Here is a 60,504-nt window from a genome sequence, read left to right on the forward strand (position 1 = left end):
GAAAGATCAATACTTATCAAATTGGTATGAAATTTTACATGGGGTTTTCAGACTGAGGTTGAAAACCTCGATTTTGGGGGATGTTTGGGCCAAGAATGCGAGGTCGGTGTCGGTGATGAACTTTGATGTTTCAAATGTGACTAAATTTGGGAATCTGGGTAAGACTTGAAGGGGAGAGAGAGAGAGAGAGAGAGAGAGAGAGAGAGAGAGAGAGAGAACAAGAGTGAGGGGAGGAGGTGGCAGACATTGGTCTGCAAATTTTCCCCTCCAATTCGTCTTCATCGTCTGAAGGGAGGTGGCTGGGTGGCTGAGAGATGGGGTTGAGTCGGGAGGGAGAGAGGTTGGCTGGATTGGAGAAGAGAGATGAGAAATTTATTTATTTTTTTTCATTTTTTAATGATTTTAATATGATTTAAAAATTATTTTTAACATATGCAGAATTTTTTATTATTTACTTGTCCACGTGTAAGTCCACGTCATCAAAAAAAGGGGTCCCACTTTTGACACATAAGTATTTAACAAACTCACTAATAGTTTGGCTAACAGAGGGGGCAATTTGTAGGTTTTCTGCGACGTTGTATATGTACTCGTAAATGTCCCCAAAATCGGGTATGAAATCGTAAATGACCCTATAGGTTGGGGGGTTTACTGTAGTTTGTCCTAGAAAATATGTAGTTATTAGTGAAAGAAAATTAAACACACCATAATTTTTTAGTTATAATAATTTACTACAACATATTACACTTGATACATAACGCCGATAATATCGATATTTAATACTTTGATGTTGTCTTTGGGTTTTTGTCCACCTATTTCATTATTTTTTTTATAAAAAAAAAAAAAAAAAAAAAAAAGTGGTGATGTTGTCTAACCAATTGAATTGAATTGAGCCCTATTAACTTTACTATTTGCGCATTTTAGCGGACAACTGCTTGTTCATCTTTATTCTATTTCCTCCTCTCCCCTTTTTTTATTCTATTTCTTCTCTCTCTTTCTTCCCGATTGTTTATCATCTCCTCTCTCTCTCTCTCTCTCTCTCTCTCTATTCATCTTCCTCTCTTCCTTTTTCTTTCTTTCATCTTCGTCTGTTCTTTCTTCTGCATCAGTCTCGCAGTTTCTCTCTCTCGCTCTCGCTCGCTCTCTGTAAGCCTCGACGCTATTAAATCCGTTTGGTGTCCGAGAAACCCAAGGAAAAGAAAAGAAAATGAAGAATTAGGGCTCGATTTTCATTTTCTCTTCTTGTCTTTCTCTCGGAATCCAATTGGAGCTCTAGATTCGCTCTCTGTTCATTCTAATTCGGTAAACTGATCATAATCTCTCTTCTACAGGTTCTTGTAAGATCTTCGTCAACTCGTGTTTGCTTGCCTCAGGTTTATTCAAGGTATGAGTTTCATATCGCGATATTATCGATAATATCGCGATATATTGCCCAAATATTACATGAACGTAAAGGAAATTATCGTCCCCGATATTATCGCCATAATATCGACAAAAATATCGATATATTGACGATAATCAAGTGGATATGTGTTAAAATATCTCCACCTAAAAAAAAACGATATTATCGGCGATAATATCGATATTTAATACCTTGCTATTGAGTATTTTGAGTTTTTTTTATGAGGTTTTGAGGTTGGACTTGTTTTAAGAAATTGATTGCAGTTTTGTAATTTATAAGAAGTTAAAAGTCTCTTTGTTATGTTGTAAATGGGTTTTGGGTGTGTTTCTAAAGTCCATTTCATATATGGTATTTTTATAATTTAGGCCCCTATATTAGGTATAATAATGAATCTTCCTTATCTTTTCTTAATACGGATAATCTTCTAGAATAATTGTTGTACGCTTTTATCTTTTAAGACTTTTGCAAGCCACTAAAAATATCCACTTAATAACTAGAGAAATCTAAAAAAATTAGAAAAATTGTGGTTAAAAACAACTTTGGAAAAGTCAAACCAAACTATGAGAATTTGAGTAAGTAACTGTGCAAACAACTGACAGCTAAGCTAACCACCAGTCTAACCTAACAACTCTAACAACTCTAACCATTGAGTAAACATTTCTGTCCAATTTTTTTTGGTGAAGCATGTGACCCCAGCTATTGTTATGTTGTGAATGGACTTTGGATGTGTTTCTGAAGTCCATTTCATATATAGTGTTTTTATAATTTAAGCCCCTATATTTTGTATAATAGTGAATCTCCCTTATCTGGGAAGAATTGCCGACAATGATTGTGATGGCCGTTGCCTACCACTTGAACACGCTTTTATCTTTCATGACCTTTGCAAGCCACTAAAAATACCCATGTACTAACTAGAGAAATCTAAAAAAATTAGAAAAATTGTGGCTAAAACCAACTTTGGAAAAGTCAAACCAACTTTTCCAAATCAAGCTGCCGACATAGCAGCCCATATTTATTCAATCAAGGATAGGGCTTCAGTGGTCACTGAAATTTTTTAGGGTTTGGGGATTTAGAAGCACAGCATCTAAAGAGAGGGTGAGAGAACAATACTAACATCAGCCAGATTCGCATTTAGAGTAGATTCTTTTAGATTACATACGTGGTTCGAAGTTATAGGCTTGTTTTGTTTTGGCTGAGTTGTAATTGACTTCTTTGAATCGAAACTACAGACCCAGAACACACAGTTGGTGAGCCTTTCCAATTTTTCTTTAATTGTTTTTTAAAAAATTTCTGCTTTATTATAGGTTCCACCTTATCAAATTAGGGGCTTGGTGTACAATGAACAAATTTAGGTCTTGGGTCTTCATTGAATAAATTTAGTGTTGGGTATTTAGAAGCAGATAATCCAGAAGAGAGGGTGAGAGAACAAGATTTTGTAAAAAAAATTGCTTGAAGATGTCAATTTTATTCTTGTTAATTAATTAAATTGTAAGTAAAATTTTGTCTCGGTTTGATAATTCTTCAAATTTGGAAGATTTCCGCTCAGTTACTCATGGTTTTTATTTTTTATTTTTGAATGATTGGTTTGTCCATGAATTTGTTAGTCCAAGTCATAAGACTTCTGTTAGTCCTTGTTGAATCTGATTCCTGCTTTGTATGATTTTTGTAATCCGAATATCGTTTCTGTTCTTTTAAAATTTAAATAGAATTATGATTAAAATTTATCTTGTTTGTGTACCTGTTGCCTATTAAAGCTCCAGCCAGTAATGGAAAAAAAAGACACCAGCAACAGATATAGTGCCACAAATGACATCATCAAACCCAATAGCCCTGATACTGGGGTCGAGCCCTCTCGCATCTCTGATGTCCACTGGAGCAACACCGCAAAAGGCCAAGGTGCCAGTGGAGGAACGAAACTGAAAGGTGACGGTCACAACTTGGGCAACATCAATATTAATGGTAATACAATTACCGCAACAAAAGGAGAGTCAGATGTTGGGATGTTCATCTTTCACAACATCAACTACAACTGCAAGACTACTAGTACTAAAGATCACGGCAAAGCAGCAGGTGGCTCGAGTTCCGCCCAAGGCCAAGGTGGCGGTGGAGGAACCAAACCCAAAGGTGATGGTTACAACATTCGTGGCAATAACATTAAAGGAGATGGAGTTCCGAAAGCGTATCACAACTTCGACAACTTCGAATGCAACTTGAAGACAACTAATACTGAAGATGGTGGCAGCACCAACCAATTCATAATTTATAAAAATGAAATTACAGCACGCAATAAAGCCTCATATGTTGGGATGTTCAACTTTCACAACGTCTACATCAATGCCGCCCGAAAAGTTGGGTTCTTGAAACCCGAAAAGTTGGGTTTTTGGGCTGATGATATTAATTCCAGAATTTCTTTAGCCATGTGTGGATATACCATATGAGAATTTGATGTTGCCATTTGTATAAACTCTTTGTAGTTATTGTAAAACCTATTAGACGGCGTACATGAGTAAAACTTTCTATTCTCCACCACAGGTCTCATTGTATATTCTGTTTTTGACATGCTGCAGATGTGATTTTGTCTGGCAGTTTTAATTACTTTGTTTGTATACAAGGAATATTAGGGATCAGTCACTACTACAAAAATTGAAATAGACGACGGGGAAACACCGTCGTCTTTTTCTTTTTCAAACCGTCGTTAAATCGACAGTCGTCTTTTTAAATGTCAAATTACGACGGTAATTAACCGTCGTCTATTACATGTAAAGACGACGGTTTTTAAAAGAACCGTCGTCTATTAGTTGTAAAGACGACGGTTTTTATGAAAGAACCGTCGTCTATTATATGTAAAGACGACGGTTCTTTTAAAACCGTCGTCTATAGATATCTATAGACGACGGTTTTGTTGAAAAACGTCGTGTATTAGCTGAAAAGACGACGATTTTAAAAAAAAATCATCATCTATTATCCCTAAAGATGACTGTTTGTTAAAATACAGTCGTCTATCAACTATAAAGATGACGGTTTCGTTGAAACTATCGTCATGTATTTATTGCAAAACTGACGTAGTGATTTTATATTTTATCTTTTTTTTTTTTCCACTTCCAATGGTTCTCTACAACAATTTTAACTATAAAACCATAATGCTTTGTGAACAATAAATTCATATCCAAATATGCTATTACCCACTCATACATATGTACTCAAATTGTTTCTTTCTTAAAATTTGAAGATTCAATAGTAATTTCATAATTTACCAATATATCCAAATTGTTTCTTTCAAAAATTTAATAGCAATTACATAGCAGTTCTATATCCAACAGACATGAGCACAAGCTCCTAAAGCATATTTGGCATGCTTAACAGGTTCTCCTTTGATCCACCAGTTCACAAATATCTCGATCATTCGAATTATGAACCATTTGCATAGGTAAACTACCTCAACATCAAAGCACCACCTGCAGAAAATCAACATCTGTTCATTCTTCCCGTAAAAGAATCTATAATATCAGGGAAGCACAGAAAAACATAATTTAATTTTTGTCATCATTCCAAGCCGCTTTGCCAACAGAAAAATTATTTGCTCCTAAACATCAAATTGACATACATATCAGATTCTCAACAACAAAAGGATAACAGAGAAACAGTAAAAAGATGCATATATTCAAATTGCTATTTGAAGCAACATTACAGGCAAAACGACATGAAGCTAAATTCTCCCCAATGACTAATAAAAGAAGTGGCTCTAACTCTAAGTGCGCAATAAAATGAATAAAAGATGAAAGAAGTGGCGATCTGCTCTGCTAACATGAAAGTACACAGAGCACGTGACATGCACGAGCATATTGCAGAAAAAGAAAGTGGTATATCATATATGCATGCACAATTAAATTAGCCCGTTGTTAATAATTTAGGATCATCACCTGCACACGTCTCTTGCATTATATATAATTAATTGAACATTGCCTGTCCACTTTTTTATTTAAATTTTTTTTTCTTCAGATGGTTGAGATATGCATGACCTGAAATTGACAATTAAATAAGCCAAACCAAGTGCTTGTTAAATTATAGGTTGAATGGGTTTGAAATTCTAGCAACAGAGGTAAGCATAAACTATTGCAAATTGCTATTTGAAGTGCAGTTACTTGTTCAAACAGAATGCTATCTATACAATCTAAAGTGGAATTACCTGTTCAAACGGATGTTAGTGAAAAACTTTCTTGCAGTAGCCCTAGTGAACATCTTAAAACCACATTGTGATGCTGAAGAATACCATGTCATGATAACAGTTAAGTGCCTTCACTTAAGATTTGGTACACTATGCAGAAAATTGCAAAACATATATTGATAGAATTGGATCATGAACAAATTATCCCAAGACCTTCACTTTATATTTATAAAACGCAAATCACCCATTAAACTTATCACAACATGTCAAAGAGAAAGAGGAACTCTAATTTCAGGTAAAATACAGCCGCACAAATTAAGAAAAAAAAAAAAGTAAAATAAATGATTCTTAGCACGCAATACCTAAATATTTGGCAAACAAATGCAACCCTTAGCACCACAAAGTCAAGAAAGGAAAGTACCAGTGTTAGTGTAAAAAAAGAGAGGGGTGGGGGGGAAATCATCTCAAAAAGTGCAATAATCTCAGTAATGACAGTAATCTCAGCAATATGGTTCACTTATCTTATCCATTTCTAACACGCTAGACATGATTATCAACATTGGTACAATACTCATTCTAATTGGATAACAACTTCACAATACTAAGCACTGAATTATTGTGGTTTATACACCAAAATGCAGAAATCAAGCGGAATTTATTTCTGAAGCAGTAACTAAGGAAAAGCTTACACACCTAGCTGCAACTAAGGAAAGCAGACATGAAAATCCAAACCATATTTCATGAGCTCAACCACCACCCAAGCATTGGCCAATACTCAACCAATTAAACCAAAGCATTTGATAAAGTAGCAATTTTAAAGCGAAAACCAAACGGAACTACAGCATTGAAAAAGAATTATATCAGATAGTATTCTAAGACAAAACTACAACACTGAAGCATAAAAATGAAAATCAATGTCAAGTTGTCAGCGAAAAATCAGAAAAGGAAAAATCTCAGACAAGAAAGCTAATAATCCATTGTTGTGTTGCACAGATATGTTACAAGATATGCAAAACAATACGACGATATGACAAAAGATTAGCATATACAGGGATAAGACAATAAAGAAATATATAGTTAAATATTAATTGTTTATTTTTTCTTTAACATTTGAAACTAGCACTCAGATCTCGCTTTTATAGAAACAATTCCAAACAATCCATTTTTTTCCAAAAAAAATTACCCTCTCCCCTTTGTTCTTGGAAAAGAAAATACAAAATAACCCCTCATGTATCCCTTGCATATCCATCATGTATCCATGTAGTCAACTAAATACGAATTCTGAGTATCTGATGCATTTTGAGACATACCGTGGATCAAGAAAGAGAACCAAAAACAAAAAAACAGAGAGAGAGAGAGATCAACTGAGATTAAAATATACATGATATAGCTGCAGTATTAGCAAGACTCAACTAAGATTATCTGAACCCCACCTTAAAATTCACGAACCACAAACCATCTCTCATCTCTGTTCGAGAAATTAAAGCCTGAGACTGAGAAAGGGGACTGACCAGAGTTCTTATGAAAGAAATGCACTCCAGAAAATAAAAATCTATATGAATAGACAACCAGCATAATCCAAACAGAGCAACAACTCATAATCAAATTGAAACAATATAATAGGTAAATCATAAAGAACATAAAAAAGAAAAGAAATTTCAGACCAACTGTTGCAGAGGCCTTCGCGGCTTTGGAGGTTTTGTTGCAGAAGGAGCAAGCTTAGGGTTTCGGTGGGTTTGATCTGAAAGAGATGGAGATCGATGAGAAAGTACAAGTAAAAGGATACTAGGGATTTGAAATAGAAAAAGCCCCAAATCTCTTATTGAAACTCTCACTTACCACGACGGCCCGACGAGATGGCGAGCTCAGAAACCTTGAGTAAAGTCGCAGTGGAGAGCAGACGACGTTATCGATCACGACCTGCAAAGCAAAAGAAGCGAATGGTCAAGAGAGAGACGCATAGCAGAAAGAGAAAGATAGATGAAGAGAGAGATCTGTGACGACGAGGGAGGAAGAGAGATGAGGAAAATTCAGAGTTCGTTCAGAGAGTTGAGAGAGCGCTGCGAGAAGTAGAGGAGGGAATGTTTTCGAGTTGGGAGGAAATCTGAAAATTAGGTCGAGAGCGAACTCACTTAAGGAGCCTAGCGTGTTTTAAAAGACGACCTTTGTAATTTACAACCGTCGTCTTTTAAAACACAACTCTATTTTAGTGGTGTCTAAAATGGTATATCACGACGCTTTTGTAAAACCGTCATCTTTTAAAATACAACGACGGTTTTAAACTACACGGTCGTCTATTTTGTGTCGTGGTTTTACAATTTTGTAGTAGTGAGTCACCAAAGAATAATCGGAATATTAGGGATTCTTCCAACCCTGATGATTCTGAAAAACACAATGGACTTTCATGTTCACATCCTTCACATCATGCTCAAGCATGTTTTAATTAGGATTTTTTTACATTGCATGTAAATATATCAAACAAGAAAGTGGGTGAAAACCGATTTCTCTCTTTCTCAGACAAGAAATTTCTAATGGAGCAACGTAAAGCAACTCATGTTTCATCGAGTCACGTTAATGGGGGTGCGAAGAAAGTGGGTGAAAACCGAAAGGAACTGCTTCTTTCACACGATGAGGCCAAGTTTTTTAGGTTGCTTTTTTATTTGTTTTTATTTTTATTTTATCTCATTTCTTACGATAATAAGGCCGACTTTTGTGGGTTGCTGTTTAGTTTTGGTTTTTATTATATTCTGTATTTACTAAAATACCCATCTACTAAAGTATGAATAACAAAATTTGCTCAGCCGTTGGTTTTTTTTTTGTTTCACGGGTGTTTCTTGCTAACCATGGTTTGCTAGAAGTTTCTAAAGCTAGAAACACCCTTGAAACAAAAAAAACCAACGGCTGAGCAAATTTTGTTATTCATACTTTAGATGGGTATTTTAGTAAATACGGAGAAAGAAGACAAAGAAAGAAGAGAGTTTGCTAGAAGTTTGCAAGGGTTATAAGAGTTGGGCAACTTCTTTCGGATAGCTAATGGTCAACTTAATGGACACACGTGCTCTCTACCAATTGGTTGCTTAATCTTTTGCCAAAGAATAATGTATCACCGTAACCGAAGGAGAGAGCTTGATTCATTATTTTCTCACATTGTCTATATATATATATATATATATATAAAGAAAAAGAGTTTTGTTTGGCTTCCCCTTACAATTAGAAACTATAGTAACTTTTTCTGGCACAAAGCAGCCAATTATCGATATACCTCCAGAAAAAGGATCCCAGGCAGTGAAAATGAATACCGGCTGGCTATATCTGAAGCCTCCACTTGGTGATCAGAAACAAGGTTTTGAGGATTCTTCTAAGGCGAACACCGACCAACAAAACAGCAACAGCTCGAAATCCCCATCAGTGAGCACCAAAACTCTCCAACCCAAGAAAAAAGACAAGGGCGGAAGAGGCAATGACTTCAACATCGTTGGGAATAATATTACGGGGATAAAATCGGAGAGAGTAGGAATTTTCGAGTTTGGCAACACCCACATCTATAAAGGCCAAGGGAAAGAGAAACCAGTCGACTCCGGTGCTGATGAAGACGAAGCAGTGAACTGATGACTCACTGAGATCTGTAGCTAGCTTGAGTGTAATCAATCATATTTTTAGTTTCTTTATTGCTATTGCCTCTAACTTGTTGGGGTGATTGTTTAGATTTTTATTGTCATTAGTGCTAAAATATGAATATGATTTTGAATATGTTAGGTTCTTATTTTATTCTTCTCCATAAGGAGGTATATATAAGAGTTTACATGAGTGCTTTATAAGGAATTAGATACATTAAAGGATTAGGAAAGTATCTCCTAATTAAACAATGATTTGATAACTATATAAAATAGGAAAGTAAATCCTTTAATTAATCAAGGAAATAAATCTCCTTGATTAATTAGGAGACTCACTTCAACACTCCTCCTCAAGTTGGTGCATATACGTCACAAATACCCAACTTGGTAAGTGAGTCATGAAATACTCTGACACAAACAGCTTTGGTTAAGATATCTGCCAGTTGATCTTCTGATTTTACGAATGGTAGGCGGATGATCTTCTTCTCAATTTTTTCTTTGATAAAATGTCTATCCACCTCAACATGTTTGGTTCGATCATGTTGAACTGGATTATGAGCAATATCAATGGCTGACTTGTTGTCACAATGCAACTCCATTGTCTTTTCTGGCTTGAAGCCCAATTCTTTCAAGAGTCTTCTGATCCACAGGGGAGGGGTACCATTAGCATTAGACACCACCGACGGAGTGGATGATTTGCGATTAATAAGTTAGCCATGATCAAATGTCATGTGATCCGTAGCACCCGAGTCGATAATCCATGCAGATTTTTTAGAGAGGGCGTATGAAAAGTAGAACCTTTGGTGGTGGCGATAGAAGCACAAATTTGGGTAGCCAGGTCAGCAGGATTGACCGCATGCTTCTGTGTGTCTGCAATAAGGGGAGGATCGTGGGGAGGATCGTAGGGATTCCTGACAACATAATGGTGAACCACTTTGTCCAAGAATTTAAGAGGAAGCACAAGAAAGACATCGCAGCGAAAGTAAGATGTGATATGAGAATGTGAGGGATTTTGATTGGAGGAATTTGATGTATGAATTTGATGTATGAATTGGATTTGAGGGTATGAGAATTTGATTTGAGGAATTTGGGTTTGAATATGAGAAATTTGAGATAAGGCATTTGAGGACTTAAGATTTGAGGGATTTGGGGAAAAATATGATAAATTTGATATGAGGAGTTGTTTGGGCTTAAATTTGGCACGCCCAGTTCAAAAGTAAAGGCCCACATCATTTCTTCTAAAGTCGCCTATTTTGGCCCAAAAATGGCACCCTCAATCCATCAAAAGCGCCCAGCCCGTTAAACGAATAAACAGGCCAAAACAAAGAACTCGGCCCAAAACGTCGAAGGCCCAGAAACAGTGGAAATCAGAAAAGAGACTTGGGCCTCGGAAGAACTAGAATTGGGCTCAGAGCAAACTAAACCCAACTGGTCTTTTAAAAACAGTCCCACGTGATCCCTGACTTAGAGAAGTCAACAAAATCGGCTGAAATAAAAGATTGAACAGGGGCAGGTGTAAAAGAAGAACGTCTCTGAAAAAACTCAGTTGCCTGGAGATCAAATCCCGTTTTAATTATTCAAAAGATATTTCCTGTTCCGGAGAAAACACCATTTTCAAGGAATAAGCAGACTCTGCCTCTGTGAAAAGGGGATAAGGGGGAAACAGGGATCAAAAAACTGAGAACTTACTATCTCAAAAGACTCCCAGACTCTCAGAAAGCAGTTGAAATGAAAGAGGGGCATGGCACCCCATCAAAAGAAAACAGAGAAGTAGTCATTTCAGGAACTGATCGTTGAGTGTTTACTTGCCAGAAAATGGATGGAACCCCTATTTATTTCAATTAAAAATTAAAAAAAGATCTTTTTACTTGCCGCCCACTCTCAAAGAACATTTCTTATATATACAAGAGAGGGTAAACAGAGACAGAGGACAATCAATCAACACAACCAAAAAACTCAGTCAAAGGACAAACATTCAAATGATCACTTAATCACAAAAACTTCAAACTAAGTCCAGCAGACTTAGAGTCTGAAGCACTTCAATTCCAAAGCTTCTCAACAAGCTTGCAGAATCATCTTTTTTTCTCCCAGCAAAGACAGTTAGAATACTGTTTCGGATTTGAATCTCAGTTCACAAGTCAACAATAACGAGATTTCTCTCGTTACAAATTTGGTTCAGCAAAAGCCAAGACAAGCAGAATTTGAGTTTTCTCAAAACGAAAAACTCAACAAATTTATGGAGAGCCCTGACTAAGCAGCACAGGTACCACAGTACGCCTCCAGCTCAAGTCCAGCCACTTCTGTCCCTTTCAGACTGGAGAAGTCCCAGTTCTGCCCATCCAAAAGCCTTCCAGGGTTTGAAATGAATTAAAGCTCTACCAAAATCAAGCTTTGGTATCGATTTGCAGCCGGAGTCCAGCACTTGAAGTTGTTTAACATCCAGTCCAGTCCAGAACAGAGGCAACTACCCAGCCAGAAATGGAAGTACAGCCCTCTTTTTGTCTTTGTATAGTCAGTTTTCCCTTTTTGAGTCTTGAAAAGGGGAGTTCTGCCTGGAATTAGTTCAGTCTGTTATTAGTTATTCTGGCCAGAACTACCGGTTTTATATTGAGGAAAATTATAAAGTCCTTACCAGTCTAAGGCATAGAAAAGAACTTACTTGGGAGATATTCCTCACCCAAATTCACAATCGTTTGTTCAAAGTCAATAGCTTGGGGCGCAAGTTATTTTTACTCTCAAGTCTGTTAGAATTGAAAAATTGCTAACGGTGGCACGCTCGACACACAAAGAAAGTTAATTTATTGACCAACCACGGTCTTTGAATTAATGGGGAACTTTACCCTATTATTACCGGAAACAAATCTAAACGGGTAAACAGGAGTTTAAAGAACACAGAAACCCTGTGAACACGGCTAAGAACACAGAAACCCTGTGAACACGGCTAAGGACACAGAAATCTTGTGAACACGGCTTAAGAACATATAGAAACTTCTCTTCAGTCCTCTTCTCCCCCTGAAGAGAAGGATATGTCGGAGTCAAGAAAGAGGCAAAATCTCGATGAGCGAGAGAAACAGATCCTTTTTCACTCCCCCTCCCCCCCTCTTCAGGGGGGGGGGGGTGGAGAAGAAATTTTGATATGAGAATTTAGAAACAACCGAGGATTGATTGCTCTGATACCATGCTAAAATATGAAAATGGGTTTTGAATATGTTAGGTTCTTATTTTTGTTCTTCTACATAAGAAGGTATATATAAGAGTTTACATGAGTGCTTTATAAGGAATTAGATACATTAAAGGATTATGAAAGTATCTCCTAATTAAACAATGATTTGACAACTATATAAAATAGGAAAGTAAATCCCTTAATTAATCAAGGAAATAAATCTCTTTGATTAATTAGGAGACTCACTTCAACAATTAATCTGGAAATCTTAAAAAGACAAAAAAGAAAAATAAGACATATGCATAGCTCAAAGTCGAAAAAAGATCTTTAGAAAAATATTTTCTTAAAAAAAATCAATGCTTAGTTTATTAAAAAAAAAACTACAGTTTTAGTTATTAACACTAGTAAAAAAAAAACCCTTGCGCGAACAAATTTTGCGCGACGAAATACAATTCGTCGCTCAAAGTGACTTTGCGCGACGCAAATTAAACTTCGTCGCTCAAAGTCTTACGCGACTAAATTTTGCGCAACGAAACACAAATCGTCGCACAAAGTCACTTTGCGCGACAAACCTTTGCGCGACGACAAAACATTGTCGCTCAAAGTAACTTTGCGCGACGAAACAATAAAATTCGGTGCACAAAGTCTTGCGCGACGAAGAGTGGTTTGTCTCGTAAAGTCTTTACAAAAATAAAGAAAATAAAAAAATTATTTGTAAAAATCTTTGCATGACTTTGCGCGACGAAACAATAAAATTTGGTGCACAAAGTCTTGCGCGACGAAGTGTGTTTCGTCTCGCAAAGTCTTTAGAAAAATAAATAAAATAATTTTTTTTTATACATGACTTTGCACGACAAATTTCTAAACTTCGTCTTGCAAAGTCTTTACAAAAATAAAAATAAATTAAAAAAAAATTATTTTGTTAGAAAAATATAATATTTTAAATGTATTATATTTTAAATTGACGATCAAATTGGTTCATTGTATTCATATAGGGTCAAGGAGTGTAGCTATATAAAATCATCAAAATCAAAATTGAAATAACCGTTAAATCGTGATTTTTCGTTTATAACCGTCGAAAAGTATTGTCCTATTACTTGATCTCTGAATGTTTATTTTTTCCGATTTTTGGCATATATGATCTCGAAGTATAAACAAACAAGTTTGACGGTTGGATCTTTGAAACTAGTTTCGTAGAATGCGTATGCCATCAAAACAATATATTCACTAACAATTAAGAGTTTATTCATACTTTCATTAAATACAACATAAGATTTTGTGGTATCCACTAGTGTAAATATTTTAAATTGAAGATCAAATTGAGTCATTGTATTCATATAGGTTCAAGGAGTGTAGCTGTAAAAAATCATCAAAATCGGAGTTAAAATAACCGTTAAATCGTGATTTTTGTTTATAACCATCGAAAAGTTTTGTCCCATTACGTGATCTCTGAATGTTTATTTTTTCCAATTTTTAAGGTATACGATCTCGAAGTATAAACAAACAAGTTTGACAGTTGGATCGTTGAAACTAGTTTCATAGAATACATATGCCGTCAAAACAATATATTCACTAACAATTAAGAGTTTATTTATACTTTTATTAAATATAACATAAGATTTTGTGGTATCCACTAGTGTAAATATTTTAAATTGACGATCGAATGCAGTCATTGTATTCATATAGGGTCAAGGAGTGTAGCTGTAAAAAAATCATCAAAATCAGAGTTGAAATAACCGTTCAATCGTGATTTTTCGTTTATAACCGTCAAAAAGTTTTGTCCTATTACTTAATCTCTGAATGTTTATTTTTTCCGATTTTTGGCGTATATGATCTCGAAGTGTAAACAAACAAGTTTGACGGTTGGATCGTTGAAACTAGTTTCGTAGAATGCGTATGCCATCAAAACAATATATTCACTAACAATTAAGAGTTTATTTATACTTTTATTAAATATAACATAAGATTTTGTGGTATCTGTTGTTAATATTATGTTAACTCGCAATTGTACGGGGCAATTAGTAGTATAGCAAGACAAGTACGAGGTCGTACCCACGAAGACTGAGAAGTTAAAACTAGTTATGTACTTAGATTACCAAATTCAAGAAAGTAGGAGGTTATGTCTAAAACAGAATTTAAAACAAGAGTGGTTGTGATTGTTGAACAAAAGAAGCAAAATGAAATTGCAAACAAAAACAAGTAAACAAATGTAACAAAGTGTGGTTTTAAGAGTTGGAAAACAGATTTTGAGACTAGGGCATTCGAATCACCATAACAATTCAATTCTGGGTTATAAAGATTCAAGTAACAAGTCTAATTCAGATTCAAAGATTGATTCTAGCTAAAGTATGATTAGGCCATGGTGTTTGGTCCTAACCTTGTGTTCCTAATTCCCTAATTTGATCATTTGTTGTCTAACCTAAAATTAAGCATTAGGAACCCATTAAGCATAGAAGAACATTTTAAACAACCAAGTATGTATCTAATCCCTGTTGTCGAATGTCCATACATACTCTTCCTATTCATAGTTCAATTCGAATTAAAGCATGGTGTATACTCTTAATTCAAACCAAGATAGTTAACAAACAAGTTCTAATGGTGATCAATCATTCAAACAAGCATGTTAACTTATAAGCATAATGAATAAGAACATGAATCATGAATCAAACTTGAAACTCCAAACTTATAAACCCAGAATATTCATGTTAGGTTACATCGAAGCCCTAGTTATGGATTTAGCTACTCATAATGGAAAAGAGACTTGAACAGAAATGAGAAAACATAATGAATACAATAAGAGTAGAAAAACCCTTTTTCTGAAGTTCTTGTGGTGTCCAAGGCTTCTCCAAGTGCTTCTCCACTTCTAATGCTTCTCCAAGAGCTTCCCCACTTCTAGAAAGATGTATGAAGGATATGGAGGTGATTTGGGATGAGTTTGAGTGAGTGGTGATGGCTAAGGAAGATGAAATTCGTAGGGAAATGGAAGAGAGGTTTGCTGGAGTTGTTTTGGTGATTGTTGGAGTGTTTGGGATTTTGAGAGTGTTTGAGGATGGTTGGAGTGAATTGTGGGGGTTGTGAATCTCAGGATTTGTTGTGTCTTGAATGTGGAATGGATGTGGTATTTATAGGGAGAGGGGAGTGACAAATCTGAATTCAATATGGCTAATGCATACAACACTTGCATTATAAAAGATGAATTGGTTGATGCACTTCACTAATGCATACAACACTTGCATTATAAAATCTGAATTGGTTGATGCACTTCACCAATAGATCCCACCAGCAGCCCTAGCTCATCTTCATGTCACCATGACCAAGCTTCCAACCAGAAATGATAGCTCATACCTAGCTCACCATGACCAAGCATCCAACCAGCACATGCTGAGGTCAGCATAACCAGCAACTTCAAGGGCTTACAACTTGGGCTTCTCTTAATCAAATTAGGACTTTAAGCACTCGAAATTGAAGTTCAGAATGTCTTCTTTCCAGCCATATGTCATTTGGGCCAATCCAAGGTCGGAGGAGGAAGTTAAGGCCAAAACAAATTGCTAACTCATTTTGCGCGCTGATAAAATCCATCCTGAGCATGGCTCTGTGTTTGCTAGGTAACAGACTCCATATTTATCCAATGGGGCTGAATTTTGGATATGTTATAGTACATACCCATTGGAACAACTTTCATGAAGAATGCTGCCTCATCCGAGCTGTGTAGGTTGCTGAAACAAAGCTTGCAATATGACCTACGGAACTGGACTGGCAGGGGGCTGTAGCCAAAATGAGTTTGTCTTTTAAGCTCTTCTTCCATTCATCCAAATTAGGCCTTAACATGCTTGAATTGCATGAATTATGCTCTCTTGCTCTATTGGCCTACAAAACACACAAAGGGAGGGAAATAACTTAGAATTATAGGAACTAAGCAAAAGAAGTAAGTAAATTGGGCATGTATATGTATGAAATTATGAGCTTAACACACCCCCAAACTTAGATTTTGCTAGTCCTCGAGCAAAACAAAAGAGAAACAAAGATAAAAACAAAACAAGAAGTTAACTAGACCACTTTCGTAGGTAACTCGATTGCATTGAGCGTATGCAACAAGCCTTTAAACCTCTAGGCATCCCTAGTAGGAGGAGTTGTGTCTCCTGAGGGTTTAACAGATACGATACCCACAAACGTTTTTCTAACTCTACAAAACAAAATGGTTAGAAAAACAACTTTGAAATCAACTAATGAAAATGAAAGAAAGTTTTAGTCATACCTCCAACACCATAGAGTTGCCAAGATAGGTCATCAATCAGTGTGTACAAGTGGAAGCTATAGCTCAAAGGCACACAGTTTCAAAGCAAGCACACTCAAACCTTGAATAGAGAACATGCTTCGACTCTAATTCTCACAGATAACCCTCAATCACTCAGAACCTATGTTTTAATTCTCTCAAGAAAGCATAAGTGAGTGTATGAAATAGAAGCACAAATTTGGTTAGATCTCATGAAAGGAATTAAATACTAAGAATAGAGATACACACATACTTACCAGCACCCATGAATACATCCTCAAAGATCAGCTAGGTCTTTCACAATGTTGTAATGAAAGGCTAAGGTTTAGGGGAAATGGAAGAATTGGAAGGAAAAACAAATAACTTAAGAACATACCAAGGTTGCATGCTTCATTAATCTGCAAGGCATCATTGATTTAGATTGGCATGGCAGCAAACTTCATGGTATCTCCTGGCATAGACTTTATTTTTCACACTTAGATCAAATCGAAACACTTTCATCTTCGTTGATTTGATCTGCATCTTCATTAACTTCATTGCACAGATTCACATCATCTTTATTTAGGTACATGGCTGCAACTTCCTTGCTTCAAACTTTATCTTGGCACACCTTGGTATATTTCTAAGCTATAGGGTATGGCTACAATAGGTCAAGTATCTCAGATTGAGATACAAAGGTAGGGAAATGATGAGGGTGATAGAAGAAAAGGCTTTAAGTGTTTGGCTTCAAGAGGGTTGATGGAACACACATATAGGTAGGGTGAAAAGAAAGCACATAGAATGGTTATGCACACATAGCCTAGCATCACTTCAATGAGTTCATTCATGAATGAGAGCAAGCACATGATATCTGCAAAAGAGAATCATCCTTAGTATTCAATCAAAATGGAATAATGAGATCAATTAGAGTGAATTGAAGAAAATAAGTATGGATGAGAAATAGAACACTTTAAACCCTCTCAAGAAAGCAATTAGGCTCGATATAGCTCACTAGGGTAGTCTCCACTATTTTCCTTCAAGAATTTGAGCGTGGTACTTTAGCCACCAGAATTCTAAGAGCAAAAGCTTTGTGAAGTGCAAAATTCTGATATGAAAACCTCAAATAGCAGCTCCATAGCATTGATTGTATGACATTCTTTAAAAAAAATAAAAATAAAAAATAAAAAAAATAAAAAAAATAAAAAAATTTGTGACAAGAGAACGAAAATTGAAAACACAAATGGATAAGAAAATTGAAATTGAAAACCTTCCCCCCAGACCTGAATTGAACATTGTCCTCAATGTGAAAGCATACAAAAGATGATTGAGAACAAACAAATGATAAAGGGAAAAGTTTAGAAGAAGGTTTAGGAAAAATAAAAAATAAAAAAAATGAATATATAAGCAACTCATGGATGACCAGTTAAGGGCCTCAGAAAACACAGCCAGGGGATCCGGGAAGGTTGGAGGGGTCACAATGGTCCCGCTTAAAATCCAAACTTCTTAGACACCGAAGGTGTCGCCTAAAGAACTCCTAGACACTGTATTGACGGAAGTGCTCACTGGAGTTACCATAAGTTAGCTCATATGAAAAATCTTTTTAAATTTTTAAATTTTTAAATTTTTTTTAAATTTTTATAAAAAAAAAAAAATAGAAATTTAAAATAATAACAAGTAAAGAGAAAGGATTGAAATGCTCCCCCTTGATGCGATTAGGTCGATTGCTACCAAGCACCTTCTTCTTGAACACATGGGTTGCCTCCCAAGAAGCGCCTTAGTTACTGTCTTGGCAAGACATTGTGCAATCAGCTAAGTTGATGGTACGAAGGGAAGTTGATCTACCACATGGCTAGTTTGGATGCCAGCTGAAACTCCCTCATAGAATGGCTTTAAACGTTGTCCATTTACTTTGAAAGTCGAGCCATCTTTAGGGTTTTGAATCTCCACAGCTCCATAGGGAGAAACATTGACCACGGTGAATGGGCCTTGCCATCTAGACTTCAATTTTCCTGGAAAGAGACGCAAACGTGAGTTAAACAAAAGAACTGACATACCTTTGGAGAACTCTTTCCGTTGAATGTTTCTGTCATGGTAACTCTTGGTTCGTTCTTTGTAAAGCTTTGCATTCTCATAAGACTCATGTCTAATTTCTTCCAATTCATTCAACTGAAACTTTCTTGCATGGCCTGCCTTGTCTAGATCAAAATTTAACTTCTTGATGGCCCAAAAAGCATTGTGTTCAAGCTCCATTGGCAGGTGACAAGCTTTCCCAAACACAAGACGATAAGGGCTCATTCCAATGGGAGTCTTATATGCTGTCCTATAAGCCCATAATGCATCATTGAGCTTGGCTGCCCAATCTTTCCTTGTATTGTTCACCACCTTCTCCAGGATGTGCTTAATTTCTCTATTGCTTATTTCCACTTGACCAGAAGTTTGCGGATGATATGGTGTAGAGACTCGATGGGTGATGTTGTACTTCTTCATGAGTGCTTCGAATGGCTTGTTACAGAAGTGGCTGCCTCCATCACTAATGACAGCCCTTGGAGTACCAAACCTTGTGAAAATATTATCCTTCAAGAACTTCAGCACCACCTTATAATCATTGGTTTTGGTGGCTATGGCTTCCACCCATTTAGACACATAATCAACAGCAACAAGTATGTAAGTATAACCAAAGGAAGATGGGAATGGTCCCATGAAATCAATACCCCACACATCGAAGAGCTCCACAACAAGTATGTTATTCAATGGCATTTCATTCCTGCGACTTATGTTCCCCATCCTTTGGCACCTATCACACTTAACACAAAAATTAAATGCATCTTTAAATAGAGTGGGCCAAAAGAAACCAGATTGCAGAATTTTAAGTGCTGTTTTCTTAGCTCCAAAGTGACCTCCACAGGCCAATTCGTGGCTATGCCTAAGTATGCTTTCTTGCTCTTCTTCTGGAACACATCTTCTGATGAGTTGATCCGGGCAATGCTTGAATAAGAAAGGTTCATCCCATACATAATGTTTCACCATGGAAAAGAACTTCTTCTTATCCTGAGAAGTTAGATCATTTCTAAGAACACCACAAGCAAGATAATTAACAAAATCAGCATACCATGGCTCTTTGACTTGGGCAGCATATAGTTGTTCATCAGGGAAAGTCTCATTCAAGGGTAGCACAGCTCCTCCTTTTTCTTCAACCACAATTCTGCTCAAATGATCAGCTACCACATTCTCACATCCCTTCTTATCTCGAATCTCCAAATCGAATTCTTGCAGCAAGAGAATCCATCTAATCAAGCGTGGTTTGGCATCCTTCTTAGTGAGCAAGTATCTAAGGGCTGCATGGTCAGAATAAACAATTACTTTAGAACCAACAAGGTAAGAACGAAATTTTTCTAAAGCAAAAACCACAGCAAGCAACTCCTTCTCTGTTGTGGAGTAGTTGATTTGAGCATCATTCAAGGTCCGGCTAGCATAATGAATCACATGGGGCAGCTTGTTCTTCTTTTGACCTAAAACTGCACCAATAGCAAAGTCAGAGGCATCACACATTATTTCAAATGGTAAAGACCAATCCGGAGCTATGATAATAGGGGCTGAAGTTAGCTCCCTCTTCAAGGTAGAAAAAGCTTCCATGCAAGCTTCATTAAACTCAAAAACAGCATCCTTAGCAAGGAGATTACACAATGGCCTTGTAATGCTTGAGAAATTTTTGATGAACCTTCTATAGAATCCAGCATGACCTAGAAAGCTTCTAATTCCTTTAACAGAGGTAGGGGGTGGAAGATTTGAGATGAGGTCGATCTTGGCTTTATCCACTTCGATTCCCTTGCTTGAAATCACATGGCCTAGTACAATGCCTTGTCTCACCATGAAGTGACACTTCTCCCAATTCAAAATCAGATTTGTTTCCTGGCATCTTTTAAGCACTAGAGACAAGTGGTGAAGACAATTATCAAAAGAGGAACCAAAAACTGAAAAATCATCCATAAATACCTCAATGAATCGTTCCACCATATCTGAAAAGATTGACATCATGCATCTTTGGAAAGTTGCTGGGGCATTGCATAAACCGAATGGCATCCTTCTATAAGCAAACGTACCAAATGGGCATGTGAATGTGGTTTTCTCTTGGTCTTCCGGAGCAATGGGAATTTGATTATAACCTGAAAAACCATCAAGAAAACAATAGTAAGCATGGCCAGATAAACGTTCAAGCATTTGATCAATAAAAGGTAAGGGGAAATGATCTTTTCTAGTGGATGTGTTCAACTTCCTGTAATCAATGCAAACTCTCCAACCAGTGACAGTTCGTGTAGGAACTAGCTCATTCTTCTCATTCTTCACAACGGTGATTCCGGACTTCTTTGGAACAACTTGCACAGGGCTCACCCACTTAGAATCTGAAATTGGGTAGATGATTCCTACATCGAGTAGCTTTAAAACTTCAGCTCTAACCACCTCTTTCATGTTGGGATTTAGCCTCCTTTGGGCATCACGAGATGGTTTGCTGTCTTCTTCCATTAAAATCCGGTGCATGCACATGCTTGGACTAATTCCTTTGATGTCTGCTATGGTCCACCCAATGGCTGTTTTATGCTCTTTTAGAACTTTAATTAAGCTCTCTTCTTCATGTGAGGAGAGACCTGCAGCAATTATAACAGGGAGAGTTTCGTTAGCACCCAAATATGTATATTTAAGATTATTGGGAAGAGGTTTAAGTTCTAGCTTTGGTGGGATGACAATGGATGGCTCCAATTTCGTGGATGATGGTCCAAGAGGCTCGATTGGTGTTCTAAAGGATGGTGGGTATGGCGGAAACACTTCTAAGGCAGCCACCACTTCTTGGAACTCTGGTTCACAAAGATCTTCCTCTTCTTGTGTTAAGACAGCTTCTAGAGCATCATTAGACTTTCTCTGCAAAATTTTGGAAGAAACCTCATGATCCACAACATCAATTGAAAAGCAAGAATCAAGAGAGATAGAAGGTTGAGATAGAGCATTAAGCATTTTAAATTCAACAGTTTCACCCAAAACAGTCATGGAGAGAGTGCTATCTTTCACTTTGATGATTGTGTCTGCAGTGGCCATGAATGGCCTGCCTAGGAGAATGGGATCAACACGATCTCCATTTGGATTGTCTTCCATGTCCATCACTACAAAATCAGCAGGGAGAATTAGTGTATTAACTTGAACTAGAATATCTTCTACAATACCTTTTGGATATTTTATAGAATGATCAGCTAGTTCAAGTCGCATTGAAGTCTTCTTCATCCCTTCTAAGCCAAGCTCTTGATAAACTGAATATGGCAAAACATTGATGCTTGCTCCCAAGTCCAACATGGCTCTTCCAACCTTCTTGCCTCCAATGTTAATGGGAATGTCAAAGCTGCCAGGATCATCTAGTTTTGGTGGAAGCTTCCTTTGCAATACAGCACTTACATTCTGGTCGAGCTTTACTCCTTCATTTGGAGCGAAATTGAGCTTGTGAGTTTTCAAGTCCTTGATGAATTTTCCATATGCAGGAATCTGTTCAATAAGATCAAGCAAAGGCAAATTGATATTAACTTTACTCAAAATATCATAAATCTCTTTAAAAGCCTTATCTTGCTTTGCTTTCTTAAGACAGCCTGGAAATGGAATCTGTGGAACATATGGAGCGGGTGGCACGTATCTATCTTCTTGAAGATGTGGTGGCACAAATTTGTCATCCCTTTTATGCAATTGGAATTGATCGGATTTCTGAGAATCTGATTTGGCCTTAGGAGCAGATTGAGAAGTTTTGAGTTGTTCTCCTTCCGTGGCCATGGTCTCCTCCTCTTCATTTTCTACAATCACAACATCATTTGAAAGATTAGAATCATCTTTATTATCAATGATCTTACCTGATCTGAGCACATGAATGGCCTTGGCTTCTGGGTTCTTTGGATTGATCTCAGTTTGGCTTGGCCATTTCCCAGGCACTCTTTGAGTTATTTCAGCAGCTATTTGGCCTAATTGGACTTCCAATTTGGAGATGGCAGCTTGTGTAGTTTGCTGAAAATTGGATTGGTTGATTGCCATCTGCTTCACTATATCTTCCAATGATGATGATGATTGTTGTGGCCTTTGGAATGAAGGGGGATTTGCTTGATTCTGGGTATTTCTCCATGAAAAGTTTGGATGATTCCTCCAACCTGGATTATAACTTTGAGAGTATGGATCATTTCTTGGACCTTGGTTGTAGGAATTTACCAACTTAGCTTGCTCTTGCACAAATTCTGGATATCCAGCCCCAAGTGGACAAGCTGTGGTAGCATGGTCATGAGATTCACAAATGCTACACACTTCCTTCGGAGGGCTTCTTGAGTTTAATGCAAGAAGAGCATCTAGCTTTTGTTCCAGTTTTGAAATCTGCACACTAGAAGCATCATTAGAACCACTAATAACACGTTTACCTCTTGTATCCGTATGTTGGGTCTCCATTGCTATCTCCTCAAAGAGTTCGTACGTTTCTTCTGGAGTTTTGGTTTTAAAAGAACCACCTGCAAAATTGGTGACTATATTATGACTAGAAGGGGTTAGTCCTTTATAAAACATACGCATTTGAAGCTTCAATGGAATCCCATGATGAGGACATTGGTTGAGCAACCCATTGAATTTCTCCCATGCTTCACAAAACGATTCATCATCTTGCTGTGCAAATAACAAGATCTTGTCCCTAAGCATGTCGGTCTTTTGCGTGGAGAAGTATTTTTCCAGGAACTTCTTTTGAATGGCAGACCATGTAGTGAGTGAACCAGGCTTCAAAGAATTCAACCAATACTTCGCCTTATCCTTTAAAGTGTATGGAAACACTCTCATTCGAAGTTGATCTTCTGTCACACCTGTCAAGGGAAAAGAACTCACAACATTAAAAATATCCTTTATATGAGTCAATGGATCTTCATTAGGTAAACCATAAAAGGAAGGCAGCATATTAAGATGAGAAGATTTAAGCTCATAATTTCGAGCTACAGTGGGCAGCAAAATGCTTGAAGGAGATGCTGGAATTGTTGGGATATCAAGTTCTCCCATGAACTCAATGGCAGCCATCATTTCTTCTTCTTCTTGGTCTGAACTTGCTTCCGAATTTGAAAGTGAAGAACCGGGAAGTTCAGTGTGGAGAGCAAGACTTGTAAATGTAGCAAGAGCTTGCTCTTTTGCAGTTGACAACTCCCTTTCTAGACGATTCTGAATTTCAGAGGTCACTCGTCTGGGTTGCAATGATGGTCCTGCGTTCAAAGATCTAGAACGTTGGAACGAAGACCTCACTTGTTCAAGTAATGGATTTTTAGACATAAACTACCTGAAACAGAAAATTAGATTAATTAGAAACACTAAAAAGAATAGGGTAACCTTGGGCACATAACCAGGGAAGAACTTTCGTTCAGTCCCCGGCAACGGCGCCAAAATTTGTTGTTAATATTATGTTAACTCGCAATTGTACGGGGCAATTAGTAGTATAGCAAGACAAGTACGAGGTCGTACCCACGAAGACTGAGAAGTTAAAACTAGTTATGTACTTAGATTACCAAATTCAAGAAAGTAGGAGGTTATGTCTAAAACAGAATTTAAAACAAGAGTGGTTGTGATTGTTGAACAAAAGAAGCAAAATGAAATTGCAAACAAAAACAAGTAAACAAATGTAACAAAGTGTGGTTTTAAGAGTTGGAAAACAGATTTTGAGACTAGGGCATTCGAATCACCATAACAATTCAATTCTGGGTTATAAAGATTCAAGTAACAAGTCTAATTCAGATTCAAAGATTGATTCTAGCTAAAGTATGATTAGGCCATGGTGTTTGGTCCTAACCTTGTGTTCCTAATTCCCTAATTTGATCATTTGTTGTCTAACCTAAAATTAAGCATTAGGAACCCATTAAGCATAGAAGAACATTTTAAACAACCAAGTATGTATCTAATCCCTGTTGTCGAATGTCCATACATACTCTTCCTATTCATAGTTCAATTCGAATTAAAGCATGGTGTATACTCTTAATTCAAACCAAGATAGTTAACAAACAAGTTCTAATGGTGATCAATCATTCAAACAAGCATGTTAACTTATAAGCATAATGAATAAGAACATGAATCATGAATCAAACTTGAAACTCCAAACTTATAAACCCAGAATATTCATGTTAGGTTACATCGAAGCCCTAGTTATGGATTTAGCTACTCATAATGGAAAAGAGACTTGAACAGAAATGAGAAAACATAATGAATACAATAAGAGTAGAAAAACCCTTTTTCTGAAGTTCTTGTGGTGTCCAAGGCTTCTCCAAGTGCTTCTCCACTTCTAATGCTTCTCCAAGAGCTTCCCCACTTCTAGAAAGATGTATGAAGGATATGGAGGTGATTTGGGATGAGTTTGAGTGAGTGGTGATGGCTAAGGAAGATGAAATTCGTAGGGAAATGGAAGAGAGGTTTGCTGGAGTTGTTTTGGTGATTGTTGGAGTGTTTGGGATTTTGAGAGTGTTTGAGGATGGTTGGAGTGAATTGTGGGGGTTGTGAATCTCAGGATTTGTTGTGTCTTGAATGTGGAATGGATGTGGTATTTATAGGGAGAGGGGAGTGACAAATCTGAATTCAATATGGCTAATGCATACAACACTTGCATTATAAAAGATGAATTGGTTGATGCACTTCACTAATGCATACAACACTTGCATTATAAAATCTGAATTGGTTGATGCACTTCACCAATAGATCCCACCAGCAGCCCTAGCTCATCTTCATGTCACCATGACCAAGCTTCCAACCAGAAATGATAGCTCATACCTAGCTCACCATGACCAAGCATCCAACCAGCACATGCTGAGGTCAGCATAACCAGCAACTTCAAGGGCTTACAACTTGGGCTTCTCTTAATCAAATTAGGACTTTAAGCACTCGAAATTGAAGTTCAGAATGTCTTCTTTCCAGCCATATGTCATTTGGGCCAATCCAAGGTCGGAGGAGGAAGTTAAGGCCAAAACAAATTGCTAACTCATTTTGCGCGCTGATAAAATCCATCCTGAGCATGGCTCTGTGTTTGCTAGGTAACAGACTTCATATTTATCCAATGGGGCTGAAGTTTGGATATGTTATAGTACATACCCATTGGAACAACTTTCATGAAGAATGCTGCCTCATCCGAGCTGTGTAGGTTGCTGAAACAAAGCTTGCAATATGACCTACGGAACTGGACTGGCAGGGGGCTGTAGCCAAAATGAGTTTGTCTTTTAAGCTCTTCTTCCATTCATCCAAATTAGGCCTTAACATGCTTGAATTGCATGAATTATGCTCTCTTGCTCTATTGGCCTACAAAACACACAAAGGGAGGGAAATAACTTAGAATTATAGGAACTAAGCAAAAGAAGTAAATTGGGCATGTATATGTATGAAATTATGAGCTTAACAGTATCCACTAGTGTAAATATTTTAAATTGACGATCGAATGCAGTCATTGTATTCATATAGGGTCAAGGAGTGTAGCTGTAAAAAATCATCAAAATCAGAGTTGAAATAACCGTTATTAAATCTTGACTTTTCGTTTATAACCGTCAAAATGTTTTGTCCCGTTACTTGATCTCTGAAATTTGTTTTTTCCCGATTTTTGGCGTATATGATCTCGATGTGTTTAAGACAACTAATACTGAAGATGGCGGCAGCACCAACCAATCCAGAATTTCTAAAAATAAAATTACAGCACGCAATGGATCCTCAAATGCCGGGATATTCAACTTTCACAACATCTATGTCGACTGGAGCAATGCCGGCCAAGGTCAAGGTGGCTGTGAAGGAAACGAGGGCTTCCTCAAACGCAAAGGTATCAGTCACAACATTTATAAGAACACAATTATAGCAGTTAATTCCCGAAAAGTTGGGTTACAAAACTTTGGCAACATCAAATACAACTGCCAGAGTATTATAAGTCGATTATTCAATTTTTTAGGCTTATCATATTAATTCCAGAATTTCTTTAGCCATGTGTGGCTGAGAATTTCATGTTGTCATTGAACTCCTCCGCATTTGTATAAACTCTTTCTAGTTATTGTAAAACATATTAGACGGCGTACATGAGTAAAACTTTCTCTTTTTTTGCTGCATGTATGTGTTTTTGACATGCTGTCGATGTGATTTTGTCTGGCAGTTTTAATTACTTTGTTTGTATACAAGGAGTAGGGATCAGTCACCAAAGAACAATTGGACTATTAGGGATTCTTCCAACCGTGATGATTCTGAAAAACACAATGAACTTTCATGTTCACATCCTTCACATCATGCTCAAGCATGTTTTAATTAGGAGTTTTTTTACATTGCATGTAAATATATCAAATAGAATTGCATTAAAAGCATTGAAAATATAATTATAAATTCACGTTAAGAAAATATAATTGCATGCCATAAGACGATCAAAAGATTCAAAATCTCAAGGGGAGGGCTTTATTCCACTACTAGAATTGAAGTCATTCAAAGTGGGCGGCCATCATTTTTTGTGAGTGTTGTGAGAGCAAATATTTTCATCTCTAATCACAAAACACCACAAGAAGAATATTCTCTAGATTAATTAATTGAGCCCATTTATTTGGCCAATTAATTAATACTAAAAATAGGGATAATATCTTAAATATGGGATATTATCTTTATTTAATAAGATAATACCACCAATTAAGATATGGGAGCTTTCATTTTAAGACACTATATAGTTACTAATTTGGAATATATGGATACAATTTCACCTAATTAGCATTAGCGGTGGGCATTGAGACTGGAAATCCAAAACACCGAACCGGACCAAATAGAAAAAACCGGAAAAAAAAAACCAGTTATACTAAAAAAGTCAACAGACTGGCACTGAACAGGACCGAAAGCGGGTGAAAACCTAAAGATAATAGGGCCGACTTTTGTGGGTTGTTGTTTAGTTTTGGTTTTTATTATATTGTGCATTTACTAAAATACCCATCTAAAGAATGAAAAACAAAATTTGCTGAGCCGTTGGTTTTTTTGTTTCAGAGGTGTTTCTGTCCAATTTTTTTTGGTGAAGCCTATGACGCCAACTACTTTGCACCTCCCTTTATAATAGTAGAGATAAACAACTAAAACACGAACCCCATCAAATTTCTATTGTTATCTTGAAGTGCAATTATTAAACAGGTTCACACCCACATGAGCAAAAGACTTTTACTCACTTCTATTCTTTTTTCAATACCACCTTCCCCGCCCTCTCATATTTTACTAGCCGACCACCTCACCCACTCTCATCTTCTTGTAGCACACCACCTCCCCCACCATGTAGCCTTACAATAGTTTAATAATGTATTTTAATTTTATTTTAATACGTATCATAAGTATAGAAAATATTTTTATAGAATATTAAGGTAGTTAGGCTTTACTTTTATTATCAATGAAATAATTATTTCCACTTGAAAAGTTGTAGTAGTAGGTTCTGAAAAAATAAAATAAACTATACTTTCTTCAAGGGCATTTCAATAATCAAATATTTCTGAATTCCGAAATATATTAGGGGTTCAAGCTTGTACAGAATGACTAGTTTCATGTTGAATTTGATATGACTTAATGACCAAAATAGACATAGATGGACGAGCTATTTCATAAAGGATAACGACATATAATATTATATCATATAATAATTTTTTGAGCTTTTCCATATGCTTTTTTTAATTTTGAGCCAACTTTAACTGTTCAAATCGTTAGACATGTTTAAAACTTCCAATTATTTTCTGAAATTTTCCAAAAGAATTCCGAAATATATAAGTTCCGAATTTGAATGGATGTTGAAATTCTGAAATTTTTGGAATGGAATTGGAATAGCTAGGACATTCGTTCTTCTATGACTATACCGATTTGAAGAGCTGGATTATATAGTTCAATAAGATTCATAATTCTACTCAAGTGTTTGGTGACCTAAAAACAATATGGATTGGATAATGTCTAATCCTACTAGGCTTAAATGTAGTAGGATTATGAATTCTACCATAGGGTTGATTGGATTATGTGTAATTCTACTAGGCCATGTAATAGTACATTTCAATTAATCTAACTGCTTAATCATGTGTAGTACCAAATACATCATGTGATATAGTGTTATTCTCTCCAATCCAATATAATCCAATGCAATCTAATTCTATCACATAATCCAATCCAGTTCAAATCATCAAACATGTTTTGTGTATATATGTATTTAAGATGCAATTACCTTTTGAGATATTTAGTCATATACCCATTTTTAGCACTAATAATATAGATAAACCCTACATCATTTAATTTCTATAAACAAACCCAAAAAAACCCAAAAAATGACAGCTGGCTGAATATAATTTTGATTATTAAATTACTTTGATACCCTATTGAGTATTTTGGGTTTTTTTTTATGAGGTTTTGAGGTTGGACTTGTTTTAAGAAATTGATGGCAGTTTTGTAATTTATAAGAGGTTAAAAGCCTCTTTGTTATGTTGTAAATGAGTTTTGGGTGTGTTTCTAAAGTCCATTTTCATATAGGGTATTTTTATAATTTAGGCCCCTATATTGGGTATAATAGTAAATCTCCCTTATCTTTTCTTAATATGGAAGATTATAATTTTCTGAGAAGAATTGCCGGCAATGATTGTGATGGGCTCCGTTGCCTACTACTTGAACACGCTTTTATCTTTCAAGACTTTTGCAGGCTCCACTTGAACACGCTTATATTCATAATTTCATTAATTAATTGTGGGTGCTTTGCCCCTTCTACTATTCCTCTATTATCTTTAGTAAACTAATAAGTTCTGTTCAAGTTGGAAGAAGGAAGGACCATATTTCCATCATTTCATCATCTTCTCTAGTCGAATCGAAACTACAGACTCAGCCAGAACACACAGTTGGTATGCCTTTTCAATTATTTTCTTCTAATTAATTGTTTCATTTTTGAGTTTATTACCTAGGTCGATTTTCCTTGTTCTTTTTTGTTATTTTTATTCTGTGTTTTATTACTTAGGGTTTCGGTGTACTTCGTACAAATTTAGGGCTTCGGTGGTCACTGAAAATTTTTAGGGTTTGGGGATTTAGAAGCACAGCATCTAAAGAGAGGGTGAGAGAACAATACTAAGATTAGCCAGATTCGCATTTCGAGTAGATTCTTTTAGATTACATACGTGGTTCGAAGTTATAGGCTTGTTTTGTTTTGGCTGAGTTGTAATTACAGTTGGTAAGCCTTTCTAATTTTTCTTTCATTTTTTTTTAAAAAATTTCTGCTTTATTATGGGTTCCACCTTATCAAATTAGGGGCTTGGTGTACAATGAACAAATTTAGGGCTTGGGTCTTCATTGAATAAATTTAGTGTTGGGTATTTAGAAACAGATCATCCAAAAGAGAGGGTGAGAGAACAAGATTTTGTAAAAAAATTGCTTGAAGATGTCAATTTTATTCTTGTTAATTAATTAATTTGTAAGTAAAATTTTGTCTCGGTTTGATAATTCTTCAAATTTGGAAGATTTCCGCTCAGTTACTCATGGTTTTTATTTTTTATTTTTGAATGATTGGTTTGTCCATGAATTTGTTAGTCCAAGTCAAGAGAACAAGATATAAGACTTCTGTTGGTCCTTGTTGAATCTGATTCCTGCTTTGTAGGATTTTTGTAATCCGAATATCGTTTCTGATCTTTTAAAATTTAAATAGAATTATGATTAAAATTTATCTTGTTTGTGTACCTGTTGCCTATTAAAGCTCCAGCCAGTAATGGAAGGATACAGTGCCACAAATGATATAAGAGGCCTCGATGGCGCAGCTGATTTTGGGATTATTGAGTCTCCCAACTCAGACGATGTCAACTGGAGCAACGCGGCCCAAGGCCAAGGTGGTGAAAGAGGAAAGAAACCCCAAGGTGAAGGTCACAAGATTTATAAAAAAACAATTACCGCACTAAATGGAGAGTCATATGTTGGGAGTTTCGGCTTTCACAACTTAGTTGTCGACTTCAGCAATGGCGGCCAAGGGCAAGGTAGCCGTGAGTCCGAAGATAACTGTCACAACATTCGTCATAATAAAATTACTGCAGATAATAGATCCACAAAAGTTGGGTTTGAAAACTTTGGCAACGTCAACTACAACTGCAAGACTACTAGTACTAAAGATCACGGCAAAGCAGCAGGGGGCAAAGCAGCAGGGGGCTCGAGCAGGAGCCAAGCCAATATTCTCAAAAATAATATTACAGCACGCAATGGATCCTCAAATGTTGGGATGTTCAACTTTCACAACGTCTACATCAATGGCGACCAAGGTCAAGGTGGCTTCTTGAAACACAAAGGTATCAGTCACAACATTAAGGAAAATACTATTATAGCAGTTAATTCCCGAAGAGTTGGGATACAAGACTTTGGCAACATCAAATACAACTGCGGGCGTATTATAAGTAGATTCTTGCATTTTTTCGGCTTATGATATTAATTCCAGAATTTCTTTAGCCATGTGTGGATATACCATATGAGAATTTGATGTTGCCATTTGTATAAACTCTTTGTAGTTATTGTAAAACCTATTAGACGGCGTACATGAGTAAAACTTTCGATTCTCCACCACAGGTCTCATTGTATATTCTGTTTTTAACATGCTGCGGATGTGATTTTGTCCGGCAGTTTTAATTACTTTGTATACAATGAATATTTGGGATCAGTCACCAAAGAATAATCGGAATATTAGGGATTCTTCAACCCTGATGATTCTGAAAAACACAATGGACTTTCATGTTCACATCCTTCACATCGTGCTCATGCATGTTTTAATTAAGATTTTTTACATTGCATGTAAATATATCAAATAGAATTGCATTAAAAGCATTGAAAATATAATTATAAATTCACAAGAAGAATATTCTCTAGGTTAATTAGTTGAGCTCATTTATTTGGCCAATTAATTAATACTAAAAATAGGGATAATATCTTAAATATGGGAGATAATACCACCAATTTAGATATGGGTGCTTTCATTTTAAGACACTATATAGTTTACTAATTTGGAATATATGAATACAATTTCACCTAATTAGCATTAGGGGTGGGCATCGAGACTGAAAAACCGGAACACCAAATCAGACCAAATAGAAAAAACCGGAAAAAAAACCCGGTTAATTAAAAAAGTCAACAAACTGGCATCAAACCGGATCGAAAGCGAGTGAAAACCGAAAGGAACTGCTCCTTTCACACAATGAGGCCGATTTGGGTTGCTTTTTTATTTATTATTTATTTTATCTCCTTTCACAAGATAATAGGACCGACTTTTGTGGGTTGTTGTTTAGTTTTGGTTTTTATTATATTGTGCATTTACTAAAATACCCATCTAAAGTATGAACAACAAAATTTGCTGAGCCGTTGGTTTTTTTGTTTCAGAGGTGTTTCTGTCCAATTTTTTTTGGTGAAGCCTATGACGCCAACTACTTTGCACCTCCCTTTATAATAGTAGAGATAAACAACTAAAACACGAACCCCATCAAATTTCTATTGTTATCTTGAAGTGCAATTATTAAACAGGTTCACACCCACATGAGCAAAAGACTTTTACTCACTTCTATTCTTTATTCAATACCACCTTCCCCGCCCTCTCATATTTTACTAGCCGACCACATCACCTACTCTCATCCATAGTCTGAAATATCGATAATATCGACGAAATATCGAGGATATTTCAGTTTTTTTCGAATCACGGATATTTCGGAACATATCAATATACATATCGTATAAATATCAACAATATCGACGATAATATTGGAAAATATCGATGTCGATAATTTCGCTCACATTTCAGCAATATTTTGTCAAAATATCGGTGTAATATCGCTAAAATATCGAAAATATTGAAAATATCGATGTAAAGAAAAAAAAAAGGAAAAAGAAGAGAAAAAAAAAGGGGAAAAAAAGGGAGAAAAAAAAAACACAAAGGGGATTTGAACCCATCCCATTTTACTCCTCCAACACCTTAACCACTATATCACTTATGTTTTTGTGATAATATGCTAAATTATTTATATTTATATTACTTTGTTTTGAATTCTTTTTGCAAGAATCAAATTTGGAAGATAACGTAATTTGGGTCAATCTTGCCCTTCTCTTGGTTTGAGCTCTGGTTTGTTTGAATCGTCATTTTGCCCTGAATTTGGGTCTTTGGCTTTTCCTTTGTTGGGTTTATGGAATATCAGTTTCAAACCAAAAATAACTATTAAAAAGAAAAAAGTCGTTTCCCCCTTAAAAATTACAAATATTTGTGATCCAGAAACTAAAAATCTCTGTATATTGTAATATTTTCATCATTATGTTATAAAAAAAGCTCTGACATAAAAAGCAATTTATGCCCCACTTGTAAAAAAGCTCTGCTAACGTGACTTTTAACTTTTCATTTTGGTCGTCGCAATACAAGATTAATATCATAACTACTACTACTAATCCCCTTTGTCTCATCTCTCCAAACCAAGCTATCATTCAAGCTTCAAAGGAATTGTTTTTTTTTTCTTCTCATTTTTATATGATAAATAAATAGTATTTTGTAACGCCTATTTCTTTCTTATTTGCCATATGAAATGAAAGAGAAGGCCAAGGTGGCCGTCAAGGAAACAAGGGCTTCCCCAAACCCAAAGGTATCAGTCACAACATTTATAATAATAAAATTAGCGCATATAAATCTACAAAAGTTGGGTTACAAAACCTTGGCAACATCAGATACAACTGCTAGACTACTAGTATATATGGTTGGTTGGGTTTTGTAGGCTTTTAATATTTAATTATTCCAGAATTTCTTTGGCCCGATGTGGTTATGAACTTATGAGTGGAGGTATACCATAAGAGTTTGATGTTACTTGTCAAACTCTCCGTATTAATTTGTATTAACATTTTATGATTATGGTTAGTAGTACGGTAGACATGAGTAAAACCTTGCCAGTGACTTGAGTTAATAGATTCTTATTTTCTCCACTGTTCCTATTTGTGTTTCTTGACAGGCTCAAAAAAAATTAAATTAAATTTTTTTTTTGGTCAAATTAAATAATTAATTGGGGATGTGCTTTTGTCTGGCAGTATGAAATTAATCTATATACCAGGAATATTAGGGATTAGTACCAAAGAATATTATGAAATTAATCTGTTGCAAATTAACCTGGGGATCTTAATGACCAAAAAGAAAAAAACATGAAGTAGGGATTCTTCCAATCTTGTGGACTTTGAGAAACACACAACGGACTTTCATGTTCACATCCTTCACATATGCTCATTCATGTTAATTAGGGTTTTTTAAATTACATGTAAACTGTATCAAATAGAGTTGCATTAAAAGCATTATATATATATATATATATATATATATATACTAGCCTCTCCGCACGCGCTTTCGCGCATGCGAGAGGCTTTTTTAAAACAAATTAAAATTTTATTTTAGAATTAAAAAAGATAATGGGTAGTTGTGTTCCATAAAAATAGGATCCATTATCCGATTTTTCTTTTACTTTTAATTTTTTTTAAATAAGAAAAGTGTGAATTTACCATATTATCCTCATTTAATTAATAATTTCAATTCTTAATGTTTGCATTATCCAAGGGCATTTTCTGGTATTTTGAATGTTTCACCATTCTCTGCCTTTTGCTTTATATATATAGATGAAATTTTTTAATATGAAAAAGTGTAAATTTACCATATTATCCTCACTTAATTAATAATTTCAATTCTTAATGTTTGCATTAACCAAGGGTATTTTCTGGTATTTTGAATATTTCACCATTCTCTGCCTTTTGCTTTATATATATATATATATATAAATTCATATTAAGGAAGCTGCTAATAACTCGGTCATGCATTGCAAAGTGGGCTTTCCCAGCCCGGCAAAATGAAAAAGGGAAATACTCAATACGGTTTGAAGCCCTAATTTCCAAACTCCACCAGTTCCCAACCCAATCAATGTTGGACAAGGAGGACATCAGAACTTCAGAACTTCAGAAGTGTTGATGTACAATCAACTGTTTCCTCTTGAAGAATACATTATACGTTTAACTTTAATCCTATATAATGTCCCAAGCAATGCGCAATTTTCTTCCCCTGGCCAATATTCGATGTCAAGAGTTTGTTCCTCAATTTTTAGCCGCCTTATTAGTGTCCAAGTCCATCCAAGAGAGTCAAGTGTTATGCATGTGACTCTTGTTTGAAGGAAAATTAGATGAAATATGGAGCAAGTTGACGATGAGGGGATATTGGCTAAATTAAATCATCCCGATGCTTAATTTTCTAAAAAATCAAGGGCAGCCTGATTTTCCATCGATATATCTGTGTTTTGGACCACCGATATTTTCGAAATCCTCTATATTTTATACCTTGCTATTGAGAACGTTGTGTTAATAAGGCATGGCACTATTACCTGCCTAGTTTTTTAGATGTGACATTAACTATAGAAAATCCCAAATTTCCCCCAGCAAGGGCGAAGCAGGCTGTGGCTCGAGGATAGACGAAGCAGGCTATGGCTTGAGAATAAGGCATGGCACTATTACCTGCCTAGTTTTTTAGATGTGACATTAACTATAGAAAATCCCAAATTTCCCCCAGCAAGGGCGAAGCAGGCTGTGGCTCGAAGATAGACGAAGCAGGCTATGGCTTGAGGAAAGACGAAGCAGACAGCTTGAGTGCAAAGGAAGGCACGAGCAAGAAGCCATGGTATAAGTTTTGGTAAAAATAAATAAGAGAAAGGAAGGGAGCTGAATAACCAGGCTGGAGTTTCCAGATTAATTACTCACCCGTTCTTAGTTAGGTGGTTTTGTTAATATATGTATTACAAAATGTGAAAATAAGAGATGATACAATGATCCAACTGTTGCGCAGCGGAAGGGTTTGGAGATTTATGGCCATGCAGAGCTCCTACACTCAAACTTTTCTTTGCAAACCTTTTCTCTGAATCTGAATCTTATTTCTATATTTCTTTCTTCTTCTACATGTCATAATTATATTAATGCTGAGTAAATATTGTTTCTTCTTGTCTACGTACACTACTACAAAAAACACTTTGCGCAACGAAATAATTTTGTTGTGCAAACTTTGCACGACAAAATTTTGGTCGCGCAAGATCTGTCGCGCAAAGATCGTGAAGAAAAGGTTTGAGCGACGAAAAATATTTTTTGTCACGCAGAGCTACTTTGCCCGACGAACAATAATAACGTTGCGCGACGAACACTAACGTCGCTCAAAGTTACTTTGCGCGACGAATCTAAACTACTTTGCGTGACGAATTCTAACAACTTTACGCGACGAATACTAACAACTTTGCGCGACGAATATTAACTATTTTGCGCGACGAATATTATCTACTTTGTGCGACGAATAATATCTACTTTGCACAACGAACATTAACCACTTTGCGCGACGGAAGTTAACGTCGCACAAATATACTTTGCGCGACGAATACTAATGTCGCGCAAATCTTTGCACGACGAAATATTCAATTTTTTTAAAAAAAAATTTTAATTTTTTTAATTAAAATAAACTAGTTTAATAGTTTGCGCGACGAAATATTTTGTCGCGCAAGGTTTTTGACATTTTGTTTTATTATTTCTCTTATATCAATTTCATTATATTAATTTTTTCAAATTTTTACTTTTTAAATTTAATTTAACTGTATGATATTATTTTTTTAAGTACTTTAATTTAAATTGACATATTCAAAATAGTGGTCAAATTATCCAATATATATAATATTCAAAATGTACACATAAATTAACAAAGTACAATAATAAAATCTACAAGCCTATTAGCGTCCAAATCCTCAACTTTAGCCGTCAAAGTCTCGACGATTCCCTACAAAAAAAAAAAACAAATATTGTCAAATAACATAAAATAATAACAAAAAATTGGCATAAACTCAAAATTAACTCCAAAAACACATATTAGTGAAAACAATTTAAAATTTGGAGAGAATATACCTTTTGGCAAGATTTTGAGTGAGTGTGAGAGAATTAGAGACACTACTAAAAAAAACCCCTTGCGCGACGAAAAAAAATTCGTCGCGCAAAGTCACTTTGCGCGACAAATATTAATCATCGTCCCTCAAAGTCTTACGCGACTCAATTTTGCGCAACGAAAAACAAATCGTCGCACAAAGTCACTTTACGCGACAAAACTTTGCGCGACGACAAAACATCGCCGCGAAAAGTAGCTTTGCGCGACGAATACTAGAGTTCGGTGCGCGACGAATAGTGATTAGTCTCGCAAAGTATTTACAAAAATAAATAAATAAAAAATTATTTTTAAAAATTTTTGGATGCCTTTGCGCGACGAAATAATAATCTTCGTCTCGCAAAGTCTTCACTAAAATTTTAAAAAACATTAAAAAAAATTTGGATAACTTTGCGCGACGAAATAATAATCTTCGTCTCGCAAAGTCTATACAAAAATAAACAAATTATTTTGCTAGAAAAATATATTATTGTAGTTCGGATTGGGTTTTTGTTAGAAAATATATATTTTAAATTGACGATCGAATTGGTTCATTGTATTCATATAGGGTCAAGGAATGTAGCTGTAAAAACTCATCAAAATCGAAATTGAAATAACCGTTAAATCGTGATTTTTCGTTTATAACCGTCGAAAAGTTTTGTCCTATTACTTGATCTCTGAATGTTTATTTTTTCCGATTTTTGGCGTATATGATCTCGAAGTATAAACAAACAAGTTTGACGGTTGGATCGTTAAAACTAGTTTCGTAGAATGCGTATGCCATCAAAACAATATATTCACTAACAATTAAGAGTTTATAAACTTTCATTAAATACAATATAAGATTTTGTGGTATCCACTAGTGTAAATATTTTCAATTGAAGATCAAATTGAGTCATTGTATTCATATAGGGTCAAGGAGTGTAGCTGTAAAAAATCATCAAAATCGGAGTTAAAATAACCGTTTAATCGTGATTTTTGTTTATAACCATCGAAAAGTTTTGTCCTATTACTTAATCTCTAAATGTTTTTTTTTCCGATTTTTGGCGTATATGATCTCGAAGTGTAAACAAACAAATTTGACGGTTGGATCGTTGAAACTAGTTTTGTAGAATGTGTATGCCATGAAAACAATATATTCACTAACAAATAAGAGTTTATTTATACTTTTATTAAATATAACATAAGATTTTGTGGTATCTAATAGTGTAAATATTTTAAATTTGACGATCGAATGCAATCATTGTATTCATATAGGGGTCAAGGAGTGTAGCTGTAAAAAAATCATCAAAATCAGGGTTGAAATAACTGTTAAATCATGATTTTTCGTTTATAACCGTCGAAAAGTTTTGTCCTATTAGTTAATGTCTGAATGTTTATTTTTTCCGATTTTTGGCGTATATGATCTCAAAGTGTAAACAAACAAATTTGACAGTTGGATCGTTGAAACTAGTTTTGTAGAATGCGTATGCCATGAAAACAATATATTCACTAACAAATAAGAGTTTATTTATACTTTTATTAAATATAACATAAGATTTTGTGGTATCTACTAGTGTAAATATTTTAAATTGACGATCGAATGCAGTCATTGTATTCATATAGGGTCAAGGAGTGTAGCTGTAAAAAAATCATCAAAATCAGGGTTGAAATAACCGTTAAATCATGATTTTTCGTTTATAACCGTCGAAATGTTTTGTCCCAATAATTGATCTCTTAATGTTTATTTTTTCTGAATTTTGGTGTATATGATCTCGAAGTATAAACAAACAATTTTGACGGTTGGATCGTTGCGTAGTTTTAAATTTATTTATTTTGTACGTATAACACTTAAGAAATTGAATAGTATATGTATTTATTAGTAGCTTTAAATATTTTTTAAGACTTTGCGCGACCAATTCGTATTTCGTCGCGCAAAGTATACTCTCAAAATTTGGGCGTGTGCCAAAAATGGGAATTTTAAAAAAAAAAAATTTCGACTTTGCTCGACCAATATATAAATATTCGTCGCGCAAAGTATACTAACATTTTGGCGGGCACAAAAAATGGGATTTTTTTTAAAAAAAAATTTCGACTTTGCGCGACCAATATATAAATATTCGTCGCGCAAAGTATACTCTAAAAATTTTGGCAGGCACCAAAAATGGGATTTTTTTATTTATTTTAAATTTCAACTTTGCGCGACCAATATATAAGTATTCGTCGCGCAAAGTATACTCTAAAAATTTGGCGGCCACCAAAAATGGGATTTTAAAAAATAAAATAAAATTTCGACTTTGCGCGACCAATATTTAAATATTCGTCGCGCAAAGTATACTCTAAAAATTTGGCGGCCACCAAAAATGGGATTTAAAAAAAAAATAATTTCGACTTTGTGCGACCAATATATAATGATTTGTCGCGCAAAGTATTCTCTAAAAATTTGGCGGGCACCAAAAATGGGATGCGGGAATATTTTGGTCGCTCAAAAGTTTGGGCCACCAGAAATTCGTCGCCCAAAACTGAAAAAATTTGGCGGGCACCGAAAATTTTAAACACTTTGCGCGACCAATATATTGTTTCGTCGCTCAAAGTGATACGTTCTTTAAAAGCAAAATAATTCCTCCACCATTTTCTCAATGTCTTCTAAACCCTACCATTTCTCTCTCTTTCCCACTCCCCAAATCCTACCACTTCTCTCACACTCACTCCTCTCACTTAATCTCTCATCTCTCTCTTCACTATCTCTCTCTCTCTCTCTCTCACTCACTCTCTCATATCTCTTTTCACCATCTCTCACTCTCACTCACTCTCTCACTATCTTCTCTAATTCTCTCACACTCACTTCTTTGTAAATTTTAATTTTTTTTTCATTAATATGTGTTTTTGGAGTTAGTTTTGAGTTTATGCCAATTATTTGTCATTATTTTATGTTATTGTTTTGTTATTTGACAATATTTTTTTTTTTTTTTTTTTGTAGGGAATTGTTGAGGCTAAAGTTGAGGATTTGATATAAGATGCTTGTAGATTTTATTATTGTACTTTGTTAATTTAAGTGTACATTTTGAATATTATGTATATTGGATAATTTGACCACTATTTTTCTTATGTAATTTTATTTTGAATATGTCAATTTAAATTAAAGTAATTAAGAAAAGTAAAATCATACAATTAAATTAAATTTAAAAAATTAATATAATAAAATTGATATAAGAGTAATAATAATAAAAAATGTCAAAAACCTTGCGCGACCAAATATTTCGTCACGCAAACTATTAAATTAGTTTATTTTAGTTTAAAATTTTCAATAAATAAAAATAAATGAATATTTCGTCGAGCAAACCTTTGAGCGACGTTAACATTCGTCGCGCAAAGTACATTTGCGCGACATTAGCTGTCGTCGCGCAAAGTAGATAATATTTGTCGCGTAAAGGAATTAATATTCGTCGCGCAAAGTTGTTATTTTCGTCGCGCAAAGTCGTCATGATTCGTCGCGCAAGTTGTTATCCTTCGTCGCGCAAAGTGGCTTTGTGCGACGAAGAATTTTCGCCGTCGCGCAAACCCTTTCTTTACGAGTTTTGCGCGACAGAACTTGCGCGACCAAAATTTCGTCACGCAAAGTTTGCGCGACGAAATTTTCCTTTGCGCGACCAAAAATCATTCGTCGCGCAAAGTGTTTTTTGTAGTAGTGAGAAGATAGTGAGAGAGAGATGAAAGAGTGAGTGAGAGTGAGAGATGATGAAAAAAGAGATAAGAGAGTGAGTGAGAGTGAGAGATAGTGAAGAGAGAGATGAGAGATTAAAGGCATGTTTACGTATCAGTAATGGGTATGTGAGGAAAGGGAATGATTTCCATTCCTAACTTCCCCTGCGTTTACTTACAATCAGGAATGAAATAATAAGTGGGCCCCACCTCAAAATCCATAATCACATCCCCTAAAAACTGGGTATCAAATCACCTAGGGGGGAGTAGTCGATACGATTCCCATTCCTGTTTTCTCTTAATAACTTCCAAAAATACCTTTACTACTTTACCATAATCCCAAAAATCCCCAAACCCTAAAATAAAATAAAAAAACTCACGCCAAGAAGTTCCAAGACACTCCAACTTCTTTTTCACGTTATCGTTGCAGACAAAACCTCCCATAAGCAGCAACAACGCCTTGTGCTATGTAAATCATTCTATCTATCTATCTTCTTCTTCTATCTTCTATTTTCACATTCATCACACAACATAGTACGGTCATAGATAAGGACTTTTGTGGAGATTATATATCTCTTTTTTTGGTAGCATGAAGATTACGCAGGTCATTATTATTTGATTGTTGACTAGTTACGTAGGTGAAAGATATATATTTATTGGAGTTTATTTTTTCGTTTGAAATTGGCTCTTGATAAAGGTGTTATTAACATTATCATTCAACTGGCCTCTTGCTGTTCATCTTGTTCAACATATTGATTCATTATGTTTACACCGCCGTACTAGTTTGCCACTGGATTAGTTTGGTCTCCTTAGCCAATTTGAGAATTATATATGTGCTGTGGTGAAAATGTGCAGGGCATTTTAGTAATCAAATTAATTTGGATTCTGATTCATGAAAATTAGTAAACAATAACAATGAGAATCAACCCCATTCCTTTGCTAATTCCATATGTTTAGTAAACAGCTTAATGAGAATGATTCTTCCCATACCGATTCAGTAGTTCCCCGATTCCCAAATTTTCTGATTCCTTACTTTTTCCATTACTGATACGTAAACATGCCCTAAGTGAGAGGAGTGACTGTGAGAGAAAGGGTAGGATTTTGGGAGAGGGAAAGAGAGAGGAGAGGTAGAGTAGAAGACATTGAGAAAATGGTGGAGGAGTTATTTTGGTTTTAAAGACCGTATCACTTTGTGCGACGAAATAATATATTGGTCGCACAAAGTCTTAAAAAAAAAAAATTTAATTCATATTTTTGGTGCCCGGCCAAATTTTTAAGGTTTTGCGCGACGAATTTTTGGTCGCTCAAAGTTTTGCGCGACCAAAATATTCCCGCGTCCCATTTTTGGTACCCGCCCAAATTTTTAGAGTATACTTTGCGCGACGAACTCCAATATTGGTCGCGCAAAGTCGTAATTTTTTTCTTTTAAAATTCCAATTTTTGGTTCCCGCCCAAATTTTTAGAGTATACTTTGCGCGATGAACTCCAATATATTGGTCTCGCAAAGTCGTAAAATATATTTTTTTTTAAATTCCATTTTTGGTACCCGCCCAAATTTTTAGGGTATACTTTGCGCGACGAACGCCAATATATTGGTCTCGCAAAGTCGTAATAATTTTTTTTTTAAATTCCGTTTTTGGTACCCGCCCAAATTTTTAGGGTATACTTTGCGCGACGAACGCCAATATATTGGTCTCGCAAAGTCGTAAATTTCTTTTTTTTTTAAATTCCATTTTTGGTACCTGCCCGAATTTTTAGGGTATACTTTGCATGACGAACTCCAATATATTAATCTCGCAAAGTCATAATTTTTTTTTTTAAATTCCATTTTTGGTACCTGCCCAAATTTTTAGGGTATAATTTGCGCAACGAACTCCATTATATTCGTCTCGCAAAGTCCTGAATTTTTTTATTATTTTTAAATTCCATTTTTGGTACCCGCCCAAATTTTTAGGGTATACTTTGCGCGATGAACTCCAATATATTGGTCTCGCAAAGTCGTAAATTTTTTTTTAATTTTTAAATTCCAATTTTTGTACCCGCCCAAATTTTTAGGGTATACTTTGCGCGACGAACTCCAATATATTGGTCTCGCAAAGTCGTAAATTTTTTTTTTTTTTAAAATTCCATTTTTGGTACCCACCCAAATTTTTAAGGTATACTTTGCATGACGAACGACTATATATTGGTCGCGCAAAGTCAAAAGAAAATTTAAAGCTACTAATAAATATATATACTATTCAATTTCTAAAGTGTTATACATACAAAATAAACAAATTTAAAGCTACTCAACGATCCAACCGTCAAACTTGTTTTTTTATACTTCGAGATCATATACGCCAAAATTCGGAAAAAATAAACATTAAGAGATCACGTAATGGGACAAAACATTTCGACGATTATAAACAAAAAATCAAGATTTAATGGTTATTTCAACTCTAATTTTGATGATTTTTTACAGCTACACTCCTTGACCCTATATGAATACAATGACTGCATTCGATCGTCAATTTAAAATATTTACACTAGTGGATACCACAAAATCTTATGTTATATTTAATAAAAGTATAAATAAACTCTTAATTGTTAGTGAATATATTGTTTTGATGGCATATGTATTCTATGAAACTAGTTTCAACGATCCAACCGTCAAACTTGTTTGTTTATACTTCTAGATCGTATACCCCAAAAATCGGAAAAAATAAACATTCAGAGATCACGTAATGGGACAAAACTTTTCGATGGTTATAAACAAAAATCACGATTTAACGTTTATTTTAACTCTAATTTTGATGATTTTTAATAGCTACACTCCTCGACCCTATATGAATACAATGACTCAATTTGATCTTCAATTTAAAATATTTACACTAGTGGATACCACAAAATCTTATGTTGTATTTAATGAAAGTATAAATAAACTCTTAATTGTTAGTGAATATATTATTTTGATGGCATATGCATTCTACGAAACTAGTTTCAACGATCCAACCATCAAACTTGTTTGTTTACACTTCAAGATCGTATACGCCAAAAATCGAAAAAAATAAACATTCAGAGATTAACTAATAGGACAAAACTTTTCGACGGTTATAAACCAAAAATCACGATTAAACGGTTATTTCAACTCTGATTTTGATGATTTTTTACAGCTACACTCCTTGACCCTATATGAATACAATGAACCAATTCGATCGTCAATTTAAAATATTTACACTAGTGGATACCACAAAATCTTATGTTATATTTAACAAAAGTATAAATAAACTCTTAATTGTTAGTGAATATATTGTTTTGATGGCATATGTATTCTATGAAACTAATTTCAACGATCCAACCGTCAAACGTGTTTGTTTATACTTCGAGATCGTATACCCCAAAAATCAGAAAAAATAAACATTCAGAGATCACGTAATGAGACAAAACGTTTTGATGGTTATAAACAAAAATCACGATTTAACGGTTATTTTAACTCCAATTTTGATGATTTTTTTACAGCTACACTCCTTGACCCTATATGAATACAATGACTCAATTTGATCTTCAATTTAAAATATTTACACTAGTGGATACCACAAAATCTTATGTTGTATTTAATGAAAGTATAAATAAACTCTTAATTGTTAGTGAATATATTGTTTTGATGGCATACGCATTCTACGAAACTAGTTTCAACGATCCAACCGTCAAACTTGTTTGTTTATACTTCGAGATCATATACGCCAAAAATCGGAAAAAATAAACATTCAGAGATCAAGTAGTATGACAAAAAAAATTTACGGTTATAAACGAAAAATCATAATTTAATGGTTATTTCAATTTCGATTTTGATGATTTTTTACAGCTACACTCCTTGACCCTATATGAATACAATGAACCAATCTGATCTTCAATTTAAAATATATATTTTCTAACAAAAACCCAATCCGAACTACAATATTATATTTTTCTAACAAAATAATTTTTTTATTTTATTTATTTTTGTAAAGACTTTGCGAGACGAAGTTTAGTCTTTCGTCGCACAAAGTCATGCAAAGATTTTTATTAAAAAAATTATTTTATTTATTTTTGTAAAGACTTTGCGAGACGAAACACACTTCGTCGCGCAAGACTTTGTGCACCGAATATTTGTGTTTCGTTGCGCAAAGTCATGCAAAGATTTTTAAAAATAATTTTTTAATTTTTTTTATTTGTGTAAAGACTTTACAAGACGAAACACACTTCGTCGCGCAAGACTTTGTGCACCGAATTTTATTGTTTCGTCGCGCAAAGTCGTGCAAAGATTTTTAAAAATAATTTTTTATTTTTGTAAAGACTTTACGAGACGAACCACACTTCGTCGCGCAAGACTTTGTGCACGAATTTTAGTGTTTCGTCACGCAAAGTTACTTTGAGCGACGATGCTTTGTCGTCGCACAAAGGTTTGTCGCGCAAAGTCACTTTGTGCGACAATTTGTTTTTCGTTGCGCAAAATTTAGTCGCGTAAGACTTTGAGCGACGAAGTTTAATTTTCATCGCGCAAAGTCACTTTGTGCGACGAATTGTGGTTCGTCATGCAAAATTTGGTCGCGCAAGGGGTTTTTTTTACTTGTGGTACGTACTACATGCCATAAGTATTATATCATCTTGTTCTAGCTTTTTTTTTTTTTTTTTGGGTCTGAACCACGAGGTGGTCCTGGAGGAGCCCCAACTGTGGGTGGCACCTTTAAGCCTTAACCACAACTGAGACTAATCCCCGCTCACACCGAGTCGGCCCATAAGGGGTAAAGTGCTGGCCAAAGTGGTGACTCCATACGAGAGCAGGAATCGAACCCCTGATGTTCTAGCTTTTTTTATTCCCCCTATAGCCACTACCCTTTATTTAATGGTGAGTAAGAAAAACCAAAAAAGAGAGGAAAAGCCAAACAACATAGAAAACAATAGAAAAAAGGAGACTAATTATTCATAGATTAATTTGAACCTCTATTGTTTTTGTCTTTGGTATTTACATAGGCGCAAGCCTGCTTGCTTCCCATTACAATCCTTATAACACCTAGAACTTGAGTTCATATCAAACTGTGAGTATTATTATGCCAATAGGATTCCATAACTTAAGTAGACTCCTAATTTATTTGACCTCGATGATGATTGCATTACATAATGATTTAGGGTTTAGTATGGAGAGAAATTGATTTGCAAGGGAATTGGGTTATTGTTAGGCTCCCATTTTTGCATTAGAATGGCTGATTAGGTAGTATGGGTAGGGAGGGAAATCATTTTGTGAGCCATAATATACAAATGGACTAAAATACACATGCCTAAAAATCCAGGTAGTGAAGAATCAAAATTTGAAAGTTCAAATAGTACATGTGCACATATCTCTAAAGTTACGCGGAAACCTTTTTTTTCCATGCGACTTCATATCATGTTAGCAGGTCCTGTACAATATTAATAGGTTTAAATTCATATAGTAATTATGTACATACCTAAAAGTTCTTCTGGTATAGCAAATTAATTGAGAAATAAACTATTAGTGGAACAACCAACGGGGTCTAACCCAATGAAAAGGGCTTTGATTTGTAGCACAAGATCCAATCCAATCCACTCAAACCGACCAATCCAATCCAATCCAATACAATCCAATTTTAATCGGTTTCGATGATTTGGCATATTGAATTGGATGTTCCGAAACCGACATGATTGGATTGGATGATGGATTTTCTTGTGAGGATCAAATCCAATCTAGTTAGTTTCATGCTTATTTTGCTAATTAGGTAATTGTCATTAAGAAAATTATGATTATTTTAACTAATTTGATGGATTTATGTTTAATATATTATAAATTAAAATAATTTTCTCTAGCATTTAATTATTATTTACATTTACATCTATTAAAGTGTTTGATTATAGGATTAGTCTGGGTTGTGGTTAAGGCTTAAAGGTGCCACCCATAGTTGGGACCTATCCAGGACCACCTCGTGGTTTAGACCAAAAAAAGTGTTTGATTATATTAAACTTGACGATAAATGTTGCAGATTTCATTATTATTTTTTTCATTATGAAAACTGATCATCCAATTCCAATTCAATCCAATCCATCATCCTTCACATATGCTCATGCATGTTAATTAGGAATTTTTTAAATTACACGTAACTGTATCAAACAGAATTGCATTAAAAGCATTAAAATATAGATATATATATTCATGTTAAGGAAACTTCTAATAACTCAGCAAAATGAAAAAGGAAAATACTCAATACGGTTTGAAGCCCTAATTTCCAAAACGCTCCACCAGTTCCCAACCCAATATTCAATGTTGGACAAGGAGGACATCAGAACTTCAGAAGTGTTGATGTACATTCAACTGTTTCCTCTTGAAGAAGAAGAATACATTAATTATGTTAGCGAGATCCCAGTGTCATTAGGAGATTTACTTCTTAGTATATTAGGATTATATTTATCTCCCTTTTGTATAGATCTTATGTAATTAGGACATTATCTTATTTCCTAGTTTAACCCTACTAGAGTTTGTAACCTTGTATTATAAATACCTCCTTTCGGAGAATGAAATATAATATGAAAATATTCTACCCATATTGTTTGACTTGGCATCAGAACTGACTTTCTGGTGACCTGTGTGTGTTGTGCCCACTTGTGTTCTGCTGTGTGCCCTAATTTCCTTTTAGGGTTTTCCTTTTGTGCTCGTGCTTGTGTCGTGTTTGTTGTATCTGCTTCGTGTTGTGTTTTCCATTGCTATCATGGGTGATGATCCCAAAGTTGTGGCATGTTCTAGTGTGTCTGAAACGAAGGAGGAACGTCCCTCGCGTGATTACTCTACCCCAATTACTTCTAACAAATTGGATGTCTCCAATTATGCCTCTTCGTTTCGTGGTGCGCGTATTACGATTACTAGTCGTCATATGGCAAATTGGATCAATGGGAAAAAGCCTGCTCCGTCTCCAACCTCTGCTGCCTATGCTGAATGGGAAGAAGATAATTGCTTGGTGCAGTCATGGCTTCTCAATTCCATGACTAAATCAGTTCGTGTCTTGTTTGAACATGGTGCTACTGCTTTTGATATATGGGAGGCCGCTCGGAAGACCTATACTGTGACTCAGAATAGTTCTCGGTTGTTTCAACTCTGACGGTAGTCCATACTTACATGTCAGAATGGTGAATCTGTGAAAGTGTTTTCTGAAAAACTCCAAGCTATCTGGCAGGAGATTGATTGTCTGCCTCCAAATGAGTTTAGTTGTTCTGCTGATGTGGCTCATCGTCTGAAAGAAATTGAAGCCGATCGAGTTTATGATTTTCTTGGAGGACTTGATCCCCCGTATGATGGTGTCCGTAGCCGAATCCTTGGCCTCAATCCTGTCCCGCCTCCTTTAGAAGCTTATGCCATGGTCATGGAGGAAGACACTCGCCAATCCTCTATGCTCGGGGGAGGTGCAATGGCTCTAAAAGTGGATCCTACCCATAATCGACTCGTCTATTCCTCCAGGACGTGATCGGTCGCCCGTCGTCTCACAAGCCCGCATCTTCCAATGGTTCTTGTACTTTTGAAGGTCCTCGTAAGTGTCGTTATTGCAATGGTGATCATTACTCTGAGAAGTGTTTTAAGGAGCATGGTTATCTTGATTGGTTTGTTGACTACAAAGCTCATATGTATGGTCCTAAGGCCGCTTGTATGACCCAAGATGAGGCCCATCCCCACGCCCCGTCTGCAAATTTGTGTGCTTCTGAGACTATGCTAGGTATGGGCTCTAATAGTTGGATAATTAACATTGGTGCTTTTGATCATATGACTTGTGACATTAATATGTTTGATGAGTTTTTCTCAAGCATGGTTTTGAGGATTTGAGATTAATGGCTGTTGTGATGAACAAACTCGTTAAGCCATAATTATGCTTCCTTGGTATCTTTTGGGAATGAGCTTGATGCTCAGAGCATGACCCAACAGCGGAATTTGGAAGAGCAAGGCCCGATGAACTCCTTGTGGGTTTAGGCGATTTGCCCCCATCTCTTTTTCTTTATCGGGGCTTTGTTGTCATTTTTTTTGAGAAAACTCTTGCTACTTTGATTCATGGGAACATCGAGGCATGTAGACCGGAATGCCAAAAGCATTTTGTTGAGCCTCTTTGACCGCAAGCTTATTTAGTTCCCGTGAACCTTTGCTGATACTTTTCGATACTTTCCTCTTGCATAGCTTTGTGCGGCAAGTAGTGTCTCATGGCTTACAATCTTTCTTCTTGGGTCTCATATGACGACCTTCTAGCTGTCCATGCTTACTTTCTTTGACACACAATTAGTAACGTTGGAGTCAACAAGTCTTGGACTTCTTGTGCCTTGTCTTTAAAACTGCCGACGTTGCCTTTACCTTATCTTTTATTTGGTGTCACTACTACAACAAAGGCAAAAGACGACGGGAATTCACCGTCGTGTATCGGGTTTTCAAACCGTCGTGAAATCGACCGACACCTTTTCCAAAGTAAAACCACGACGGTAAATCACTGTCATTGTTATAACAAACAACGTCATTAACAAAAAACAACCGACGTCTGTATACTGAAAAATGAGCCAAAAAATTGTCAAGGATAAGAATAGACGACCTAATTTATACAAAAAATGTTGTGTACATAAATACAATACGTCTTTAAATAAATAAAATACGACGTTATTAAAACATACTACGTCCCATCTATTTATATCACTGTCGTGAAATGATTTTTCCACTTCGTTTTTTCCATTAATATTGACGTGGAAATAGCGGTTAGGGTAATTACTTACGACACATGTATTTCTATAAACGACGTTATATTGAATAAACAACGTCGTCCACAACTAAAAGACAACCGTGTTTCAGAATTTATACGTCATCTTTAAACACAAAACCGTCGTTTAATATATTTTAAACGGCACAAATTTCCAGTCGATCACCGTATAAATTTATATTAACGACATGATCTGAAAATAAACGACGTGGAAAATATGTTAGGCTCATGACTTATGACATATTTATTTCTATAAACGACATAGTATTTTATATACAACGTCTTCATCATGTAAAAGACAGCCGTGTTTCTAAATTTATACGTCGTCTTTACCAAAATAATAGTCGTCTAATCTATCTGAGACGGCGAAGTTTGTCAACCAATCGTCGTGGAAAATATATTTAACGACATAAGAATAAAAAAGAGACATGGATATTCCCATATAACGTTGTTTTTGTAAAAGAACGATGTCCAAATATCATTTTACGTCGACAAATTTACCTCTGGATTTCAAATAATGTCGTGAATTGTTAATTTTTCACTTCGTTTATGACATAACAAGCGACGTGGTAAAATTTTAAGACGACGATTTTTGAGTTGTTACGGACGAGTTCATGATCTAAGACGTCGTCTTTTGTAACGTTCAGGTTCAATATCTCGCCTTTTAGACGTCGGTATTATGGTACTGGAGTCGTGTTATTTGTAATTATATGTCGGCTCTTTATGCTTCTCCGACGTGATATCGTTAATAACTGTTTCACAATACCGTCGTCTTTCTTCAATTTTACTTTGCTGTTAGACGTCGGTAAATACAATGCCGTCGTTGAATGCTCCAAAATATCATTTTTTATTGACAATTTTATGAAAACAGACGTCTGTTTTTCACAGTTTTATGAGGACCGTCGTTTTATAATACTGAACCAGTATTTTATGTACTGATTGTTTTGTGGCCAAAACCTGCATAATGAAAGTGAAGAAAACACATTACAATTTATTACAAAATTAATGTCATACAGTAGTGCTGTTTAGGGCATAAGTAATTTCATAAATTACAAGAGCATCATTCAATCCATATATCTTCACACCCATCTCAAATATTTTGACTCCCAAACTCACCCACCAGTTCATCAAATGTGTCAACATTGGGCATCCCTCTAGTAAATGGCACACACTCAATTCTCACATCACCTAAGACATCATCACCAATAACATCATTATATTCTCTATTAGGCATTGATAACACTACCGACCAACCACGATGCATCGGGTTGTCAACAAAAAATACTTGTTTGACTTGAGAAGCCAAAATAAATTGGTCATTCCTATGTCCAATTTTACTCAAATCTACAAGGGTAAATCCAAGTTCGTCGACTATAAGGCCAGAAGTACTATCTATCCAATCACACCTAAAGACTGGGATTGTAAACTTTTGGTAGTCAAGGTCCCAAATTTCTTGAATGACACTATAAAACCCCATATTTGAGAGAATTAGGTTTTTATCCTTGGCACTAGCAACTTGCATGGTATGTGCAAGTAAATAAACTCCACTATTTTGAACTGTCCGCACATCATCTTGTGCCTTGATGTTAAATTTAACACCTTTAATAAGATAGCTCCTATATAATGGCACTGCCATGTTTGGACCAGCTGCTAGCCACCTTAAATTTTCTGATATGGCATGATTGTCTCCCTCATTAAGTTCACTTTGAACCTGCAAATTAATCATATCTTAATTCAATCTAACATAGAAAGAAGAAAATTAAAAGTCCAATATGTTATTGAATAACATATACCTTGAAGCGTAGCCATTGAATGAAAGTGCTATTGTGCTTATCTTGCAGCCACTTTGTTCTCTTTCTAAATTTTGGATAAGCGGCCTTGATGTGGATCATATGTTCCCTACATGACACGAAAAATTCAAGCATTACAGTCCCAAAAATATAAGATAAACATAAGGAATAATTTAAAATGGAAACTTAAAGAATAAAACTCATACTCGATATAAGGTAGGACTTCCTCCGTATTCTCCAAGACATATAGATGTGCTTGGTTCAATGTTGTGTAGATTTCAGCTGCACCAAAATGGATTAAGCTGCATCCTCAACTTGTGATACTCGCAAGTGCACGAGCCGTTCGGTAGTATAGCATATGTAAGTGCGAGGTCGATCCCACGAGGATTGGTGATTGAATGATTCAATTCATTTTCCCTACACAAAACAGAAATGAAAAAGAAAGGAAATAAATAAAACAAGGAAGAAATAACTCAAGCAAATAAGTTCCCAAGTTCAATTAGATTAACGAATTGATTCTAGCTAAAGTATGATTAAGCCATGGTGTTTGGTCATAACCTTGTGTTCCTAATTCCCTAATTTGATCATTTGTTGTCTAACCTAAAATTAAGCATTAGGAACCCATTAAGCATAGAAGAACAATTTAAACAACCAAGCATGTATCTAATCCCTGTTGTCGAATGTCCATACATACTCTTCCTATTCATAGTTCAATTCGAATTAAAGCATGGTGTCTACTCTTAATTCAAACCAAGATAGCTAACATGCAAGCCTAAATGGTGATCAATCATTCAAACTAGCATATTAACTTATAAGCATAATGAATAAGAACAAAAACCATAATTGAAACTTGGAAACTAATCAAACTTGAATACTTAAGAAAGAATGTACATTACAAGAAAAATAAATTACAACTAAGAAAACATTAAAGAAAGCTAGAATTGAGAACTAGAAAGCAAAACTAAGAGAATTTGAGGGAGAGAAGGGAAGGGAGCTCTAGAGAAGTGTTTGAGAGCTCCCCCCCTTGGGGTGTGTTTACAAGCTTGGGAAACCTCACTATATATAGGCCTAAGGAAGCTGAAAATCTGAATTAAGTATGGCTAATGCATACAACACTTGTTTTATAAAATCTGAAATGGTTGATGCACTTCACTAATGCATACAACACTTGCATTATAAAATCTGAAATAGTTGATGCACTTCACTAATAAATCCCACCAGCAGCCCTAGCTCATCTTCATGTCACCATGACCAAGCTTCCAACCAGAAATAATAGCTCATCCTGAGGTCAGCATGACCAGCAACTTCAAGGGCTTACGAATTGGGCTTCCCTTAAGCAAATTAAGACTTTAAGCACTCAAACTTGAAGTTCAGAATGTCTTCTTTCCAGCCATATATCATTTGGGCCAATCCAAGGTCGGAGGAGGAAGTTAAGGCCAAAACAAATTGCTAACTCATTTTGCGCGCTGATAAAATCCATCCTGAGCATGGCTTTGTGTTTGCTAGGTAACAGACTCCACAATTATCCAATGGGGCTGAATTTCGGATATGTTCTAGTATACACTCATTGGAACAACTTTCATGAAGAATGTGGCCTCATCCGAGCTATGTAGGTTGCTGAAACAAAGCTTGCAATATGACCTACGAAACTGGGCTGGCAGGGGACTGTAGCCAAAATTGAGTTTGTCTTTAAGCTCTTCATCCATTCATCCAAATTAGGCCCTAACATGCATGGATTGCATCATTTACTATCCAAAGCCATCATTATTACCTAAAGCTCAATGAACTGAAAGATAAACACAAAAAGGATTAAAAGCACAAGTTTAACTCAAAAACATAACCAAATCATAAGCTAGAAGGGTACAAAATGATATACAATTATGAACCGATCAAATACCCTCAAACCTAGATTTTGCTAGTCCTCGAGCAAAACAACACAAAACAAAGTTAAAAACAAAACAAGAAGTTAACTAGACCACTTTCGTAGGTAACTCGATTGCATTGAGCGAATGCAACAAGCCTTTAAACCTCTAGGCATCCCTAGTAGGAGGAGTTGTGTCTCCTGAGGGTTTAACAGTTACGATACCCACAAACGTTTTTCTAACTCTACAAAACAAAATGGTTAGAAAACTTATTAGATTTGTTAGTTCTTAAGCAAAACCAAAACCAAAAACAATAAAAATAAAAACAAAACACAAAACACAAAAAAAACAAAATCAAAATAAAAACTCAAAACAATCTTTCCGAACATTTTGTGAAGAGAAATGACTCATACACATGACTTAAACGTTTTGACAATAAAAGCTCAATTTTAGACATTATTCACAAAGCGGCAAAGTTCAAAACATAATATGCTCAAAGTGTAGTAGTGTGATAGCCAAATGCAACAAATTCCCCAATCTTAGTTTCCACACAATTTCAAAAATCATACCAAGCACAAATGCAACTTCAAATCTCACCAAAGTTGTCCTCTCACAAATGAATCACTCAGAAGAGGGCTACAATGCAACACTCAGTTATAGACATGGGATTAGAGTTAAATCATAAGGTACTTAACTCAAAAATAGGAAGATGAAGAACTTGCATTAATATGATCTCAAGAAGGAGGCCAAACACTTAAAAGTAGAAAAATGAATGCAATTCAAGCACATGACATTTAAGATCAATTTAGGTCTTTATTATAGGTTGTAATGGGGTCAAGGGTGTAAGGTGAGTGAGAAATGAAAGGTATGGATAATACAAAGTCCAAGGAACTCACAATGTAAGAGCATAAAAAAAATTGTTTACAAGACTTGGAATCATCACGATTAGATTTTTTTTTCTTTTACATGATCAAAACTCCTTATACCTTCATTTACAATGATTTAAACTCCTTTCCAAACACCAATGAAACCCAAAAACAAAATTTCATTCAACTACCATTTAATCATAACTTTTTTTTTTTTTTTTCTTTCACCAATTGTGTGATTTTCTTTTTTTTCTTTTTTTCTTCTATGTAATATCCCTTCCCAAACTTAGCATGAAAAACACATCCGAATTAGAGCTCATGAGTTCCTTAGAAAGGTAAATATTTGTTTTTCGGGCTAAGGCGAGCAAATATAATTGGTAAAATGAAAGAAAAGGTTTACATGTAGGCTCAAAATGGTTAACAATGGAAAATCATGCTTAAGCATGCATAAGGTTAGCTTGAAAGGCACAAACGATCCAAAGAAGGCCTTAATATCATTTCTTTAAATGTCATGAAATCAAATTGCATAAGAATGAATGACTTTTAAGTGTTCAACCAAATCAATGAATAATGAGATCAAACAACAACTTTGATGACAAGAAAATAAGAGTATGTGTATAACACTCATGAAATGAAGCACAAGGCTCAAAAGCTCACATTATATGGTTATATAAGTCTAATTTATGCTTGATACAATTCTTTGGGTCATGCAAATCCTTTAATTGGAAAATTATGAAACAAATGGCAAGTGCAAAGAAGGTTTCGAACATATCATGCTAGAACGATGCCAAATTAATTAATTAATGAATTATTTTATTTTATTTATTTTACAAGAAGAATTTACAAGGAACAAAAAAATAATAATAATAATAAATAAATAAATAAATAAAATTCAATTTTCATTTAAGTCATGCAACATTTATCACAATCTCATCAAATGTGTTCGGAAAGTGACTAAACAAGATTCAAAACAAAATTTTTTTTTTTTTTTTTTTTTTTTTTTTTAATTTTTATTTTAAGTTTTAAGAAAAACCAAGTTTACTTGCTAAACTCCAATACCCCCAAACCTAGAAATGAGCATTGTCCTCAATGTTTAAAAATTAGCCACAAAGAATGTCATAACAACAAATGAAAGGTATTAAAGCAAATAAAAAAAATCACAAAATCACAAAAGAAAACAAAAACAAAACAATTATAAAATAAAAATTACAACACAAACAAACAAACAAACAAAAAATAAAACAGTAAACCCTAATCACACAATTCTGAAACCCAAAAAAATTTTGAAGCCCAAAGCCCACAATTTCGAAACACAAACCACGGTGAATTTAACCCACTTTGAAACCCAAACTAAAGTGAAACCTGACCCACAATTTGTTTTCATTTCCGGCTTTTTATTATTATTTAGTTTTGTAAAAACAAACTATCGAACCGTGACAGCAACACAAAGAGCGGGATTTTAACATGGGTCATGATGTCTCGGTTCAGTGTAAGGGACCAACAGACAGGGCGAGACACGTGTCGACGCATAGAGGCGCCGCAGACTCCACAAGCAAAAATTACGGGCTCATGGAAAGGCGCGAAGACTTTACTGAACGCGTTCGTTCAGAAAAGACACGTCGTGATAAATGAGTTGGGTATGGTTGGAAGGCGAGAAGGTTGTGGGACTCAAGGAATGCTGGAGATTCAGAAAATGCTCAGATGCTGTAATGGCTAGGGTTTGTCAAAGACTAAGTCTATAAGAAAGGGTGAACAAAAACGCAAACTCAGAAACACACAAAAGAGAAAAGAAAGAAAGAAGAAAAGAGAGTGAGAAATCAAATGGCCTCTAACTACCCATTTTCGTTGGATCTCAACCTAGCTCCACCGACTCAGACACGAGGCCAAGCAGCGGCACCAGTATGGATGCCCTACTTTGCTTCCGCACGGGGGCCTGTGACAGTAACTGACTCAATACTCCTGGACAACGATGTTGCCATTGGAGTGGCTAGAAATTTAGTGACTCCTAAAGATATACGTGTGCTGGGGACAAGGGATGACAACCGCGTCGTGAGCGATGCCCTGGCACTGAGCGTGCAGAGTACAGCAACAGTCGCAAGTTTGGGTCATCGCCTACTTGCGAAGTCCCATGAGGTAGAGGTGCTGAAAGGTCAGTTGGCGGCGGAGCGAAGTATGGTTGAGGAGTGTCAGACTGCTATAAAAAGCTTGAAAAGGGAGAGGTCAAGGATAGTGGAGGTGAATCGACACCAGCTAGAAGTATTGCGGGACGAGAATAGAAACCTATCAAAGATGGTAGAGTTGTACTCTCGCGACATGCGAAAACAGCTGGAAGACCTAGACAGACCGGGTAAACGCAAACAAGCAGATCGCGAGAGTAGTTACGCTCAAGCTAAGATTGCGATCTTTGGGAGCTCAAGTGATGAGCCCCAAGAGGCTGTGCGTGAAGCCCCGGAAGAGGACAGCCAGAGGGCCAAACTCAAAGCTCCAATGGTCGAGACACCAAGCACCGAGAAGAAATGATTTCCTACTACATTATTGTTGTTTTTATTTTATTTTGTTGTTTTTGTATTTTCGTTATTTTGTTTCGGAAATAAAAGAGTAAGGTTGCAGAAAGAAAAAGAAAAAGAAAAAGAAAACACACTTCCCAACTAAAATAAAACAAAGACGACAAACGGAAAAGAAAACACATTTCCCTAACTAAAATAAACTAAAGATGATAGCCGAAAGGGAAAAGCAAAAACACAAAGCTCTAGAAAATGAAAGTAACGGGCAAAAATATTAAACACCAGAAAACACGGAGGAAAAAAAGTAAAGTAAAGTAAAGGTGCTCCCCCTTGAAGCGATTAGGTCGAGCATGCCCGGGAAATCCGAAATGGTGTTGGCTCTCTCTCATCAGCATATGTCTATTTAAACCACACTTCTGCAAGCGGATGATACCCAGCATTTCTTCCTGCAAACTCAAGGAAAAACATCAAAAAATTCAGAAGCAAAACAAATGGCATCCTCATGCACTCACCTTGATGATCTCAACCTTGAGCTCTCACTTGCACCACCGAATGCCCAGACAAGGGCTCCTCCAACTCCTGTCTTCCCAAACTCCACATATCATCACGGCACGGCCTCAAACTTTGCTGAGGCAATACCGAACTTTTCTGAGGCACTGTCGAACAGAGCAGTGCTGCTAGGAGGCATGATTAGCAGCAAGCTCACTCCAACAGATCATCTGCATGTGGCACAGAGGTCTGATAAGGCAGCGGTAGAGGAGTCCCACAATTTAACTGTGCTCCACGCGGTCTCCGCTACCAATTTGGGCATGCGATTACTGGCGAGGACAAGGGAGTGTGCCGCGATGAGCGAGGAAATAGCTTCCTTGAAGGCTATGGTGGCGGACTTGCAGAAGCGGCTCTACTGTGCCAATCAGCACGTGGAAGCACTGCAGAGGAAAAATGAGGATCATGTCGAGCTGCTGCAGATTCTGCAAGTAAGAGAAAATAGAGGCAAGCCATGATGATGATGGAGATGAAGAAGATGAAGAAGATGATGAAGAAGATGATGATGATGATGTTTTTTTATTTTTATTGTTTTTATTTTTGTTTTTATTTTTATTTTTTATGCAATGTTTGAAATAAAAATGTGTTTTAACACTCAGAAATAAACTAACTAACCATACCACGTAAATAAATAAATAAACTAACATAACAACACAAAAACAGAAACAAAACAAAAACAAAGACTCAACAGAAAATAAAATAAAAAAAAAACTTAATTTAAAAACACACAATATACAAGCAACTCACGGATGACCAGTTAAGGGCCTCAGAAAACACAGCCAGGGGATCCGGGAAGGTTGGAGGGGTCACAATGGTCCCGCTTAAAACCCAAACTTCTTAGACACCGAAGGTGTCGCCTAAAGAACTCCTAGACACTGTATTAACGGAAGTGCTCACTGGGGTTACCATAAGTCGGCTCATATGAAAAATCTTTTTTTTTTTTTATTTTAAAATTTTTAAGATAAGAAATAAAAACAAATTAAGATAAAATGAAACAACAAACCATAAACAAAAATGAACTAAGTACTGTAAACAAATTCAAACAAACAACATAAATTGTTGTACTAAAAGAAACAAACCAAGAAACCAAAGGAAAAAAAAAAAAAAACAAACAGCACTTTCTATCACCCGTTTATCACCATTTGGACAGATTCGTTTCTATGTTTTTCAGCTTCGACCTCTGTTCAGTTTTTAGGTTATAACTTTCCAACCGTAAGTCCAAATTTCACGTTCTTTATATGGTTGGATTCAGCACAGAAAAACAAAGAACTCAACGCGAACCAAAAGGCAAAAACAACTACGAAAATAAACAGAATTCAAAGAAGAGAAAGGATTGAAATGCTCCCCCTTGAAGCGATTAGGTCGAATGTGATGCACTTGGAGGTCGCGACTTCTCCCATTGCTCCACACTTCCCATTCTTATGATTGAGGTTGCCATCTCTCTCCATTTTTATTAAGCTATCATAAATTGCTAAAACAAACACACAAACTTGAAATGGAATTAAAAGGATTATGAAATAAAAACTAAAATGAAAAGGAAAATCAACACACATCCAATTCCATGCTTCAAAGCAACAAGCACCAATGGGTTGTGTAAGCTGGGACTTAAACCCAGTTCTCTTGCTTGTTGGGCAATTGTCCTTTTCTGTTGGACTACAAACACAACTTGTCCATTAACGTCATTAACTTTAAAACTTGAAATTGTCTAGAAAAACATGAAAATGAAAAATAAAAATAAAACAAGTAGGGAAAAGAAATAGAACCAAACTATGTTGCCAATCCCCGGCAACGGCGCCAAAAACTTGTTGTGTAGATTTCAGCTGCACCAAAATGGATTAAGCTGCATCCTCAACTTGTGATACTCGCAAGTGCACGAGCCGTTCGGTAGTATAGCATATGTAAGTGCGAGGTCGATCCCACGAGGATTGGTGATTGAATGATTCAATTCATTTTCCCTACACAAAACAGAAATGAAAAAGAAAGGAAATAAATAAAACAAGGAAGAAATAACTCAAGCAAATAAGTTCCCAAGTTCAATTAGATTAACGAATTGATTCTAGCTAAAGTATGATTAAGCCATGGTGTTTGGTCATAACCTTGTGTTCCTAATTCCCTAATTTGATCATTTGTTGTCTAACCTAAAATTAAGCATTAGGAACCCATTAAGCATAGAAGAACAATTTAAACAACCAAGCATGTATCTAATCCCTGTTGTCGAATGTCCATACATACTCTTCCTATTCATAGTTCAATTCGAATTAAAGCATGGTGTCTACTCTTAATTCAAACCAAGATAGCTAACATGCAAGCCTAAATGGTGATCAATCATTCAAACTAGCATATTAACTTATAAGCATAATGAATAAGAACAAAAACCATAATTGAAACTTGGAAACTAATCAAACTTGAATACTTAAGAAAGAATGTACATTACAAGAAAAATAAATTACAACTAAGAAAACATTAAAGAAAGCTAGAATTGAGAACTAGAAAGCAAAACTAAGAGAATTTGAGGGAGAGAAGGGAAGGGAGCTCTAGAGAAGTGTTTGAGAGCTCCCCCCCCTTGGGGTGTGTTTACAAGCTTGGGAAACCTCACTATATATAGGCCTAAGGAAGCTGAAAATCTGAATTAAGTATGGCTAATGCATACAACACTTGTTTTATAAAATCTGAAATGGTTGATGCACTTCACTAATGCATACAACACTTGCATTATAAAATCTGAAATAGTTGATGCACTTCACTAATAAATCCCACCAGCAGCCCTAGCTCATCTTCATGTCACCATGACCAAGCTTCCAACCAGAAATAATAGCTCATCCTGAGGTCAGCATGACCAGCAACTTCAAGGGCTTACGAATTGGGCTTCCCTTAAGCAAATTAAGACTTTAAGCACTCAAACTTGAAGTTCAGAATGTCTTCTTTCCAGCCATATATCATTTGGGCCAATCCAAGGTCGGAGGAGGAAGTTAAGGCCAAAACAAATTGCTAACTCATTTTGCGCGCTGATAAAATCCATCCTGAGCATGGCTTTGTGTTTGCTAGGTAACAGACTCCACAATTATCCAATGGGGCTGAATTTCGGATATGTTCTAGTATACACTCATTGGAACAACTTTCATGAAGAATGTGGCCTCATCCGAGCTATGTAGGTTGCTGAAACAAAGCTTGCAATATGACCTACGAAACTGGGCTGGCAGGGGACTGTAGCCAAAATTGAGTTTGTCTTTAAGCTCTTCATCCATTCATCCAAATTAGGCCCTAACATGCATGGATTGCATCATTTACTATCCAAAGCCATCATTATTACCTAAAGCTCAATGAACTGAAAGATAAACACAAAAAGGATTAAAAGCACAAGTTTAACTCAAAAACATAACCAAATCATAAGCTAGAAGGGTACAAAATGATATACAATTATGAACCGATCATTCAACAGGTCCTGATCAACTAAGCTCACTGTGCAACCTGATAATGGCTTTGAAACTCCTATCTTCTGACTTGATGGCACTCCAATTGTATTAATATCAGATAAATGTTCAGTGCAAAATTCTACAGCTTCTTCAGCTATATAACGCTCAGCAATGCAACCTTCGGGATGAGTACGGTTCTGAACATACTCCTTTAGAACTTTCATATATCTTTCGAACGGATACATCCATCTAAAATATACTGGCCCACAAATTAGGAAAAACGTAAAATATTTTCAACAGAAAAATAATTATAAAGATTTTCAAAACAAAAACCATTGTTCAAAGAAATCAAACCTTCGATGAATATATCCTTAAAAATCAAATACAAAAAAAGAAGATCATTTTAAAAAACAACAAAGATCACTTTCACACGACGCTAGGATGACTGACAAACCGTCGTGGTCTTTAAATCTAACCACATAAATAACAAGCCACCGTCATCTTATTTAGTTGAAGTAAAAGAATTAGAGTAGTGTTCAAACTTG

General features: G+C 35.6%; 2 protein-coding genes, 2 long non-coding RNA genes and 1 other non-coding gene across 7 annotated transcripts; 3 read left to right on the forward strand and 2 right to left on the reverse strand.

The window, feature by feature from the left end:
• The first annotated feature begins 1,406 nt into the window (after window positions 1-1,406).
• LOC148297462 (uncharacterized) lies at window positions 1,407-26,778 on the forward strand. Its single transcript, XM_088247120.1, has 5 exons — window positions 1,407-2,646; window positions 3,154-3,723; window positions 20,618-20,626; window positions 26,359-26,518; window positions 26,747-26,778. Exons 2-5 carry the CDS (start codon window positions 3,166-3,168, stop codon window positions 26,776-26,778), a joined length of 759 nt encoding a protein of 252 aa, XP_088103246.1. The 5' UTR covers window positions 1,407-2,646; window positions 3,154-3,165.
• On the reverse strand, window positions 4,595-7,712 carry LOC148297463 (uncharacterized). 3 transcript variants are annotated; one of them, XR_015832997.1, is made up of 4 exons: window positions 7,404-7,712; window positions 7,229-7,305; window positions 6,258-6,400; window positions 4,595-5,658 (listed from the first exon to the last, which is right to left on the reverse strand). It is a non-coding gene; the product is annotated as an uncharacterized LOC148297463 (long non-coding RNA). The 3 variants fall into 3 exon arrangements; XR_015832996.1 differs by lacking the exon at window positions 6,258-6,400 and having other exon boundaries at window positions 7,404-7,707; XR_015832995.1 differs by having other exon boundaries at window positions 4,595-6,400; window positions 7,404-7,707.
• LOC148297464 (small nucleolar RNA R71) lies at window positions 23,192-23,298 on the forward strand. The gene has a single exon (XR_015833225.1). It is a non-coding gene; the product is annotated as a small nucleolar RNA R71 (small nucleolar RNA).
• Window positions 26,779-29,178: 2,400 nt separating the features above from the next.
• Window positions 29,179-31,177, forward strand: LOC110746908 (uncharacterized). Its single transcript, XM_088246028.1, has 2 exons — window positions 29,179-29,477; window positions 30,320-31,177. The coding sequence occupies exon 2, from the start codon at window positions 30,332-30,334 to the stop codon at window positions 31,031-31,033; it is 702 nt and encodes a 233-aa protein (XP_088102154.1). The 5' UTR covers window positions 29,179-29,477; window positions 30,320-30,331; the 3' UTR covers window positions 31,034-31,177.
• Window positions 31,178-49,949: 18,772 nt separating this feature from the next.
• LOC148297465 (uncharacterized) lies at window positions 49,950-50,875 on the reverse strand. The gene is made up of 2 exons (XR_015835522.1): window positions 50,772-50,875; window positions 49,950-50,689 (listed from the first exon to the last, which is right to left on the reverse strand). It is a non-coding gene; the product is annotated as an uncharacterized LOC148297465 (long non-coding RNA).
• Window positions 50,876-60,504: the final 9,629 nt, after the last annotated feature.

The sequence above is a fragment of the Prunus avium genome, chromosome 1 (assembly GCF_965620075.1).
Source record: "Prunus avium chromosome 1, drPruAviu1.hap1.1, whole genome shotgun sequence".
Classification (NCBI taxonomy): Eukaryota; Viridiplantae; Streptophyta; class Magnoliopsida; order Rosales; family Rosaceae; genus Prunus; species Prunus avium.

Coding starts and splice junctions, on each gene's coding strand:
- LOC148297462 (XM_088247120.1), top strand. CDS start 3,166: ATGGAAAAAAAAGACACCAGCAACAGATATAGTGCCACAAATGACATC. Junction 26,519..26,746: donor CATCAAATACAACTGCCAGA/GTATTATAAGTC, acceptor TTTGTCTGGCAG/TTTTAATTACTTTGTTTGTA.
- LOC110746908 (XM_088246028.1), top strand. CDS start 30,332: ATGGAAGGATACAGTGCCACAAATGATATAAGAGGCCTCGATGGCGCA.